This window comes from Ostrinia furnacalis, unplaced genomic scaffold, assembly GCF_004193835.3.
Source record: "Ostrinia furnacalis isolate ACB-3 unplaced genomic scaffold, ASM419383v2 OfSCF1743, whole genome shotgun sequence".
Taxonomy (NCBI): domain Eukaryota; kingdom Metazoa; phylum Arthropoda; class Insecta; order Lepidoptera; family Crambidae; genus Ostrinia; species Ostrinia furnacalis.
Window position 1 is genome coordinate 92,543 of NW_021131982.1, and position 72,089 is coordinate 164,631.

Sequence of the window (72,089 nt, forward strand, 5' to 3'; positions counted from 1 at the left end):
TGGAAATAAGTGAACAAAGTCGCACATGGTTAAAATAGGGATTAATAATACCACAGAATAATAATACCACAGAATAATAATAAGTACTGCTAATACCCAATACAACCATCGATGATGATTAGACTCTATCCATTCTTTTCTCAGCCCTTGATATTCAATAAATTCTTTAAAACCCGAATCAAAGATTTCACATGAAAATAAAAACATTGAAATGTTTCATCGTAGTCATCGTCAAAGACAAAATTCTGACTGATTGTGGGTCACTACCGACACACGCAACGCGCGTCATGATCGAGCATAACAATGAAGAGTGCCTCAAGAGGTCGATGCTTGAGTCCACAGAATAGATGAGAGTAGAGCGAGAAAATATTCTTCTCAAAAACTATACTTAGAAGAAAATTATGGGATCTGTACCCAGAACTCTAGTAACATTCCTCATAAAGAAAGTAGTGAAAGTAGGTATCTAAATGCTGAGATTTTAATATCAGATCAGGAGGTATTGTAGATTTTTAGTAGAGTCCTCTTAGTACAGAATAACATTTTACGGAATTAACTTATGTAGTACTATCATCATACCTACCATGTATAATTTTCGAACAGTGTCAGAATTGACCGCTGCTGTAATTGGTTGAACCATTCATTAATTGTGTAATTCACTTTCGTTTCCACGCGATCCATACGCACCATGTTGCATAAAAATGTAACGTTCTTGGCCAACACGCCATGGGGTAATGGAACCATCGGCCCCATGAAATGTGTGGGTTAAGATTTTCCTCATTTGGATTTTATTTTACTTATTTTATTTTATTTTATCTTACATTTCTTCAATAGGTATAATTTATTAATTTATTAAAATTCTCCCGCGCATTTTGAAACTTTTAATAACACAGGGCCCTACTAAGTACTAATATACTTATACTATTACTTATGTATTTATAAAAATGTTTAATGTTTTAATAGTAAATAAATTGGTTTAAAATGTTGTGTAATAACATATTTTGCATATTTAATAATTTTATCGTTCTCTTGGAAAAAGACGATTTATTGTTACAAATTATCATGCCTTACTATTTGATATTACCAAGTAAAAGTTAATGTATAAAACAATACATAGTATTTTATACCAGCAGCAAACACAATATTAAAAAGTCGTAGTAAAATTAAATACAGTGTTTAGCTCGATGTACGACGTAGGTACGTGCTTTACATAACTTGGTAACATGATTCCATTATAATACTTTGTTATGTCAGTAACTTTATAACAAACACGATTAACGTCGGATTAGCGGTCTCTGTTGTCATTCCTCTTTGTATTGGCTGCGACGCGTGCGCAGATCCGCGAGCGCGACGCATCACCATTGTTGTATCCTCGGATTTCACGCAGAATAAACAAATTATGTACTGCGAATGTTCTCAGAAATATGAACTCAGCGCTGTTGTGTGTGGCTGCAATTGTATGCTACCAGAAATTATACGTTAAACAGAGTTATCTTACGCGTCTCTTGATCTTGTTTTTGGACGTGCTCCGATAAGGAATGAATACGAACGACAAATATGCAAAGTACTTCCTTGGGTCATGTTAAGAAAAATCTGGTCAGAATGTCTGTCTGCAAATGCGCATTTCAATATTATTATAAAAAGTCTGAGACTTAAATGATACTATCTTTTGCATTACCCAAATTGTAACAAGCATTGCTTGTAACAACGTCTAACAAAATCCTTATGAAAGAAGGATACTATAAAGTATACGCTTATTTACGCACAAGAGTGCGTGGACTTTACCTGCCAAGCTCGCACACTTGTTACGTGTCATGTAGTTATAAATTAAGTTTAGTTAGAAAAAGGCTGAATTTTTTCCACCACTTCATCTCAGCACCAGGCCATAACATGTATGTTGTCCCGAAGTGGTGGTAGGGCAAGGTAATATACCTTGGGACGTTTATTTGTTGTATAAGTGCCCTGGAAAAGCTTACTTACTGAATAAACTATTTGAATTTGACTAAGAAAAGCATTATAATCTTTCCTGTTTTTCTTTTATGAGTCAGTAAGTAAATGAGTAGGCTAGTGTTTACGCTGAATCTTTAAATGAGTGGAAATTAAGATAAGAAGTACCATAAAAAGCAATCTGCAATGACCATGGTTTTTTGGCTTCTTTGTGGGTCAGCATTCAATCATCCGTGATCTTAATTGCTACGATTATCTGATGAGTAATGTGACAAAAACTATTTTTTGTTGTACGTAGAATTTTAAGTATGTTTTTAATCTCTTTTTGATTAAAATAATTACAGTTCGCGCGTCCTCCACTTGCGTAGATTAAGCTATGGTTCAATCAAGTTTTTTTCGGGTAGTCCTTTTCAAGTTAGGTACCAAAAATTCGATAAAAAATATCCGTGTCAGCAAAATATTGTTGTAAGTAGGGTAGTCATAAAAATGGTCTATAACAGCGCATAAAAAGTACCCGTCTATATTCAAAAAGTGTTGCTATAATACCTTCATCTTCAGGTTGGATGAAATAGTAGCAAAACACATGGTTTATTATGATACAAAACTGATAACGTTTACATTCATATACTTTTAAACACCTGTGCCGGGTAGTCGTTAATCATTGTGCTCTCTCATTTGGACTGTGAAAGTGTGATAAAATGGAGGATGTCAAGAAAACCATTATGATCGTCAGGAATCTGGAGAACAGTGCAAGGTCAGAATCACTAGTAACATGTAGTTATGCTTAGCGAAACAACATAAGAAAGTTATTAGGAATCTAGATGATATTATTTATTTGGATGAGTCCCTTAAAGTACAATGTAAGTACAAGAACATATTTTTAACAATGTAATTTTATGTGTTACACGTGTATCATGTCTAGGTATTCGTGTTTTGTTATTATATTATCAAATTGTACGTCGATTTGTGGCAAGTGACGCGGTGTCATATCAAAGTTTACATTTCTCACACTCCCAATAAATGCATGTTTGCGGTGTCCGGTCAACCGATATGGAGATAGGAGGTTATTTTTGAATCGCCTAGCTTATAATGTAACTAGTGGCTGTGCTATTGGCAAGCAAACTAAAATACTTAGGTATATTTAGAAAATAACACTGTCGTAAAAAGTGCTGTCTGTTTCCTTCCTTCTGAGCGCTATTTTAGCTTTCTTTAGATATCACTTTCAGACCTGCCCTCCTATGAAAAAAGAAAAAATATAATTTGGCAATGAGACTTTAATTAATTTTAAAATAAGTATGGAAAATTTGCAGTCGTACCTACCTATAATATTGACACTGATTACGCTACGCACAAGACTATGAACTGACAGGTCCTTCGGTAAATTATTTTAGTCAAACAATACATACAGATAATATTAATTTTCAAGTGGAATAGGTAAACAAAATGATAAACATGCTATGACTATACACGCATGTACCCCAGATCCTTTAGTACGTCGAGAAAATTTAACAAAACAGGTTATACGGTCGTACCATTTTAGTTCAGTGTGAAATTTAAACAATTGTGGTAATCCACTAGCATTTTAGTCCAATTTTAGTCATGTTTATGTAATTAGTTTGCACGTACGTCTGACAAATTCACAATGAAGTCACAACTCGGCGTGTACAAACAGATTGAAATATCATCTGTCGGTAAAATCATGAGTTGACTTTAAGGCAGTTGTCGAACACATTTGTGTGTTCATTACGTGACGGTCTCACAGTTGTGCATTACTAATTTTGTGACGATATTTTTTAATAACATAATATGAAATACCCATTGTGTTCATTTCACGCTTGGTCTTCGCAATTAACATAATAATTAATCGCAGTGAAGCCTCTCTCAAATCATTCGATAGAAGTAGATATCAGTTGGCTCGTTGTATAAACCGTTCTTGTTCTTTTTAAAACCTTTATCAAGAAAAGAACAATAAAAAACATTGTCGCGTTGGTGATCGATGTGAATTTGTGAAATGTAATTTACTTTTTTGATGAGTTTTGAGAATCCGTTACAATTTTGAGTGCGCCATGATCACGGAAGAATTGATGCAGTCTATTTCTTATTAGGGTCTTGGTATGTTTTACGTTATGACCGGATGACCAACTACAAGTGACATCACATGTGGGTATCTTATAATACACTAATTATGATCAATTGCTTTGAATAAATCTCCAAAATATCGCAGAAGACAACAGTTTTATCTTTTTTTTATTGTAGGTACGACATACAAACTTTTCATGTACCTATCATTAGTTTTGAATTTTATTCTTAAAATTAACTAATGACGTACTTACTCAAAAGCATCATTCATAAATCGTAAATGTATTCATCTGTCGAATATGTAAGTTTAAATCTTTGATAAGCAGAAAACGCAGTAAATAAAGACCGAGCATTTGAGTTATTCTAGTAAGTAGTTCGACTGAAGTATTTGTAACGATTTTACACGCTGTCAAATAGGCAGAATAGTAAAATTAATTATTCACGTTTTCAAACAGCTTACGTCAATGCAGATCACGTATAACTTGAGGTCAAGTGGCCAGCCTCGGAAACAGCGTGTTACCTGTAGCATTATAATTCCCACGACTGACGCTTGTCACTGTTATCAAATCGGAATATTGCGTGATTATTGCGAAACTCACCAATTGTAGATACAGGCTGCTCGGAAAACCGTATGCGTCGGGCTGATGGACGAAAGTTGATTTGGGTTGGTACCTTTTCCATTCTGTACCTGTGGATTAGAGTATATATTATAATAAGGATATCGCACAACATTATTATGCGATACTTATTACCATTAACATTACCTACTATTCAATTTATTATGACTATACATTTTTACTTAAATATTTTCTCTATTATAGTCTTAGAAAATTGATTAGCCTAATTAAATCGCTAATAAGGTAGGTAAGTAGGCGCCGGAAAAAGAAAATAATGCATACTTACTTTAGAACCAGAGAAAATAGATTACTAAATAAATAAACGTTAACCACTTAAAAAAATATTGTAATCAATCATATAATCAATCATCATTAAATACTTACATACAGTACAGTGTTACATACCTCAATACGGCCCTGTATTTTGAAATCATTTCCGACTTCCGGTTCATGTAAAATTTTCGGGACCAAGTTTCTTTGACTTCCGTTTTCATTCTTATCTTTTTCCTCCGTTGTTTTTAATCTAATACAAAAGAAGAATCGCCGCTGAATACAAAAGGTTTTTTTCATGCCTTTTCAGCGTTTCTGTAATCCAACTTCACAAAAACTGACCAACTTTTTCAAATAGCTAAGCAACGCGCGATCCTTGCCAGTTATAACTCGGCCGTTTAAAATATCACCAGTTAAGTTGTTGGTACAAAAGCGAATAGCGGTGTTGCGAATTGGGTCGCATTTTATTGTTTTGTTCGATGCTGGCATAACGCAAAGATTCTGTATCAAAACGTTAGTTCGGAACGCGGCGCAGCTGAGATTGACAGCTCGCATTGACGTACGCGCGAATTTGTTTAGTGCGAAATGTCATCCATTAAAATTAACGAAAAATGCCAAAACGATACAAAATTGAACGGTTTGAGTGCGTTTTCAGATAAAAGTTTAGCTCCAATCAATGGTAGATATAGGTCGAAAAGTTTGTCGAGTGATAAGTTGAACCAGACGAATGCTGATAGGGCAGCGATCCTGGAGGATGTTGAGGCCCACCACATAGCAGAACAGTCGGAAACTCCTGGGTGCTTAGTGCAAAATAGGATAATGGAGCAAGGATCGCAGACTAAGATGAATGGGTAAGTTATTTCTTGCATTTTTGGATCACTTTACAGGTCGTTTTCACCTGGTTGACCTTTGACAGGTCTCAATAGATTGCATTCATTGAAAATAAACAGGTGTGTTGCGTTGCGTTCAAGGAATTTGCGAATTTTGTAAGTTCTAACAAATTATAAAATGTAAGTAATTTAATTTTAAAATAATTTAAAGCATTATTCATTTTAAAAAGTCATCATAAAGCAACAATTTTAGGTATGTATCTCAACAGTTACCTCTTGAATACATATTTCATAAAATAGATGGCAATAATTTCTGCTTTTAATTTGTCTTGTACAGACAACACCACCAACTACAAAATACTTTTCCTAATTTTGCTCTCCGATGAGTCCGTAAATATTTTTGCTTATCATAGTAATAAAATGTATCTATGTATGGTTTAATTAAGCAACTACACTTAAACATGATCCAACTAGGCAGCACCAGATGTAGGATTTTCCATTCGACAAAATATTTATTTAAAATATCCTAATTTGTAAAATAACAGGCAAATATTTATCTAAGAAAAAGGTTTTCCTTTTATTAAAATGCCATGTAGTTCAAGGCTGTTGTTTAAATTTTGTATGTTTTATTTTTTATTATTTAAAATTATAAATGACATCAGATTCTTTTTTGGATTTTACAATAAACAACATTAGCATAGGTATAATAATATTTTTTTCACTTTTTTACACTTGGCTGGGTTGCACCATCTTTCTTTAACTGAGACAAACATCAAATATCTGTCAAACTCCATACAAAAAACACTGGTTATCGTCATAGTTACGGTCATATTTGGGTGGTGCAACTCAGCCTAAGTATATATTTTTTATCAATTGATTTCAATTATGGACATCGTTGTTTATGATTAGAACTTATTGAGTTTATTACCTTCAACTCTTTTAGATGTTAACCTAATTATTTTAAATCCTTTTTGATTGTTTTAATTTTATTGCACTGAGCTTTATCAGTATTTGGCATCATTAGTATTTTGATGTAAAATTATATTTCATTATCAATGACTGAAAATTCTTTGATAACAATCCGTGATGGTAATTATTCAATGGATTGATTTTCAATGGATATTTAGTGTAGGTATTCTTTTACTACAGGCTTATATGCCTCTTTTATTTTTAAACTTAATTTAATAATGTTCTTATTTCTTATTAGAGAAACAGTGTGACAAAATTAATGAACTGTCTGAAAAATATTTTTTGGTATTGTTTATTAATATTGATAAAATCTATATCGTCAAGCAGACTTTATTTTTTTTCTAATACACATTAAAATTCATTAATTCCTTCACCTTGAGCAATAAATAAACTTTGCTGCTGACGGATCATGAATACCAAATCGTACACTCTTTGCATCGAATGGATCATCAACCATCACTGCTTATACATGACGATAAACATAAATAAGCTGTACGTTAACTATTTCCTTGACAAATAAAGCTCGAATAAAAAACAAAAATAATCTATGGTTTACTGCTCACTTTTAATTCATATCAGCTGGGTTTCTTAATTTCTTCATTGTTATGAATTCACCCAAGGAGTTTTATAATTTGACCTAAATACTAATTTGTTACCTATTCTTTTCTAAGATACTGAAATATTAATTCACAATTTATTTATTTTGTTACTAGCTTTTGCCCGCAGCTTCACCCGGGTGAAATTTAGTTTGTCACAGATCGTCATAAATTATAGCCTAGATGTTATTCTGGGCTATAAACAGTAATACTGTAAAGTTTGATCAATATCCGTTTAGTAGTTTTTGCGTGAAAGAGTAACAAACATCCAGACTTCCACACAAACTTTCGCATTTATAATATTAGTAAGATAGAGTCTAAACATTTTATCAACACTGTTCCAATTACACACAAAAATAAAATATTTTAATTTTAGTATTCAATCAATTAAAATTAATCAATTAATTTTACACTGATAAGCCATAAAGTACATTATCAATAATCTATTGCCTACATACAATCGAGGTCAATAGCAGCCAGTGCGGATTGGATGAGGTGATAAGTAGGTATATGAATATCTTATCATTATACTTAGTAGTTATTAAGTCCATAATTGCATACTAGTCATGGCCTGTTTCGGCTACTATGTAGCTGCATAAAGGTCATAGCACACTTATCAACCCGGAAAGGGATCAACACCGTATCGCCTTTTGTCGTGAGGCGAGGCGTTTAGAGTAGGCGCACACCGTTGATTTTTCGTCGGCCGATAGTTTAGTCGGGCAGTTGATCAGTATGGGCATGTATGGGAGTGCGGCACACTACGCCGATTCGATTTGGCCGATTCTTCATACAAATTAAAATCGGGCACAACTATCGGCCAACTAAAAATCAACGGTGTGCGCCTACTCTTACGTCACGGTGCGGATAAGTGTGCTTTGCGGTACGGAGTTTCACACGAAGAACACTCCGACTAGACTCCGACATCCACGGCATCCACCGCCTCGAGTTGGTTTTCCTAAATAAATACGGCTACGAACCGTTTTCGGGACGAATGTGCTTTGAATAGTTGGGACATTTAGGCCTAGTTCAGAACTTCAGACAGCGATAGTCGCGCGGTTGTTGGATAGTTCTCGTACATTTACTTCAAATCATAACCGCATGGTTATCACATCTGTACCTCGCCAATGAGAACCATCTAGAAACCGCTCGTGTTTGTATAAGGTCTTAAATATTTCCATGTGAAGAACTATAAGATAGATTGTTCCAACTGTCCCACCATATTGTCTAGATTCAGAATATAGAAAATTAGGCTCAAACTTAGGTAAAATTACCTATTTACTTTCTCGACGCTGCACGCTGCCTCTTACATAGTTGTGACGGATTGACTACTATGACTAAACGTTCATGAGTCCAGTTAAATGCTCGTACTTATCATACTTACTCTTGTCCATGCTGGACTCGAACCCGCAACAAACTGTTAAAGTCAAGAAAGCAAAACACCGATAGGAAACGAGGGATTTCATTCTTTTCACATCTATTCTTTATCGATTTCCTATAAGAATTGTAGAAGCATACCTACTAATTTTACTTGAAATATTTTTATTACATCACAATCCTCACACACGTCTTCAACCTTATTTAGTCTGTTTATTTGTATTATGCCCCAATGCTGATAAGTTATGTAAACGTTTGCTTATGATATTTAAGTTCCGGTAGACGACTTTATAGTACGAGTTATGATTTCATATTTTACTTACTGTGTCTACTTTTTATTCATAATAGGGTATTGCTTGTTAGCCCTTTGAGTATGAGATTTTAAATTTTTCATCAAACCATACTCGGGGACTGCTATTTCATAATTTACAGCGTCTCCTGGTAACAATGGATAACCCTGTAACATCATGGCCGTCCCTAATCTCAAATTTTGGCCGTTAAATCACGGTTTTCAAGATTTGGGAATTTAGTCTTTTTAGTAGTAACTAATGAAGTTTCTTAGAAGAAAATAAATTCTGAAACGTCTTGGACGCTTAAAACTCGATCCAAAGTTAAAAATGCAGAAATTCAATACTGAAGCAAGAGTTCAGTTTCATCACGGTAATGCTATCTATACAGTATTCCAACTCGGCCATATTTTTGAAATAAATGTCAACAGCCGCGCGGTACGTCACGGTATGACAACATGCGATAGGGCTGCCCACCTGCAGACCCTATTTTCATTACCTACATCTGCCTATTTAGAATTTCTATCTAGTTTTGTGAATGTAATTTTTATTTTATTTTGACAAACAAAATACTTTGCGAATGAAATAGGATAAAAATGCATGTTGTTTTGTGATTAGTAGATTTAATTAAAAAAATATATTTGTATCAAGATTTAGTAACAAATCTTATTTTAAGACCATAAAATGTATGCGCCTCGACTGAGGCGTACAAAATGCTTGATATTATACAGGGTGTTAGATAAATGGGTTTATAAGCCGACACTAGCCCATGTTAACATGTGCTTATAAATGGTATGGTGAAATCAGAAAATTATTATCATCATTTTAATAATTTTAATTTTCATACAAATCTGTCGGTGTCGGCTAGTGTCGGCTTATAAACCCATTTACCTAACACCCTGTATAAATAGGTACGTGTAATTATTTTTATAAAAAATAAGAGCGCTTACTGTTTAAAAAACAACACATCGTCCGTTTATTACTGTGGCACATTCGCGACTTTTGCATGTCGAGCGCATACCGAGATTTGAATTTCGAAGGAAAGCTCGCTTTTCGTCCGTATAAAAGAAGTTACAATACTGTATGATAGTACATATTACCGTGGTTTCATACACCAACGGTGACCAATCACAGGTTTGTTTTCGTGAAAAATATTGTGAAAGAAGGAACTCGATCAAGCAACAACGCATTGCAACCTTCAAATAAAGTAAACAAGCTGCCAACTAATGCGAACGCAAACATTCTCTTGGTAAACGTTGTATTTTAATAAGCGTTATCATCAAATAACAGGACGAATCAGCATTACCTGAGTAGAAGCCTCAGTTGTCACTTACCCTGCCACAGACGTACAATGATTAGGCTTACTAATGTTAGTGATTTATCGGCGGTAGTATTTGCACAGTAGTCGTTATCTATTAATGTAATAGCAAGGAGCGCCAGTGCACGATAAATAGTGATAAACTCGCCGATACGTTTCGAATTAGTACGTTCCATGTCGCCCTACTGACATCATATGCACCCTGTGGTTCTGACGAGGGTGACACTTTGACCTGTGATTGTGATCTAATATTTGTATTCTGTGACACAGTGGACTTTGGAAAATGACTGAAGATACCAAACCCTTGTTGCTGTGAGTATCTCTTTTGCATCTGAGAAAATGACTCAATTTTTCTTTCAGTAGGTACCTTGTTAATGAAACGACGTTGATGCATCATTCATTATTATTGGCACACATTTTACGTTAATTAAGAAAACACGTGCTTAAAGACTCGACTCAACCACTCGAGTGGTAAGTGATTGTAAATTATATCATCGGCGATACATAAGAGCCACGTTTTAGCACAATAATTGGAATATAATGCAATGCATAAAGTTGGTAAATGATGTAAGCATAAGATTATATTGCATCAATGATTCTAATTAGATCTTTCTAGGATTAGAATAACGATTATTTTTCATTATCTTAGATGCTAGAATATGTACTTAAAACCTCCCAAACGTCAGGATGATTTCCGTTATTTTTCTGAGCTATTTAAGTTGAAGCGTTGCCGCCTCTGCACGTGTTTGTATCGAGGTTTTTCCGTATCTTTTGTGTTTACTTTAGACCCTGGACATGGTACTGTTGTGTTGGTATTGGTTTCCGTGGTGAAAATCCATAGGCTATTTAACACTCTCGGATGGACCATGGATAGGCAAGAACCAGGTGGGAAAGAGCACTCAAATTCCATCTATACAGGGTGGAAACGTTAAGTGATCTCACTCGATTATTTCTAAACTATACAAGATATTGAAAAACTGGCTACTGATCCTGAAAGTGCTTCATGAGCTCTTTCAAACGGTACCAATAATAGGTTACAGAATAAACTGGATCTATCTGAAGATTCAATGTTTCCAGCTTCCATACTAAATGTATGCCAGACACACAATATTAGAAATGTATTTTTTTTTTTATTTAATAATAAACTCTTAAAATAAACTCGTGAATTGATTCTAATTTTAAATTATTCATGGAAAACATTGGTTTTAGGCTTTACTTGCTATAATATTGTCAAGAGACGAGTGTCATGACTGTGGTAGTACTAAATGTATGGAAGAAGGAAACATTGAATTTTTGGATAGATCCAGTTTATTCTGTAACCTATTATTGATACCATTGGATAGAGCTCGTAAAGCACTTTTAGAATCAGTAATCAGTTTTACGATATCATGTGTAGTTTTTAAAATAACGTGACTTTACCAAATGTATGGAAGCTGGAAACATTGAATTTTCGGATAGATCCAGTTTATTCTGTAACCTATTATTAATACCGTTTGATAAAGCTCATGAACCACTTTCAGGATCAGTAACTAGTTTATTGATATCTTGTATAGTTTAGAAATTATCGAGTGAGATCACTTATCGTTTCCACCCTGTATAGGGATTCGTATACGATTTCGTATGTGAATCAAAATTCTGCTTGTACAAAAAGTCTACTCTCCATCCAGTAAAGTTCACCACGTGGATATGTCCCTCACCTTCTTCTAGCAGCTTTTTAACGATGACATCCAGTTTCATCAAAACCCTAGTTTTCTAATTGACTAAAGTATTGACTAGAATTCTGCTTGTTCAAAAAGTCTTTCTCTCCATCCAGTAAAGTTCACCACGTGTGGATATGTCCACCACCTTCTTCTAGCAGATTCTAACGATCTTATCCAGTTCTATCAAAACCCTAGTTTTCTAATTGACTAAAGTATTGACTATCATGTAAAACATGACTGTTTACACATCCTAGCTCAATACAGCGGACGGTATTTCGTAAACATCCAAACACGTCATGTTGTTTTACATTATGTCACTTATGTATGACATAATGGACGTCATAACATCGATATAGTTTTATGGGGGCCGGGCCATTGACGAAAGTGGTTTATTGTGCATTGTTAGCATATTTAACAATGACATAATTGGAAAATGACCGAGTAATTTGACTAGTGCGGTTATAAGAATGACCTTTTGAGATATGAATGAATATGTTTGATTGGTTATTGTATAAAAATAATTCTAAATTTCATGACGAGGACGGCTACATTGTTGTGGTGAACCAGTTCCTAACATTTAGCTAAGAACTGGTTCACCACAACAAATAGTATAGCTTTAGGAATTTGAAGGAATTTTACATAGTTTGTATGCCAATAATCATATAACAAGCATACTTATTGTCATACCAATTACCTACTATCTAATCATTTCAAAAGAAGTTGAGAGCCCTCGCTCATCCATTTATTTTTTCCAGGAAATTCTTCCAATTTGGCAAAACTAAATTTGAGTGGATATTGCCATGATTTCTTCAGGTCTTGGTATCTCTATAGGTATTTTAAAATAGTCTGTTCATGTTAAACTTATGTCATCAAGTTTTAGTCAAGTGCCGGACACGTTTAGCTGATAAGAGACCCCAATGAAGGTCGAAAATAGGTCAATAAACTTGCTCGGTGTAAGCAAACAATTTGATGTTTTCGACATGAGGTATCGGTAGCACCTCGAGCTATACCGTGGTATCTTATGTGCTTGAAATAGGAGCTATTTTATGACATAAATATTTTTTTTAGTCTGATCTCGATTACACACACGATATCGCCTACCGATAGGCTTGTTGATAATGCGGCGATGTATCAAACGGAATCGTTTTCGAAGAGAATTATAATTTGATTTTTATCTGATAATTTTCATTTTCCTGTAACAGGTAAATGCATGCGTAGAAATGATGCAACCCATAGAAAATGTAACTTTCATAACTTATATGTAGATTTTTATTGTATAAAGTCACATAAATCTCACGTAACTAGCGAAACTAATAATAATCTCGATAGAAGCTCGATAATATCAATTATACGAGTATTTTACTTATTTCGGTCGGATTATCGTAATTTTTATTGCATTAACTCACCCAGGGTCAAAGTTTCAAGTTAAATCTGCTAATACAAAGTATCTTCATCGAAGAATACAAAGTCTAATTTATTAAAAAAAAGTTGTTTTAATACAGGTTACTTAAATACTTTACATGCACGTACAAAGTCCAAAGTGTAAAATAAACAGCTTCCTTATTGGCATGTAAAATTATAAGTTTCCTATGCGTTTGCTTCGAATTACTACAAATCCCAAAACAACCTGGGTAGGTAACTAATCAATCTTGAAACTTCAAAAGTGTAAATATAGTTCCAAAATACTGAACTGTCCTATCTATGACATTGACAGTGGGGCGCCACCGTCAATACCGGATCGCTGGTTCCGATTTTTGCCATGTTGGAAACCATATAGTTGAACGATGGTAGCGCCCCCCTGTCATTGAGTTTGGTGGGACAGTTCAGCGTGGGTCATCTATATGTATACAGATTATGGACACTAATCTGTGACCATACGCATGCGAGATACAGCATCTAAACAAGTGAATAGCTACTCTAGTATACCTACTCTAGTAAAAATTTAAAAATATTAGATCAAGTTGTTACTAACTGGATAAATTAACGAAGGAAGTAATTAATGAATACAGGGTGTTCACGTTAGCAGTTTGCTAAATGAATTTCGATTGTTTAATTGGCAATCGGGTAGAATACACTAAACAATTGAGGACGAGTTGCACAAAAAGAGGTGTGCCGTCATCGACCAGTAAACTATTTACGGTTAGTTCTAGATAACTATTGACAGAAAACAACTAAAACAAAGGCCAAAGTTAAATTAAATAAACAATGGAAAAGCCACGCTAGATTTTACCTAACAGTAATGATATTTCTCGTAATATTATTACTTTGCCCTCGTTATGCCTGGTTATGGATATGGATAACTACACCTAGGTATGTGTCCTAGAAACATTAATACCTCAGATTAGTGTTATACTTGAATACTGCGCGACTGAAAAGCGAGTAGTGAAAAACTGAAAAATAGCCCAACACTCGTATGAATTCCGCTAGTGTTGGGAAAGACTTGAATCTTTCAGCTTCGTTTCAACAGAGTTTCAAGTCCTTTCAATAATTTTTAAAGCCTTATCCGATTTATCTGAAAATACTGAACTTTTTTGAGTAGTAAGCTTAAATCTAATAATAACAGTAGTATGTACGTTGAATAAGAAGGAAGATTTAAGTAGGTACATTATTTAATTATGAATTAACTAATTAGCTAAAATAGGTATGATGACTGATTTACCTTGACGAATATTGCATTGTTTTGAACTATACAAGAAAACTAGAACATTCTTTACAGTTATACTCACACATTTAAGTATTATGACAACTTTTCAGTTACAAAGAGCCTTGAGCGTTCGAAAAAATCGAAGTCATAGAATCTGTTTATAATGGACTTCGAAAACTTAGTTCTTTCCCATCACTAACTTTAGCCTGTCTAAAATGAATGGCTGAGGTCATCCAACAGACAGCAGAACAATTCGATTCGCGTCGAAGCGATTGTTTGCGGTAGAGCGGTATTTAGGAGCGAACACACGTGGATAATCCACAAAACAATGTGACAAACGTGATTCTAGTCGTTTCTAGATTATGTTAGTAACTTGTATTCGAATATGAAAAAAAAGGCTTCACACAAATCGATACGTACGAATTTTTCAAGTTTTTAGTCTAGGCGCAGACCACCAACTTTTATTGTTTTTTTGAGTTTTTTGTGAAGTTAGTTGTTTGTGAAGAGTTGGACGATAGTTGGGTGGGGTTGTTAATCAGTATGGACATGTGTGAAAGTGCTCACATTACACCGATTTGGTATCGGCCGATTCTTCATACAAATGTTAATTAGAAGCGGGCCCAACTATCGGCCAACTAAAAGTCGGTGGTCTGCGCCTAGGCTAAGGCAACAACATGTAGCAAAGCATTTTCTTTCATAAATAGAAGTTAGAGAAGAAGCAGGCCGCTACCAACCGGGCAACATGGAAAGCAATGTTCAGCAGTGGACGTCCTATGGCTGAGATGATGATGAAGTAGAAGTTCTAGAAACTCGTTCTGTACAGTTATTATAAAACAGAAAACATTTCGAGGTGTTGTTTGATCTATAGGAGCAGGAGAGTCCATTAAAATATTTTATTATATGTATTTTAGTACAATGTACTATTGAGTACGGCCGTTTGGTGTAGTGGTTCAGAACGGACTACTATGCCGAGAGGTCCCGGGATCGATTCCCGGCCGGGCAGAAATTGAAATGATGAATTTTAATTTATGTGACGGGTCTGGGTGTGACTATGTATAATATTTATGTATTTAAAAAAAAAAGTAAATATGTAGTATATCCATTAAGCTAGCACCCATAACACAAGCATTAAGTTGCTTACTTTGGGGCTAGCTGGCGCTGTGTGAAATTGTCCAAAGATTTTATTTATTTATTTATTGAGAACACGACAGTTTCGAGACTCGTGTTTCGGTACTCCATTGTATTTTGTTATCACTGATTGACAACATAATAAAACCTAACTTTCTTTGTTTATTAAAGGTCTATCTCTTACCTAAGTCAGTACCTGATGTATGGGAGCGGGTCATGAGTGTTTTTAAGACATCAAACGTCAAAGTCAGCAAGACTTCAGAGCCCCGATTACGGTAACTTTTAACGTTTCCAATCCAGACGCGCTTCTGATTCTGCGATACGATTGGTCAAAACAGCTGACGTACGCTGTTGAACGACCAATCGTATCGCAGAATCGAGAAGCGTGTCTGGATTGTAGACGTTAAAAATTATCGTAATCGGGGCTCTGATTTGTAATTCTGTCGTGTCATAAATAACATGTCAATGTCACCCCTCTCGTGCCACTCCCATATAGATGACCCACGCTGAACTGTCCCACCAAACTCAATGACAGGGGGGTGCTACCATCGTTCAACTATATGGTTTCCAACATGGCAAAAATCGGAACCAGCGATCCGGTATTGACGGTGGCGCCCCACTGTCAATGTCTGCTTGCTTAAGTGAAGCAGCAAATCGAATGCACAGCGTTGAATAGAGCTCTGTGACTGGTTCGTATGTCACTCTGCGCGTCCACGCGTACTGTGAGACCTCATAGCAACGCACAGCCCAAACCACTGGACGGATCGGGCTGAAATTTGGCATGCAGGTAGATGTTATGACGTAGGCATCCGCTAAGACAGGATTTTACGCAACTCCACCCCTAAGGGGGTAAAACGGGATCCACGCGTACGAGGCGCCCCTAGATTAATCATAAAAGCTGAATTTATATTAACCTACAGCCAATCTTAACATATTCGTACTCGTGTCACATACCATATTCACATAATAAAACTAAGTCGTAATAAAATTGCATAATAATAATATAATGGCGTGTAAAATGGATTAATGGTCCGATTCAAAGGCACTGCGAGGTATTTTAATATCGAATTAATTATTGTGACTAATACTAATTGACACAGATTGTTATGCGACGAAGCGTACCCTTGAGTTAGGTTTTGATAAGTAATCTAGAAATTGTTTACCTTCACTAATTTATTTCACGGTTTTAATGGTTCATGAATAATGTTTGCCGGTATAGAATTCTGAAAATGTTATCGATAAAGAATTACTACCGGGTAATTATGAAAGTTGTTTTTCATTCGGCGTTTATTCCAATAAATAACTTAGTTTTCCCCATTTTCAGTGCAAAATAATTTTGGAGGCATCTCTGTAAAATTGTGCCTAAGTTACTTTTCCTTTTGTAATTTGGAGGCAGTGATATCATTGTAAATTCTGCCTAGTCCAGAATATATCATTCTTTGACATTTCTTATTATGATGTACCTGTGTTATCACAGAAATCAGAATAATATTATTGACGGGATTGAACCTCCAACTATTGTACAGTCACGGAATGAAAAGGTTCGTCAGTTTTCAAATTGATTCCTTCAACGAATCGCGAGCACATATTACCTTTTGAAACTATGTTACAGAATAATCTCGAGTTAGAGAAAATTAAATAATCTTTAAATGTTCGTCAGTAAAGTACAAAATTATTCAGCTCAAAGTTGTTTGACGATTTATCTTGTCAAGAAGATTATTATGATTGATAAACTAAAACCTTCTTGTTGGTTCAACCTGCCATTATTATTTCTATTAAATAAAAAAAACTATTGTCAATTGGTCAATGTCATCATTGCATTGCACTGATGGGATAAAAAAATAAACAAGCAAAACCTTATTCGTTAGCAAACGTCATATTTATTTAAATGTTAGCAGCACTGTTTCTTGCACGGATATGTTGGCAGGTTTGACTCTTACAGTACCTAGTGCAAGCGAAAACCGACACTAAGGTGACGAACCTTTTCATTCCGCGACGACTGTACCTACTAAAATGTCAAGATGTCGTCTTTCATTTTGTATTACGAGTAGAACTTTGTTCCCGATGCATATTATAGTTTATCTAGATCAATATCATTTATGTGTTTTTCAAATATTTTCCTCACAATCATCTCGATGGTGCCTTATCTATGCGACATAGTATTATAATGTATCACATAAAGTGTACAAGATAATGTTTGATTGTTCACATCACCTTGGGCGTATCAGTAGCACGTAAATAATAATTGGTAATTCTATGTCCAATTAGATGATTGATGTAATCATCGCGCGTTTTGGTTATTTATTATTTACTATTAACTAACATGAATATTCATTTAATTGATTTAAATAATATGTCTACTTATATTCTTCGTCGCCTGTGAACGGTAAAATTGCGTCAGTCTATCCAAATAAGTACAATGTATTTGCGGATAGAAACTTAAGTATTGCTGCCTACTAAAGAAAAATAATATTTTTACTATCATACTAGTAATTTTGAGATGCCGGTTACTTACGGGCCAAAAGCTTCCTCGTTGTGAATTAAAAAACCTTTATTTTATCAAAATGTTAAGTTTCTTCCGGCCTGTCAAATTGAAACAAAAAATATAACTCTTCTTACGACATTACTAATGTTGCGGTTTTGCCGATTCTAAGTAGTGGTTTGTGATTTTAGAGTTTTGGGTTTCTCAAAAAGGTCGCTTTCGAAAATGGGGTTTGTATTCCACACTATCTTGTTCTCTCCGTTCAAAAGTTTTAGAGATATATTTTGCTACCGGTTTCTAGTCATAGAAATAAGTTGAAAATGTACCTTAGCTGTACTTCTAAATCAGTTTATGGAAAACTAGGAATCGTCCACCATAAAAACACCGTTGACAATCATGGTGATTGGCTCGCATTATGTATTTTACGCATCTATTACTGCAGCGCAAACAGATCTGCACAAATTGCTTTGTTGTTCGCAAGAAATGAATATGCACGCATTCACTGAACGGGCATCATTTGAAATTATGTACTAAGGCTGTTGACAGACTTAGCGGTTTTTCCACGGTCCTGCTGCAATTTGCGGACATGTGTATTTCATTTTCCCTACTCATGGACTCATATAATAATATGATCAAGCGATCATATTATATGAGAAAATATTATTGGCAGGTAGCTAATTGCTCATAAGATAGGCCCCCTTAATTGATATTTATTGTCCGTGGTGCATATCTTTTCTTAAAGGTTTGTCACCTGTCATCCGCTTTGCAATGGAGGAAAGTCGAACCTTAATTTTCGAACTCCTATGTTCTTCTGATTAATTTCGTTGCGGATCCAATGACAGTTTAACTTTCCCTCGGGACAAACTTGACCTTCTTTTTTGGGTTTTTATGGCGGTCAAGCAGTAGGTCCTGGCTACACAGGAGGTGCAGTGGTGGGAACGAGAGGTGGGAATATTGAAAAATATGATCGAGCTAGCCTCTACCTAGTTATTTTGTGCTGAATCTGAATAGCATTTAAACTGCGGAAAATATTGGTATAGTGAGTCATTGCTTGAAGTATGGGAGCGGCATGGCAGGGGGATATTGACATTATTATGACGTCTCGCTGATCTTCGACTGTCACAACAAAAACACTTCTAAGCGCTAGCTCTGATCCATCTGTACTTCTGAGGATTTTGGACGAAATAAACAATTTTTATTTCTATAGTCTAAAGTGAGGCATCAATCCTTTTGCGATGGCACGGTAATACTTGATTTAGAAAATCTTATAGCCAATCGTTCGTTTCAGCCAAATGATGTCCACTGCTGGACAAAGGCCTCCCCCAAGATTTTACACAATGAACGGTCCTGCGCTGCCCGCGTCCAGGCTCTTCCCGCGTCCTTTACCAGATCGTCGGTCCACCTAGTAGGAGGCCTGCCCACGCTACGTCTTCCAGCCCGTGGTCGCTACTCGAGAACTTTCCTGCCCCAACGACCATCGTCTTTACGAGCTATGTGTCCCGCCCACTGCCACTGGATTTTAGCAATTCTGCGAGCTATATCAGCCAATATTTTTATTTAATCCTTATGGGAAACACCTGAGCCTTTAGAAAGACACGCTTCTGATTACAATAGAGACGATGAACAGAATTTGTGAATAGTTGTTATGTACAGATTCTCTCTATCATGCCAAACGCTTTCAACGTTAACAACACTTGCAGGCATTCGCCATTGATCGTGGTCGTAATCTGTCTCGGGTGTTTTAAACTTTATTATACTCGTCTCATCATCAATCTATCAAGCAAGGTCTTATTCGTAAGTCAAATACCTTTATATGGATGTCAGACGTGCGATCCTTTCAAGAAATGCAAATTGATCGCCCAAAAAAGTACAGCATGTATTATTAATGACCGTGGAATGTTACAGCATTCTGAATATTTATAATTTAGAGGTAAATGACAATTAAATGGCACTTCACTGATCCGTACTTGGTGTTCGTGTAGTTTTCATTTATTCTGGTGTAAAGTTGAATAAATTATATGACGACTAAAGCATTATGATTGACTGTACAATATAATTTAGGAATACAAAAAAGGTTGCGAAATGTGCGTCCATTGTGCATGTGTCTGGAAAGTAATTTGTCTTGACAATTGCCACCTAAGTTATGCTTAGTGCAAAGGCCATACAAATTGATTTTAAGCATACTTGTTACTTTATACTTGGCAAGAATAAAACAAGCATCCGTAAAATCAATTTTAAAATAAAACTACTTCCGAGGAAGCATTATTCTTCTTCTTCTGCCTTGCCTTATCCTGTTAAGCGGGGTTGGCTTTCCCGATCATGCGCCTGCGCCGACATTTGATTCTTTACGAGGAAGCATTATTTTGAAAAAAAAAATCCTAATGTATTGTATATTTATTCCCTTAAATAATTGAATCCGATAGTTAGAAGGGTACCCAATCGTAATGCGTTCAAAACCGGTTTTATAATTTTTAAAACCCACTAATTGCCGGAAGTTTGTTTCCAATCAATGTATGCCAAGAGCCTATAAAATGAGACATTTCTCTATGTAATAAAATGATTTAAAATCCGTTATCGCATTTTATTAAACATTTGATGTCAATTAAACTTTAGAGAAAAAAAAACCACACACTCTGTTTTTACAACATAAAATACAGCCTATTGATTTGTTTACCAACTTTCTATGTTTATCATAGTTCTATTTTAAGCCTATAGACGCTCATGTTGAAATAAGATGCCCCATTGACACAGCGTGAAAATGATCCATGGCGTATCTCAAATCACATGATTCTAAGCACTCCTTACCTAATACTAAAGCGGCCTGGTATGGACCTTATCTAGAACTGGGCCTTTCCATCGGCCTGCAGTTCCTCACAAGTTAATTCTATTTTTTCCTCAAAAACTAACGTAACATCTCCTTCTTTCCAGTTTCAAAGATGGCAAAGCGACATACGGCACAGACAGTCCGGCGAAAGGCAGACGGGTCCTCTTCTGCGTGCACGGGAACCCCTCGACCGGATGCTGCGCGGTCATCGAGACCAGCGCGGATGGAGACGACCCTGACAGACAGAATGGCAGCATCTCGGAAGTCGAAAGTATGTACAATTTTATTATCACAACATTTTTATTTGCGAGAGTCACCACCTTTTTTCCCACTTCTACAACTCCTGTGTAGCCAGCATCTACAGCTGCAACATAGGCATGTCAAGGCATTTGAAACATGTGAAACGTTTATGTTGGACTATGGATTCTATGAACAGAGTTGAGACAAACCCACACCAGAAAAGGTTCTCTGTTTTGAATTGAACTTCAATGATAGTTTGTCAATAAATCCAATTCGGAATGCTTCTTCTGCCAGTTAATTTCTTCACTGAATGAAATATTCTGACCGAGGTCGCTGGTTATCTGCCTTGTCAGTTAACACTTGCTAAATAGAATCTCGGCAGTAGATATTTTTTAATTTCATATTCAATTTCTCAGGGGTACGGGGCATAATCTTCTTAATACACTCTAATAAACTTTGTCATTGTACGAATTGTCTCAAATACTATCTAGGATGTTTAAATGCGAAATGTATTAAATAAAAATTAGCGATACACAACCACATACAGCTATCTAATTCGCAGTTTACCTGCATTATCTGCTACATTCCAGCAGGATGTCAATAGGATGCACACCGTGTGCCAACATTAAACAATGCATCAGTAATTATAAACTATTGACCTATAACGATGCATAAAGCATAATTTCAGAGACCTGTCGACGCTCGACGGTCTATTGTGCTAATAACATACGTGGGAATTAGTCGATGGATGCGTAAACAAGTTTGAGTCTATGAGAACGCGGTTATTATTTGCTTAAAACAGTTTGATTTTAAAAAGATTTACTCATTAATTTACTTGTATTTAAGGATTCAGTATTAGTCCCCTATTGCATAAATTGATAATGTATTCCGCAAGAAATATAGAAATATAATAAAACGGTGCGGTTTGAATTAATACTTTAATGTTAGAATGAGTTTTCATTATGAAACCGTTCCATTTAACGCATTTTTCTCATTGTCATGCTAGAATAGAGCATGAACGTCACTCATGTCTGACGTTGTCAAAGTTTGTCAACAATTTGGATGTGAACAATGCGATCAAGATCAAAAACGCAATGTACGAAAATTTTATTTAAGCCATTATGCACCTACGATTTGGATTGGATACAAAAAATGCGATGAATGTTGTTTAATAGTATGTTGTGTTGTGGTGCGTACCTACGTGCCGATGCGATCTGAAAACATGACTATGCGGTCTCTGAAAGATACGCTATAGATCAGTGGTTCCCAAACTTATTTAGTCTACTGCCCACTTTGAGAATAAATTATTTTTAGCGCCCCCCATTTTTGTAGTCTAGAGTCGAGCTCAGTCGATGTCTAAGAGTCCTCCTAGTAGATGACGCCTCCCAAGCCTCTACACAACGTCTCGATTTTTTTTCTGGGTCTCTTACCGCCCCCCTTTAAGCCTGTAGCGCCCACAAAGGGGCGTTATCGCCCACTTTGGGAAAGACTGCTCACTATAGATCGTTTCATCCACGAAGACGCGCCCCATCATTCTTCCGCTAATGTTTGAGTGTTATCGGAACCACAGAATAAGTAATAGTACAGGTACAGAAGGATTACTCCGCAAGACGATTTAAATAAATGCGAGTCTTGCTACGACGCGATACAGTGGAATTCAGCTCGCACAGCACTACGTACCTACAATTTTATTCACCTACAAGTTTTGTCTCTTTCTATCGCGTGCCTCTGAACTCTTCTTACGCTGTTAGGGTTGCTGTCTAGTGAAAAAATAATTAATCTACTTATTTGTAATGAGGTACGTATGTAGGTAAGTATGCATTCATTATGGAAAACCTTCATAGTAGGTTAGGTTCCTATACTATCCTAAGAATTATTGATTACCTACATGGCCAACATACCTTTCAGCATCTTTGGGAAGCGAAAAAAAAAGATAAATCCGGTAGATTACTTTTCGAATTTAAACACCCGAACGCCGCACAATATTTCTTTCTCTTTATGTCCATTTTTAAATAATACTTCGATCATAGAATTATGACGCGATACAGTGGAATTCAGCTCGCACAGCACTACGTACCTACAATTTTATTCACCTACAAGTTTTGTCTCTTTCTATCGCGTGCCTCTGAACTCTTCTTACGCTGTTAGGGTTGCTGTCTAGTGAAAAAATAATTAATCTACTTATTTGTAATGAGGTACGTATGTAGGTAAGTATGCATTCATTATGGAAAACCTTCATAGTAGGTTAGGTTCCTATACTATCCTAAGAATTATTGATTACCTACATGGCCAACATACCTTTCAGCATCTTTGGGAAGCGAAAAAAAAAGATAAATCCGGTAGATTACTTTTCGAATTTAAACACCCGAACGCCGCACAATATTTCTTTCTCTTTATGTCCATTTTTAAATAATACTTCGATCATAGAATTATAATCATACTACAACGCACGCCAGCGTCCTGACGAGTGCGCGCGTGACACTCGACTGATATAATACCCGCCGGCGGGGCGCTTCGCTGTAGGTAATTATCGGATGTACCGCGCGGAGTGAGCCAGGCCTGTCGGAACACGCTAAATCATCCATGAGTTCACACGCACACTACAATAATAACGCTCGGATTGCTCGAATCAAACTTCAAACTTCCCACGACCAAAAATTGGTCGGCATCTTCGTGGATGAAACGATCTATAGTGTTCTTGGCGAACCTAAAAACCTTTCAAATTGGCTTAGATAAGCGTGGGTGAAATGGCGTCTCTCCAACACCGCCTCATTTTCATATCCGCAAGCTGACCCCAGGCCATCTATACAGTGTGTCCGGGCTTGTAGTGATCAAACTTTAAGGGCAAAATCTAGGGACAATTTTATCGATAAAAATACTTCAAATTTGGGGCCTGACCCATTTCTCGAAAAATTACATCGATTTAAGTTTTTAATTTTTAGTTTACACCTCTTCTTTAAAAAACAAGTGAAAGCGTGGGTAGCTTAACATTAATAGGCAAATATTTTATATCATGCGATAGCCAATAAAATTATCTATTAGTAGAAAAGAAAACAGACACAAATTTCATACATTTTATGGGAGTAAGAATGGATTGAATTAGAAAAATACATTACTTTTTTCACTTCTTTTTCAGTTATTTTCCAACACATGAAAAACCAGGTCGTTAAGGTATGTTTTATTTGCATTGTATTATTAGTATTTGACTATATATATAAAAGAAAGTCGTGTTAGTTACTCCACTTATAACTCAAGAACGGCTGAACCGATTTAGCTGAAAATTGTCAGGGAGGTAGTTTAGAGCCAGGAGAAGGACATAGGATACTTTTTATCCCGTTCGAAATTAAAAAAAAGTCTGCTTATTTATTGCCATTAAGGCGGAACAAAGTTCGCCGGGTCCGCTAGTACCTTATAAAATCAACATTTCTTTACCTAGTTCACATAGTTTTGGCAACAGCTATTTCTAAATGACTCCATGTTGCGCCCCCGTATTTATGTTTTTATACCTAACTAGCGACCGCCCGCGACTTCGTACGCTTGGACCCCGTTTTACCCCCTTAGGGGTGGAGTTTCGTAAAATCCTTTCTTAGCGGATGCCCACGTCATAACATCTACCTGCATGCAAAATTTCAGCCCAATCCGTCCAGTGGTTTGTTTGGGCTGTGCGTTAATAGATCACTAAGTCAGTCAGTCAGTCACCCTTGAGTTATATGTATAATTTAGATTGGATTCATAGTTCAATACTTGGATAAATCTTTATCTCTATTGGTGATACACTAACACTTTATTGAGATCACCTCGGAGGTGAAAAACATAGGCCGTTTTTTATCACTCTGGGTCATTTGTTCTGCATAGTTTTTATACTAACAAAAACCTTACAATACCTTTGTTTTTGTTTCCAGGGCATTGTCACAGATCGAGAAATGAAGAAATAGACAAGAGAGCGCGTAGAAAATTAATCATAGCCAGTGTATTATGTGTAATATTTATGATAGGAGAAATTGTAGGTGAGTAATTTATTTTTATATTAACACTAGCTGACCCGGCGAACTTTGTTCCGCCTTAATGGCAATAAATAAGCAGACTTTTTTTTAATTTCGAACGGGATAAAAAGTATCCTATGTCCTTCTCCTGGCTCTAAACTACCTCCCTGACAATTTTCAGCTAAATCGGTTCAGCCGTTCTTGAGTTATAAGTGGAGTACTAACACGACTTTCTTTTATATATATAGATTAGAACATAAAACTTTTCCTCAAGTAAGGTGAGGTCAAGCTAAGGAACGAAACTTCGACCGTCCCTCGAGTATGAAACATTGCAAACGACGTGATAGTCGCCATGTGTATTTATTTCATCATTATCCTTTATTGATTCCGTGCTATCCATCCATACTAGAGCTGAGTACTGAGTAGTAGCAGATTTCTCCCAGCAATTCTTCGTCCTGCTATTTGGAAAGCATGCGGCATAACTGCATAAAGACATATCTACAATGTATTTGATGTGTATGCCTTACAATATTGGCATATCGCCTATGCGCATGGAATGTAACTATACAATTTTTATTGGGTTACTATTTCAAGGCGGTTCATTTGTCCAGTTGCACTTGCGGCCTTCTGACCCACTTAACTCATTTCTCGTAGTTGTACACACACTTTACAGTGTCATATTACGGTCTTCGGACATTAAAAAAGTTTTCAGTAACTATAATTTTGCTCCTAAACCATATGGAAAATCTCTTTAAATTCAAGTGATGACAACGAATTTGAGTAAATAAAGTTGATAAAAGTAAAATAATTTTGAGTTTCTGATATCATATCAGCCATTTCTCTGTACATCTTTACAAATCAAGATGTCTCTTTAGAAGATGATGAACGAACACATTGGAAAGGATCGTAGCAAACATCTCCATCAACCGGGTGGTGCCTGGATACGAGCGGCGCAGAACCGGTCTTTGTGGAAATCTTTGAGGGAGGCCTTTTTTCAGCAGTGGGACGTCTTTCGGCTGAAACGAACGAACGAAACATCTCCATCTTAAATTGAAGGTTGATGTTAAGTGAATGCCGTGGTGTAACCATAATATTAATGAAGCATTATAACCAATTCCAGGTGGTTACATATCGAACAGTCTTGCGATAGCCACAGACGCGGCGCATCTACTCACAGACTTCGCTAGCTTCATGATCTCGCTGTTCTCACTATGGGTGGCCAGCAGGCCTGCCACCAGAAGGTAAGGGTTCTAGTAACCACTGGTTATTGTTTCTTAACGAAAATTTTCATTTATCTGGATTTATTCCAAAATTGACATTGTATTTATTTGACATTTAGAATTTAATGTATAATTTATTACTATTTAATTAATTTTTAGTCTGCACTCTGTATTAATTTTAACTGTGGAAACTTTGCTGATTTCTGTCCTATTTTTTGTGTGATTATTTGTCTATATATCGAAATTGTTTGTTTCCCTAATATAAATAAATAAATAAAGTCCCAACCTAGAAGTTTGGTAAAAACACATCGCTTAAGTTTTTCTTAACCTTTCATATACATTGTGCAGTAGTCCAAAATATAAGGTAATAAGTCATTAAACGCTACTAAATTGCTTGAGTACCTTTTACATTTCCGCAAATGTACTTTAGCCTCGGTACCAAACCAAACCACTGTGATTTTTTTTGCAAAATTTCTAAAAATGTCTAAAATACAAATATTTAAATCCCTTGACGTGACTACACGTTAAAACGACGCGCAGTAGTTGCACACACAGGTGCGTGTTATGTGACGTCGCTTTCAGATATTTCCATTCCAATTTTAAATGTTTGTATCTTCATTATAGGCTTATTAGACTACGTGGACAAGCTCACGGACAAAAGCTTGAAAAAATAAAAATAAAATGTCTGTTCCAGGATGTCCTTCGGCTGGTACCGAGCGGAGGTGATTGGTGCTCTGACGTCAGTGCTTCTTATCTGGGTGGTGACGGGCGTGCTGGTGTACATGGCGGTGCAGCGCGTCATCTACAAGCAGTTCGAGATCGACGCCACCGTCATGCTCATCACGTCCGCTGTGGGCGTGGCTGTGAACCTCGTGTGAGTGGCTTCATTACTAAAGCCTGGTCCGTGAGCACGTAGAATTTTGTCCAATGACCCCAAGCTACCCATCCTTATTGCTCGCGCGTAATTATATTGCTGTCGCGACTGTGCGGCCCGCGCCCGGAGTGAGTGTGCGAGCGTAGCTCTCGGACCAGGCTTTACCATTCGCTGAAATTCACTGTTATTCGTTGACGTTCGCCGTCATTTGCCCGACGTTCGCCGTCATTCACCCACGTTCGCCGTCACGCACTGACGTTCGCCGTCATTCGCTGGCGTTCGCCGTTACCTCGAGTATCAGCGCGTCATCTACAAGCACCGTTATTCTCATCACGTCTGCTGTGGGAGTGGCTGTTAACCTTATGTGAGTCACTACTAAAATTCGCCGACATTCACCGTCATTCACCGTCACTCGCTGACGTTCGCCGTCACGTGCTGACATTCGCCGTCACGTGCTGATGTTCGCCGTCATTCGCCGACGTTAGCCGCTACCTCGTTCTTCACGTCTGACTTACTAGGTTAGATCTTGGGGTTGCTCTTTATCTAGCTGTGGTCTACAATGATATCAGCTGTCTTATGGAGGGCTACCCGCTCTAACGTCAGTGCTTCTTATCTGGGTGGTGACGGGCGTGCTGGTGTACATGGCGGTGCAGCGCGTCATCTACAAGCAGTTCGAGATCGACGCCACCGTCATGCTCATCACGTCCGCTGTGGGCGTGGCTGTGAACCTCGTGTGAGTGGCTTCATTACTACCATTCGCCGAAATTCACCGTTATTCGTTTGACGTTTGCCATCATTCGCCGACGCTCGCCGTCATTCACTGACGTTCGCCGTCATTCGCTGGGGTTCGCCGCTACCTCGAGTATCAGCGCGTCATCTACAAGCAGTTCGAGATCCACGCCACCGTCATGCTGTAGGCGTAGCTGTGAACCTCATGTGAGTGGCTATTTACTACTACCGCGACGTTCACTGCCATTCGCTGACGTTTGCCATCATTCGCCGACGTTCGCCGGTACCTCGTTCTTCACGTCTGACTCATTAAGTTAGAATCTTGGAGTCGCTCTCTGTCTAGCTGTGGTCTATGATGATACCGGCTCTCACATAATCTTTTAACATAACTCCACCATAGTTTCCATCGCTTTTTAACTAAATTGTTTATGTTGTTATCCACAGCATGGGGCTGACGTTGCACCAGCACGGGCACAGCCACGGCGGCGGCGGCCATGGACACTCGCACGGCGGCAGCAACCCCGTGCTCAACAACAAGGTACTTTATTCATTAACTAGCGGCCGCCCGCGACTTCGTACGCGTGGATCCCGTTTTACCCCCTTCATCTATCTTACGCCGTTTAGATTTTTTGATACCAATGTTTTTCCCGCTAACTCCCGTTCCCGTGGGAATTTTGCAATATCCTGTTGTAACTAAGCTTTGAGTTTACTAAGGTACCTGCATGCCAAATTTTAAGCGTCTAACTTAAGCAGTTTAGATTTTTCATACAAAAGAATTTTCCCGCTAATTCCCGTGCCCGTGGGAATTCCTAAGTANTAGAAAACTGCGCAGTTTTTAAATTATTTTGGACCTATGGAAATTCTTTTTTTTTCTCATACATTAAAGTTATCGTTAATTTTGTGATTTTTTCAAATTTCATGACGTAGTGGCTTAATTTTTTTTTAATCTTTTTTTTGGGTAGACTTTTCTCAGATTTCTTTTTTTTTACAGATTCTCTATTAGTTGCAGATATTTGAAAAAAATAATCACCTTCCTATCTTTGATGCAAGATACAAAATTTTGCTAGAAACATAAAAAATATTTTTTATGTTTCTAGCAAAATTTTGTATCTTGCATCAAAGGCTAGATAGATGCAGCTAGAGATGGGTAGTGGGTAAAAACCCATTTCACCCGATTGGGTTAAAACTGGGTTAAAACCCATTCTGTTGGGTGAAAACAAAAATAGCGTTTTTTTTAAGTGAGAAGTGGTATTTGTTGCTAAGGGGGGTTCTAGTGTTACGTAATGCAATCTGGGGGGAGAGGAGGTCTTGAAAAACATTACAATGCGTTACAGTGGCGGAAGGGCGGTTCGATTTCAAGTTTTTAAGCAGTAGTACTTTGTAGTTGGTGTTGTTATTTGTAACTTTATACCGTAATATCCTCAAAGAGAGAGTTTGGCATCTTTGGCATCCCCCCCTCCATGTCCTTGCCATGATCACAAATTATTGTGTTCCTACTAAATTTCTTCTAAATCGGTTCAACGATTCTTGAATTATCACCATTTTATAAAATAATCGGTCACATCATCATAACGTGATCAATTTTACGATTTAGCCACGATATCAATGCATATTAGTGTAATAAGTCAAATTTAACTTATTACTTATTAATCAATAAACTTAAATGAGAAAAATTCAATAAAAATAAAGAAAGATACCAATTGAAATAATTATAAAATTATTTGTTTTCACCCGGTGTAAACACCCACGGGTGGAATGAAACGGGTTTTTATTGGGTTTTTACCCTCATGTGGGTTTTTACCTGGGTGGAAACCCATCTCTAGATGCAGCATGTGTCAAAAATTGTATGAAGCCGAGCGTGCCACTTTTTAAACGTCATTAGTGTCATTTTAGCGAATTTTAGTGATTGCCGCAACGTAAAAGTAATCGTATCATCGTACTGCATTCGCAAAGTCATCGAATGATATCGTGTGACTCGATTCAAAAATTAATTAATTCCGATAAAACTGATATTTTGTAAAATTTATAGCTAGTCTGACTGTAGATTAAAATAATTTTGTAGCGGTAGACGTTATTCTACAATTCTACATTATTAATTTGCAAATAATATTTTTGTTGTGCCTAATGTTTATGAAAGTAATGATCGTTATTACATTATGTTAAATAGTACTACTAGTAATTCATACTTAATTCCATACTTTTAAACATCCTAGTAAGTAAATGACCTAGTTTCATAAAAATAAAGACTATTTTACTCAAGCTTTTTATTTTTAATAAATGTAAGAATGCGTAGTTTTGTTTTAACTCTTAAGAGTACATCGCAGGATATGTATTAAAAACAATGCTACTTTATACTTCTTCAACTGCTACTTTATTCTAATTAATTATTTGTTACTTGTGCTGTTAATTACAATTCTCAATCCGTAAATAATTGAATTTTGCAATATCCTGTTGTAACTAAGCTTTGAGTTTACTAAGGTACCTGCATGCCAAATTTTAAGCGTCTAACTTAAGCAGTTTAGATTTTTCATACAAAAGAATTTTCCCGCTAATTCCCGTGCCCGTGGGAATTCCTAAGTATCCTATAACCTGCCCAGGAGTACGAAGAATAATTGTACCAAGTTTCGTTAAAATCCGTTAAGTAGTTTTTGTTTCTATAAGGAACATACAGACAGACAGACAGACAAAAATTTTACTGATTGCATTTTTGGCATCAGTATCGATCACTAATCACCCCCTGATAGTTATTTTGAAAATATATTTCATGTACAGAATTGACCTCTCTACAGATTTATTATAAGTATAGACTAGCTTTTGCCCGCGGCTTCACCCGCGTGAAATTTAGTTTGTCACAGATCTTCATAAATTATAGCCTATGTTATTCTGGGTTATAAACAATAATACTGTAATGTTTCATCAAAATCCGTTCAGTAGTTTTTGCGTGAAAGAGCAACAAACATCCAGACATCCAAACTTTCGCATTTATAATATTAGTAGGATATTAATACTTTTTCTTTACAATCAAGCCTAGATTGTAAACTGTTTGTATACCTATTACAAATAAATAAATATTAATCACTACTATTCGTGTCCTTGAATCGTTGTCATTTCATCAGTTATGCTGTCAATATCTCTAGTTAATAAAAAGAAGTTTTTTTTTTATGTGATAGGAGGCAAACGAGCAGACGTTGGCACCACTGTTGAGTGATAGGACCTTACTCTATTGAGGGTAAATGCGACAGTGCTCCTACAACATCGGTTTAGTGCTCACCAAATGGCACCACTAACAATAAGTTAGGATTGATTTTAGGTTCGGGCAAACCAACGCGATCAGCCGGCGTGCAACGATGGCGATCAATGCATGTCGCAATCACTGCACGCCGGCTGATCGCGTTGGTTTGGCCGAACCTTTATAGCAACCGTAATTATAAAACACTGATAATGAAAAATAAATATTACTTGCGTTTACACTTACAGAAGGACCGTTCGGGCGATTCGGACGCGGAGAGTTCCGCGTCCCACGCGCACGAACACGGAGAGAACATCAACGTGCGCGCCGCCTTCATACACGTGCTCGGGGACTTCTTGCAGAGCTTCGGCGTGCTTATTGCCGCCATTGTTATTTACTTCAAGGTATGTTCTACCAAAATGCTATGCAATGCTATCGCAGAATTACTTCAAGGTAAAAATAGCGCCTAACACAACGAGATAAGGTTCATATTGCGAGAACATCAACGTGCGCGCCGCCTTCATACACGTGCTCGGGGACTTCTTGCAGAGCTTCGGCGTGCTCATTGCCGCCATTGTTATTTACTTCAAGGTATGTTCTACCAAAATGCTATGCAATGCTATCGCAGAATTACTTCAAGGTAAAAATAGCGCCTAACACAACGAGATAAGGTTCATATTGCGAGAACATCAACGTGCGCGCCGCCTTCATACACGTGCTCGGGGACTTCTTGCAGAGCTTCGGCGTGCTCATCGCCGCCATTGTCATCTACTTCAAGGTAAAAATAGCGCCTAAGGCCCAGTTTTTTTATTCATAGTTAAAATAACCAATAGTCAAATTTTGCTACTAATGGTTAAATGTTAACAAAATGTAAAGTAATAGTTAAAAAATGTAGCAAAAGTCAAGCTAACCATTGTTCGAAAAACATTTGTTTCTGATATTTAACCACTTGCCATTTGACATCTGTCAAATTTGACTATTGGTTATTTTAACTACGAATAAAAAACTGGGCCTAAAACAACTAGATAAGGGTCATATTGCGAGAACATCAACGTGCGCGCCGCCTTCAAACACGTGCTCGGGGACTTCTTGCAGAGCTTCAGCGTGCTTATTGCCGCCATTGTTATTTACTTCAAGGTATGTTCTACCAAAATGCTATGCAATGCTATCGCAGAATTACTTCAAGGTAAAAATAGCGCCTAACACAACGAGATAAGGTTCATATTGCGAGAACATCAACGTGCGCGCCGCCTTCATACACGTGCTCGGGGACTTCTTGCAGAGCTTCGGCGTGCTCATTGCCGCCATTGTTATTTACTTCAAGGTATGTAGTATTATTGGTTATCATATTGCGCGGTTTTGTTGTAAAATTGCCCATAAGAAAGCTTTTAAGGTAATACTGACATGGTCTCTGATCGGGCCAATCAAGGTCTTCGTGGAGACGTATGATGTTAATGGGTCGCCGCTAGGCACTGTCGTGTGCCCCGTCGCAAAATTTGGCTACCCTACCGTATCTTAAGGATAAAAAATAAAAATTCAATTGCACTTTATTGCATAGTAGTGAGATTCGTGGTCTACATATAAATGACTAGCTTTCCGCCCGCGGCTTCGCCCGCGTGGAATTTTGTCTGTCACAGAAAAACTTTATCGCGCGCGTCCCTGTTTCAAAAACCGGGATAAAAACTATCCTATGTTCTTTCCCGGGACTCAAACTATCTCTATGCCAAATTTCATCAAAATCGGTTGCGAGGTTTAAGCGGGAAAGCGTAACAGACAGACAGACAGACAGACAGACAGACAGAGTTACTTTCGCATTTATAATATTAGTTGGGATTAGTTGGGATTTTGCAGAATGTTTCTTCTGTTGTGACTATTAGGCCTAGTTTAGATAACTATAAGACAGTTCTCGTACATTGGCATCACGTTTACTGCACAGTTACCGCCTCAGTGCATCGTCAATGAGAACAGAAACGCGCGCGTCTGAACCAGGCTTTAGTTTTAGATATTCTGGGATACAATACACTATTATGCTTGATATACCGTCGTCACAAATCCTCCTAAGCAGTTCTTCGTAGACCGTAGAGCTAAATTAGGGTGAATGCTATAGTAATTACCTATACATATTTATTGGCATATTGGATTGTTAATAAGTAAGAGACAAAAATATTTACTACATTGGACTGCATTTAGCTCAGAAAAAAAAATTGTCCCTTTTCCTCTCTTAATAACTTCCATTAGGCTTGTTTCTTTTTATTTTAGGCAAGTTGGCCAATAACTATGTCTTGGCTAATTACTATAGCGATCACCCTACTCTACTTAAATTGCAAAGTAGCACCTATCTCAACTCCATAAGAACCATACATCTTACCCTTACGTATTTGCAGCCGGAGTGGAACCTGGTAGACCCAATCTGCACGTTCCTGTTCTCAGTGCTGGTTCTCATCACCACTTTCAACATCATTAAGGACACGCTACTCGTGCTCATGGAGGGATCGCCGAGGGGCATCGACTTCCAGGTCAGTAGTATTGAATGGGTGATGAGAGGGTCAGGATGGTGATGAATGGGTGATGAGAAAATTGGGGGTGACCTATTGGTCAATGAGGAGATCCGTAAACGAACCAAAGTCGCTGACATAGCCCGACGGATTAGCAATGGGCAATGGGCAGGGCACATAGTACGCAGAACTGACGGCCGATGGGGCAGAAAGGTTCTGGAATGGAGGCCGCGTACCGGAAAACGCAGCGTGGGACGTCCACCTACAAGGTGGACCGACGACATCGTAAAGGTAGCAGGGAAGCGCTGGACGCAGGCCGCTACCAATCGATCAACATGGAAAGCATTGGGGGAGGCCTATGTTCAGCAGTGGACGTCCTGTGGCTGAAATGATGTTGATGATGATGATGATCTATTGGTGACGAAAGGGTCTGGGGCTGTGATCTATGGGCAATGAGGATCAGGAAGGTGATATTATGGGTGATGAGGGTCAGGAATGTGATATAATGGAACGATGATGGTGATATGATGATGAGAGGGTTAGGATGATGATGAATGGGTGATGAGAGCATCAGAAGGAGGGCTTATTCTTAGGCATGGGATGATAAGGAAGGTGGTTTGTACGCTGCTTGTGATCATGGAGGGCTCGCCGCGAGGCATCGACTTCCAGGTCAGTGGGGATGATGAATGGGTGATGAGACGTCCACCAACAAGGTAGACCGACGACATCGTAAAAAGGTAGCAGGGAAGCGCTGGACGCAGGCCGCTACCAATCGATAAACGTGGAAAGCATTAGGGGAGGCCTATGTTCAGCAGTGGACGTCCTGTGGCTGAAATGATGATGATGATGACCTATTGGTGACGAAAGGGTCGGGGGCTGTGATCTAGGGGCAATGAGGATCAGGAAGGTGATATTATGGATGATGAGGGTCAGGAATGTGATATAATGGAACGATGATGGTGATATGATGATAAGAGGGTTAGGATGATTTTGAATGGGTGATGAGATGATCAAAAGGGGGCTTATTCTTAGGCATGGGTTGAAGAGGAAGGTGGTTTGTACGCTGCTTGTGATTATGTAGGGCTCGCCGAAGGGCATCGACTTCCAGGTCAGTGGGGATGGGTGATGAGAGGTTCAGGGTGGTGAAATATGGGTGATAAGCCTAGGGCTGGATCTGTGGGTGATGTGAGGATTGGGGTGGGGGTTACCTATGGGCGATGAGAGGACGACCGTGGGGTGATGTATGAGTTATAAGAGGTTCAGAGGGTTATTTATGGGTTACGAGAGGCTCAGTGGGATGATCTATGGGTGATGAAAGGATTGGAGTGGGGGCTAGGTGATAAGAATATCAGGGTAGGGCAGGGGTCGGCAACCTTTTTAGTCGGAAGAGCCAAAAATTACTATTTACAAAATTTCAAGTTTTTAAAGAGCCACAAAAATTTTTCTTGCCAACAATAAATAGCCTCTATACTTTCATAAAGTTTGTTGATAAAAAAAGTAATATATTTATTCATAAGAAAAATATCTATTTATTCATATATAAGTAGTGTTTTTCACAACAAATAATCAAATGATAATGAATAAGATAAAAATGAAAACAATTAAACATTTACTTACTTACAACACTAACTTGTAGGAACTTCAACAACAAACAATTGAGCAAACTGCTGAGGTGAAAAGCGAGTATAAGTAGCTGAGAGATATAAGTAATGCCTAAACCTCGTTTATCGTTTCAGAACATTTTTTTTAATAAAATGAATAATATTTGCGAATGGAACTAAAAAGCCGCAGCCTCACATCCAAAGAGCCGCATGTGGCTCGCGAGCCGCAGGTTGCCGACCCCTGGGGTAGGGGATACCTATGGGTGATAAAAGGATCATTGGGTGACTTATGGGTGATGAGAGGATCAGGGGGTGATCTATGAGTGATGAGAAGTTCAGGGGTAGATCTATGGGTGACGAGAGGTTCAGGGCGGTGAAATGTGGATGATGGGAGAATCAAGGAAACAACCTATGGGTGATGAGCGGTTCAGGTTCCCTTTTCTATAGGCCAGACTGCACTTGAACGGAACCGCACACAAAGTGTCATCTTTACATGACGTGGCGCTCACCCCACAAATACGGTCCTACTTTTTAGTTGTCATTATAACTTACTGATAGAACACGTTTCATTACTATGTAGCTCACTAATAATAATGTTTCATATACAGGTTGCTCACTTATAATGTTTCGTTTCCAGGATGTAGCCAACACTTTCCTTTCTCTGCCGGGAGTCGTCCGCATCCACAATCTACGTATGTGGGCGCTTTCGCTGGACAAAACCGCGCTTTCCGCCCATCTCGCCATACGTAAGTATACCTCATTATTGCTATCATTAACATTATGATCATCAAGTCATTTGGTGTCTACTGCAAAATTCGTTCTCTAATTTACCGAAGACATAGCTCGTAGAACTGATGACCGTTCGGGCAGAGAAGAACTCGAAGGATGACCACGACCCGGAAGACGCAGGCTTCCCACTAGGTGGATCGACGATCGGGTGAAGGTCGCGGAAAGTTGTGGAGATCCTTAGTGGATGCTTTTGTCCAGCAGGAGACGGTATTTGGTTGAAACGACCGACAATGGAGGATTTAGGTGTTAGGAAGACCATTATCATTGTGTAATATGTCATAGCTCTCTTTCCCACGTGAAACTTCTGTACTGTCAAGATATACGGCTTAACCGTTAATTAACCTCGGATCATTAAAGGTTGAATAATACCGGGGATACCAGGCAACTGGTGACACCAATAGCCACTAGCTATATCGCAAAAAATACCAGTTCATTGCCACTTCTGCTTGCTTATCATTTTGGCTATTTTGTCCTTCAGACTAGAAACGGATGACATCATCTAGATTTGTAGTCAGCAGTCAGAATTATGTTCACTATTTTATCACCGTGATGCATACAAAAGTGGCCATTTACCAAAACAATAAAATAACATAACCATCACTCGGCTTCCAGGCAACGGCGTGAGCCCTCAGAAGGTTTTAGAACAAGCCACGAGACTAGTTCACGAGAAGTACAACTTCTTCGAGATGACGCTCCAAATCGAAGAGTTCAGCGACGGTATGGAGGCATGCAGCCAGTGCAAGATGCCTCAGGCGTGAGGCACTCCCCAACTTTGCCGGATTATACCACCTCACGTTAAGGTAAAATCAACTTTACACTTTAAGCATACGGTCCATTCTCTATTACAGTCGAAATGATAGACGAAATGGTTTTACACAAATGTGCGGATTTTGCGGAATAGTTGAATTTGATGTTTAGGATTTATTGGTATAAATATTATGATGATATACACAGGAATGTTAGAGAAGTCATTATTATGCTGTTGTCTGTATAAATATGGATTTTACAGAGTATTTAAATAATTCGATATTAAGGGATTATTATAACTATATTATTATAATAATGTTTACAGCCGTGTTCGGGGAGTTCTTACTATTTTTATACATATATGTAATATTTGAAATATTATGTATTTTTGTCTACTTTATGTAATCGTATTGTAAAATACTACTATGGTATATAAATCCCTCACAATCCATTACCAGCACCGCATATTTCCATTTTGTTATTAGTCGTAGAAACTTTAAGTTGGTAATATTTTATTTATTTATTTATGCTTTGCCTACTACAACCAGTTATATGAATAATAATATGAAAATACATAGATACAAGCTGAAATACTATGTATGAATATACTGAAGCTTATAAATGTTTCTCTCTAAAATTGATTGCGTATTTTTGTCCATCAGATTTCACATAAAATAAAATTTAAAATACGCTGTCTAAATAAAAAGAACAGTTCACAATTATTTATTTAAATGAAAAAATACTTGTGATATTAAAATATCAAACCGAATTTATCAAAAGGCCCGTATCTACAAATAACACTATAAAATCGACACAAAGATTCAGGCCTTTTTTGTGTCTTTTATAGTACGGGTCTTTGTATCTATGTAGATATATTACGTAGCCTAATATTTCTTACGGTAACTAAAGGCATTACTCAAAAGGTAACCCGACCGTAACTTATGTACTTAGTTGATAGTAAACGTAGTATTTATGATTGAGTATTCTAATTACTAGCTATTTAGTAAATAGTAAATATATACAATTTACTATATTGTTTTCATTCCATTAAAAAAGACAATACTTTTAAATGGATTTTATAATCGAGAGATTATTCAAGAATTATATCGATGCGTACTCACATGCAGTATAACTTTCGATAAATCGTATTATTAATAATATTAATAAGAAAGCAATATACAAAAGTGCAATTCAATTATTATTTTTCATATTTTTGGAGAATATGTACAAAATTATACATACCTTGTTTTTCCTCTTTAACTGTTAAACTGGCATTGCCAGAAAGTTTCTATATTGCTTTTAGACCTTAAGACAGAGCATTATAGTTGAAAATAAAAATAATTTCGATTTAAACTTATACAAATTCAATAACTAAAGCAATACCTATTATGTGTCACTATGTGCCTTATTTTAATGTTAGATTTCAATTATTTTACTCGTATTTTTTAAATAAATAGAAAATTTTCGATAGCTGAAACGGCTATTTAGCAAAATAAATAGAAATTTAAGTCTTTATTTTCCATGCACTTGCACTTCTATTCTATAATAAATATGATGTTCCTAAAAACATAAAACGAAAGCAAACATTTTCATGTTAACTAAGTATTAATATTATTGGTCTAGAAAATGATTTTGCTATCAAAAATAGAAATTATGATTAAAAACTGCATGTATTTATATAAATAATTTAAGTATTCTTGAATATTTTGTAGATATTAGTGGAAATAGTTCACTTTAAGGTCCAGCCAAAGTATCGCGCACGCGGGCAGTACGCGTTAGTTTGGCTGAACCATTAGTGATGAAATGGAGTAATTTCGCTGTTTTCTTTTTGAAATGATATCAAATGTATGATATTATTAATAAGTGTCCTTATTGTTAGTGGTCTTCCAAATATTGATAGACGTAAGTGATGATCGTGTCAATGTATTTTGAAATGAAATTATATATTTTGGAATTATTCACTTTGTGTTTTTATTTATTTATTTATATTATTTTTAAATAACATTATTTGGTGGCAGGGAGAGTAGTTGGTGTATGTTGCATAGAATATTTATTGAGGAATGTCGAGTACAAAATCAGGTAAAGAGCAATGGGAAAATAAAATCATCATTAGGTCAATAATGAGGGCTATCGTTTTAGCGCTCACCAGTTAGCGCCACTGTAGAGTAAGGTCCTGTCACTTGCTAGTAGCGAAGACAGTGGCGCTAACTTGTGAGCGCTAAAGTGGTAGGAGGACTATCGCATTTGCACTCATCAAAATGGCGCCACTGTAGAGTAAGGTCCTGTCAATCGCCAGAGGTGCCAACTGTTAAGTATAAAAACGATAGCCCTCATTCTCCACTGCAGGAGGACGGCCCTCTCTAATTTACCAGAGACAATGGAGGATTAGGCTATGGCGATTATCACACTGCACCGCGCTCCGCCGCGGTACGCGGGACGAGAGATTTAATCATTGTATGCAAGTACAGTCGCGGAATGAAAAGGTTCGTCACCTTAGTGTCGGTTTTCGCTTGCACTAGGTACTGTAAAAGTCAAACTTGCCAACATAACCGTGCAAGAAACAGTGCTGCTAACATTAAATAAATATGACGTTTGCTAACGAATAAGGTTTTGCTTGTTTATATTTCTATCCCATCAGTGCAATGTTACAAAATGTAGTTTTTATTTATTTAATAGCTAATGGCAGGTTGAACCAACAAGAAGGTTTTAGTTTATCAATCATAATAATCTTCTTGACAAGTTAAATCGTCCAACAACTTTGATCTGAATAATTTTGAACTTTACTGACGAACAGTTAAAGATTATTTTCTCTTACTTGAGATGATTCTGTAACATAGTTTCAAAAGGTAATATGTGCTCGCGATTCGTTGAAGGAATCAATTTGAAAACTGACGAACCTTTTCATTCCGTGACTGTACCTCAGTTTGTATAGAAAACACGCGCGGCACAACACACTGCGGTGCAGTGTGATAAAATCATTTATGACTAGGGAGAAGTGAGAAATATGCCAATATAAGTACCGATATCGAAGACAACAATGACCTGACCTTTTTGTCTTTTTATCCGACGGCGCCAGAAGGAGGGTTATGTTTTTCTTTTTAACTTACATACTTCATAGACTTTTATACCCTTAGGCCTGGTTTCCACCAAAGCGGAGCGGAGCGGAAAAGTTTCGAGCTGTCAAATTTTTCTATAGAATTTGACAGCGGCCTCGGCGCGGTGAAGTGGACATAATGAGGGTTTTCGCGATTGAAAAATCCGCCAGATGGCAATACGTAGACGCGAGGTCCAAATGCTGCATGATTGGTTATTTTTGACATGACATTGACAGATATCAAAATCAACCAATCACGCAGCAGTCAGACCCTACATCCACGTCCCGCCATCTGGCGGATTTTACAATCGCGAAAACCCTCATTGGTTATTCAAAACACTTCTCCGCTCCGCTCTGCTCCGCCTTGATGGAAACCGGGCCTTAACTAAAGCCCGCTCTGTGAGCACGTAGAATGTTGTCCAATGACCCCAAGCTACCCATCCTTATCGCTCGCGCGTAATTATATTGCTGTCGCGACTGTGCGACGGGCGCCCGCAGTGAGTGTGCGAGCGCGATAGCAACATAATTACGCGCGAGCAATAAGGATGGGTAGCTTGGGTCATTGGACAAAATTCTACGTGCTCACGGACCAGACTATAGTCAGTGGTTAAATAGGTCATGTCTGGCATCAACGAAAACAAAACACTGTCGGCACTCGGCAGTATCTTTTTAATCAAATAAAGGCGCATAGTAGAAGTAAAACGGCAGGTAGTCGCCTACCAGGAAGTTTGGCAGGCAGCGGGAGGAGGTCACCTCACTGAAGTATGCCGCCGATTTTCGTGCGCGCCTCTCACGTTGCGGCGATGTGTAATCCACCTCGTATAGGCCGAAGCGTTCGCTGGAATGGAATGGGTTATCAAGACAGTGTTTAGCTAGACCAGTCTTTCACAAAGTGGGCGATAACGCCCCCTTGTGGGCGCTGCAGGCTTAAAGGGGGGCGGTACGAGACCCAGAAAAAAAATCGGGACGTTGTGTAGAGGCTTGGGAGGCGTCATCTACTAGGAGGACTCTTAGAAACCGACTGAGCTCGACTCTTGACTACAAAAATGGGGGGCGCTAAAAATAATTTATTCTCAAAGTGGGCAGTAGACTAAATAAGTTTGGGAACCGCTGAGCTAGACTGTTAGGCGACTAGAAACTGTTTGCTTTCTTAGAAACACACACCAGTGCTTAACTCACTCAATGCCTGAGGTTTTGTAACGTCAAACGTCAGTGAGATTTCGGATCTTCAGATTTGTTGTCCAACTACAACGAACCGTCCCATCAGTGACATTGAAAGGGGGGCGCCACTTTCAATACCGGATCGCTGGTTCCGATTTTTGCCATGTTGGAAACTAAAGTTGAACGATGGTGGCGCCTCCCTGTCAATGAGTTTGGGACAGTTTTGTGTAGTTCATCTATACAGGGTGGAAACGATAAGTGATCTCACTCGATTATTTCTAAACTATACAAGATATCGAAAAACTGGTTACTGATCCTGAAAGTGCTTCACAAGCTCTTTCAAACGGTACCAATAATAGCTTACAGAATAAATTGGATCCATTGCCATCTTCCACACATTTAGTATTATGACAGACATGGCACTCATCTCTTGATATATTATAGCAAGTAAAGCCTAAAACAAATATTTTCCACAGATAATTTTAAATAAGATGCGAGTTTATCTAACCGACTTTTTAAATTTATTAGTTAACAAAAAATAAATTACACTTCTAATATTGTGTGGTTGGCATACATTTAGTATGGAAGCTGGAAACATTGAATTTTCGGATAGTTCCAGTTTATTATGTAACCCATTAATTGGTACAGTTTGAAAGAACTTGTGAAGCACTTTCAGGATCAGTAACCAGTTATTCGATATATTGTACCTATAGTTTAGGAATAATCGAGTGAGATCACTTATCGTTTCCACCCTGTATAATATGCTCTGTCACGTCATATAAATGTCAATGTCATCCCTTCCGTGCCGCTCCTATACCTCTGGCACTGATTAAGTTAAACGCTCGAGTTGTAGAAAATACTTGATGATCCCCACTGGTGAGGTTTTCGGGGAATCTTTATCGTTTATAAACATACCTGAATAAACCTATGGGATGAGATAATACGGCATAGTGTAATTTAGAATAGTATAAGAATGCTTACGAATAACCACGCATCCACTCGAAGTTGTCTATGAGGCTCCAGTAAGTATACGCGAACACGCTGCATTTGTCTCTGGTTATCGCTGCGTGGACGGCACGGAGGTATCTGGAAATTTAAGACAATTTTAATGTGAATCAAATCTCTCTACCGTAAACTACTTATAGGTATCAATTACCCTTATCGCATTTAGGTTCTCAAAACAAAAATAACTTTTAGTTGTCTACCTACAGGTACTGGAAAGATAAAAATAGGTGAGCAGCGATCATGCAAAGATTCAGCCTTTCGGCGATTGCAACTTACCCGTCTAAAGCCTGGTCCGTAAGCACGTAGAAATTTGTCCAATGACCCCAAGAATTTTGTCGCGACTGTGCGACGCGCGCCCGCAGTGAGTGTGCGAGCGCGACAGCAACATAATTACGCGCGAGCGATAAGGATGGGTATCTTGGGGTCATTGGACAAAATTCTACGTGCTCATGGACCAGGCTTTAGCCAGTAGAGTATAGGCCAAATTCTCCATTTGCCTCTGGTAAATGGAGCGTCCTGCTCTTGCAGTGGAGACTTAACTAACACCCGTATTCATAAACGATGCTTGCTTAAGTGAAGCAGCAACACTATGCGAAGTCAAACGCACAACGTTGAATATAGCTCTTTGATTGGTTCGTGTGTGTCAAGCCAGGCGTGTTCATCTCCGCGAGTTTACATCGAAAACAAAACACGCACGATGGCCCACCTACAGGATACTATTCGACAAGGCCTCACGTACGAGCGAGCATTGACTCACGCACGCGTATTCTTGTGTATGATGGAAAAAATAAAGAAAAAAATAATCTTTTCTTTATTTTTTCCACTATTTTTTACTTAACTATACTTAAATATAACACTATTTTTTATTTAACTGCCTAAATAATAATAAAAACACAGAATGTACTTTTTTAAGTTGCCTGAAGACACTGAAAGGTAAATAAGTAGTTAATATTTTTCATGATAATTCGTGCTAAATCATGTATTTTCTCCGCCATTTTCTGCAGTTTGGTACCTCACGTCACCGAAGTCAGCCCTATAGCTTCGGCGCAGTACCGATCACTGACGTTTGTCAACAAAATGGTGCTTGACTCTTGAGACAAACTAAATTACACCATATTGTTAATGACATTGAGCATACATTTTTTTAAATAGGTACCTTCGCGAAGTAAAACTTCTGTACGTACTTATTATTATTCTGTGGTCAAGCCGCCACTCAATTATTGTCTATGAATATGTTTTTAGGACTCTGTATGCGTCCACGCACACTGTGAGACCTTGATAATGTTTGTGAATACGGGTGTAAATGACCTAATGTTGATGATAAACTTACCCGTCAATATAGTTGATGCGTTCGATATCGGTAAGACCTGGCTCCGATGATATCCCATTCTCGGTGATCAATACTGGTGGGTTGTTATACGTGTTCTTCACCCAGTTGAGAACCTTACGCAGACCCCATGGCACTACCTGGAAAAGCATACGTAATCTGCCAATTTGTGCCTTATTACGTTAAATATTAACGTTTATCAAAATTAACTGCCGGAAGACCCAAGAGATGCGATATGGAGTGAGGAATTGCACACCATTACGGATTGGTGCAGAGGATGTGGAACGTGTCCACAATTTTACCTACCTCGGGAGCGTCGTGTCAGAGACTGGAGGTACCGAAGAGGACATCACTTCTCGCATTGCCAAGGCTAGAGCCACCTTCGCACAACTTCGCCCCGTATGGCTGTCACGGAAACTGACCCAAAGGGTCAAGATCAAAATTTTCGGGTCCAACGTTAAATCCGTGCTGCTCTATGGGTGTGAAACGTGGAAGGTCACCAAGGTCATCTCGCACCAGCTGCAGGTCTACGTCAACCGCTGCCTTTGCCGAATTCTCGGCATATACTGGCCTGAGAAAATCTCTAACGTCGAGCTATTGGAACGCTGCCACGAAATTCCGATCGACCAGCAGATCAAGCGCCGCAAGTGGAACTGGATTGGCCACACTCTCCGAAGGGATCCCGATTACATCCCCAAGCAGGCTCTGGATTGGAACCCCCAAGGAAAACGCAAACGTGGTCGCCCCAAGCAAACTTGGCGGCGCACTGTGGCAGACGAGGCGAAGAAGATCGGCAAGACTTGGAGCGAGATCAAACACATAGCTCAAGACCGAACGCGATGGAGGACTGTTGTGGACGCCCTCTGCCCCATCTAGGGGACATAGGACCATAAGTCACGTTAAATATAAGAGCGCTTTCACATTAGGGCGTTAGAAGCGCGGCAGCGGCGTTTTTGTAATGTGAAGGGAGGCATCAGCTGTCACATAGTATGAAATTTTCGGCAGCGCGTCTGTCGCGCGTTTGTCGCGCTGCTTAATCGCCTAAATGTGAAAGTGGCCTAAGTGACATCTCCAAATCGTCTGGCATAGCATGGGAATTGGCGAATATAGGCGAAATCCTCCATTTACCGCTGGTGATTTAGGTTCGTGCTCTACCTACTGGAGATTAATGACCTGATGCGATTTTTAATTGGAACATTATTTTACTCGTGCTGAAATTACAGATAAGAGAAATAACGTGCAAGCATTTTGATACAATGATGTCATAATACAATATTGTTGCATCATGTTGGTAAAATGATAACAAAAAGAGAGCTGAAAGGGCATTGTAATAATTACTCGTACAATAATTGTAAACAAGCGTATTCTCGACTATAATAAGAACAAAAAACAAAATTACTTTGTTAAAAAGAATCTAGACTTTAGCACGCTTTTACGCAAGTACAATATTGTTTAACATTCAAAAACTTACCCTCAACCAAGTCGAATTAGTCTTAGGCCACTCCTTCTTCTGCGTCAGAACGGACCCCATATCGTCATCAAACGACGGCACCGCCCCCAACTTAGTCTGTCTCATTGTCGCCAAGTACGTCGTATAATGGTTGAGACCGAGGAAGTCCGACGCTCCTTGTATGGTGTTGACCTCTTCGGAAGTGAAGTGGGGTAGGCGGGAACGCGCGAAGTTTTGACGTCGGGAGTTGGCATCGACACGCGCACGCATCACTGGCGGGTAGTCGCCTTGGGACGAGAATATTGGGTGCGCGAACCAGCCGAACTGAAATAATTATATCCTCTCATGTATACTTGGGCTTGGTTGCGCCACCTTATTTTGACCGTAACAGTTACAATAACCGGTGCTTTTTGTATGGAGTTTGACAGATTTTTGACGTTCGTCAAAGTCAGGGTAGGATGGTGCAGCTCAGCCTTGGTAATTAATGGTTTGTTTTTATTTGTATCTTTTCCCTCTTTGTATACCTAGTTATCTTAATAATTTTTATGTAACTCAGTAACCCACTTCCTGGTTGTTTAAACACTGTCCTGTGTTTTTTTTAATTAAATCCGTTTGAGGAATCACTGATCCTGATAATACAGTTTTTTACCTACTAGTTTCCAGTCCAAGTTTTTGTGACACTAAAAATTAAGACTAACCCTAGAGTAACGTAGTTTTACTAATTACTTTACAATGTAAATTACTGGGTTGTTTAAGTGAATAAATATTTATTATTTATTATTATTATAATTAAAGAATCTTATTAAGTGTGAAAGTTTTTCAGTGAAGATGTTACGATAAGTTGTGCGGGCAATCTTAATGCTGTTGCAACTTGTACAGTCAGGGTCAAATAGTTCGTGACACCCAATGTACCCAATGGAGATAAAAAATCCCCCGCGCAGACGCGTTAACAGTGTGTAGTGTGCCGCGCGTGTTTTCTATACAAACTGAGGTATTTGCATACAATGATTAAATGTGTCGTCCCGCGTACCGCGGCGGAGCGCGGCGCAGTGTGATAACCGCCTTACCATTTGTATTAATTGAATAAGGTTGTGTTGCCAACTTTCTATCCATTTACCTAACATCCTGTATAAGGTGGTTTAAAAAATATAGAGGAGAGTCTGAAGGGTCAGTTAAGGGTTTCATATTTGATATTGCTGAGACTGATAATAATGATGACTCAACTTACAAAGAACTGTCTTGTTGTCTCCGCAGCTATCTGGTCTTCCTTAGTCGTGGTGGCAGGTTCAATCCAGGCCAAATCCAGCGTGATGCCCATAAAACCTGCAGCAAAACAAATGTACCTTTATAAGTTAAGTTATAAAGTTGAAAATCGATTGCAGACTGGCAATAACGTAAATTTATTCAACCAAGCAAGGTTCTGGAGTGGAGGCCTCGTACCGGAAAGCGCAGCGTAAGACGTCCACCCATAAAGTGGACCGACGACCTCATAAAGGTAGCGGTAAGGCACTGGATGCAGGCAGCCAGCCACCAACCGGTTATTGTGGAAATCATTAGGGGAGGCCTATGTTCAGCAGCGGACGTCCTATGGCTGAAAATGATGAAGATGATTCTTTCCAAATGCTTTTGGAAGAAAGAAAGAAAGTATTTTGAATACATACTCTTTTGTTTCCTCTTAAATTCTTTCTCGAACATTCTATAGGTCTTCCCATGTGCCCTCAGGACAGTATGGGCGCACATGTAATCTTCAAACCCACTGGATCGGCCGCCTGGAGCGTCGTTGCCTCCATACCCGTCGTGGCAGAAGGTGAGAGGTTCGTTGAAGGTTATCCAGAAGCGGACTGAGTCTCCAAAGTGGTCTAGGAGCACCTAATAAAAGACTTTATTGTGTTAGTTAACGGACTATATTGAAGAATTTGAAGAGGACTTATGAGTCCAGCCAGCCAGAACGAACGATTTTTTGGCAACAAAAATACTGAAGAAATACTAAGATGACACCTTGGACGAATAGGTAAGTAAGTAGTAGGTAAGGCAAAGGTAAGGTCAATGAACACCAATCTAATGGGCGGCTATCAATTTTAGGATTCACTATTGTTTAGGACAATATTAACAAAATGGAGATATGGTTATAGGGATTCTAGGAAGAGTTTTAAGCCAATGACTACGAAATCCAAGTATGGCAACATCACAACGAGCATGGCTGGTTTTAGAATCGCGCTGACCGCTCGCTGATCGTCGGCGCTGACAAATCGAAATGTATAGCTAGTGGCAATCAAATACGGATCTTAGAAGTAAAGAATATTACCCTGGCATAATCCACAAAGTAGTCAGCAGTAATAGGGTTGGTCCACCCGCCCAGGTCTTGCAGCACTTGCGGCAGATCCCAGTGGTACATAGTGACCAGGGGCTCGATTCCGTTGCTGTGAAGCTCCGCAATCAGTTCCTTGTAGTATCTGATGCCGTCCTCGTTGATTTCACTGTAAGGTTATTGGTTATAAAGATCGGTTTTAACCAAATGCTTCATCATCTTCATTTCAGCCATAGGACGTCAACTGTTGAACATAGGCCTCCCCCAATGCTTTCCATGTTGATCGATTGGTAGCGGCCTGCGTCCAGCGCTTCCCTTCTACCTTTATGATGTCGTCGGTCCAAACTACCTATGGATATTAACAATGATAGTTACTTGCTAAGCCCCGAAGGCAGTATCCTCGGCCAGGACATGGAGAAGCGGTAGAAGGCCACGTTCAGGTCCTTCAGCAGAGCCACGTCGGTTTTGTACTGGTGGTAGGAGTCTGCAGCGACGTCGCCGTTGTTGTGGTCAAACACCCTCTCTGGGTGCTCATGGGTGTAGCGGTCCCAGATGCTCTCGCCTTTGCCTGGTGAGAGAATTAAAGGTATTTTATTTGCTTCTAATAAACTACCACGAGGAAGGTCTTGGCTTGGCATGTATCATACCCACAGATCACAGAAACTAAAGGGAGATGTGAAAAGGGGGCGGGGCCGGTGTCGCAGCAATATGCCCAAAAATAGAACATAGCTCGTGACAGCAGCGACGTCACTATGCAAACAGTTTACATTGCTTACGTAGCACTAAAGATTATTCGAACGTTGAGTACTGATACCGCAGTGGATAATGATCACATATTTTGATTATAGCCTGACCAGGAACATAAAAACCCTCGCCATGTTGCGGAAAACTAATGGTACTAATTTCTTTTAATGGCAACAGTAACTGAAAACTTCATTGACATATCACCTTGCATGTCAGTCTATTGCTGTCAAAGTGTAAACAAACTTTATTTTAAATGAGCGCAATTGGTTTTATGAATTAAATTGCTAAAATATTTTTATAGTCGTGAAAGAAAAGTGGTTCACAATGTGTTAAAGTATTTGTCGAAGAGAAATACTAAGGGTTCGGACAATATTTTCATTGAATAATGTTTCCGACAAAGGTTGTCAAATTGACTGACATGTTTATCGTATAGTACAGTCCACTATGAAAATTAGCTGTGGTTTGTTTTAACTACCTATTTTAAAAGGCCACGTTTCCGAGCCATAAGTTATCACTGGTAACACACATTGGTTATACACTCTAGTCTTCAGGCATTGAGGTATTTTGGACGATAAGATGTTGCGTAGTTTCCCGAACGCTGCCCAGCCGAGTTGGATTCGACGATTGACCTCTTTCTCGAAATTGGACCTACCTAGCTGGATCGTTTGTCCGAGGTAGACATACCTACTTGTCGACAATCTCGAGAATTGAGCTTCCAACTGAAACTGGTTAGGGCGCAACATGGACATTCGACATAAGCTTCGTTTTGTCCATGTTCATCCTCAGGCCTACCTGTTGGGAAAATCGATTAAAGTCTTCGAGCATTGTGCCAAGATCTTCCAACGATTCTGCCATGACCACAATATCGTCGGCAAACCGATGTTTACACAGTACCACGATGTACCAAACATTTAAACTTTCAAGTCTCTTACTTTAAAAACCGAGGACTGCAATACAAACTTCTAACCCCCTTTTTAACTCCCATAAGGTTTGAATTTTGCAAAATTTCGTTTTAGTGACTACCTACGTTCTAAAAGGAGGTGTATTCCACTTTGATCACCTGGCTTTGATCAGCCAGGTGATCAAAGTGGACTTACAGCGACAATTTAGTGTCCTTTGAATTCATTCTGTGCCTTTGATCACCCACGGATACGATGTCCTAGGTGAGCCGAGTGGACTCTAGTTAAATTATTATTTTAGTGTCCTTTGATCATCTACAAACAAATCACACCTCCTCTGAATAGTCACATGTCCAATTGTTATACCTACTACATATTTTGTTTTGTAACATTTTTGATATTTTCTAAAAACCGCAATAAACAAATTGGACATGTATGTGACAATTCAGAGGTATAATTTATTTATAGGTGATCAAAGAACACTAAAAAATAATTTAACTGGAGTCCACTTTGATCATCTTGGTGATCAAAGCCAGGTGATCAAAGTGGAATAGACCATTAACCCCTATGAGAACTCTTTTGAGACTTGTAGTTTCTGAGACTTCGTGATGAGTGAGTGAGTCACTTAGTCATTCAATGACCTTTCTTTCTACTCAAATTATACGTAGGTACCTCCTATAGTAATTATAATTAAAATCAAATAAGTAAGTACCTACCAACCTAAGTAATTAAAATAAAGACCCTACCAAAAAATTAACAAATTACATACAGAAAATAAAAACGAAGAAATTCTTATCCTATTTAACTACAATCGCCCACGCGCCCATCCCATTTGTCCGCCGCTGAACCGTACCCTAATATTCATCTCGGTAGATGGCGGCACATAGTAAGAATTTGCAAGGAAGTTTGTAAAAGTCACTAATTAACACTTTGATTTGCTCGTACCTTAATATTCATCTCGGTAGATGGCGGCACATAGTAAGAATTTGCAAGGAAGTTTGTAAAAGTCACTAATTAACACTTTTATTTGCTCGTTTAAACACAGTGAATGATTCAAATAGGTACATACAGTGAATGGTTTAATTACATAAAATATCTTTATTTATTAAATTTTCAAAATTAGGTATTTACGAACAGCGCTATTCATAGCATGTAATATTTAGTTACTAATTTACTAATGATGTCGATAGATGGCGTTTGACAGCTTTGCCTTCATGAATATTTACGTACCTCAAATATGTTTGTCAGGCGCAAGAAGATTTTAACCAATGACGATAGATGGCGCTTTTCCACGTCTTATGAAAATCCCAAATATTTTACGGGACCCTATTTTTTTCCAAAATAAAATTAGGCCTATGTTACTCGTGAGTTATGTAGCTTTCGAATGGTGAAAGAATTTTTAAAATCGGTCCAGTAGTTTTTGAGCCTATCCATTACAACTAAACAAACAAACAAACAAACAAACAAACAAACAAAGTTTTCCTCTTTATAATATTAGTGTAGATTAACCCTACACCTGACGCGTAAAATTGAAAGAGTAAACGGAACCATTACGTGACTGGCGTGATCTAAGTTTTTAGTCTAACCGATTTGACTTACACTTTCCGTTTCGTTTTCGTGTTTCTTCCGAATAGCTTTCTTTGTAACAACAGGCATAAAGATATTAAACCACTCGCTTTCTATATCACGTTTTTCCAACAAAAGGCAACACTAAATCTCGGTTCAGATAACAAGGCGAAAACGTTACGTAAATTTGATATCATAACAGTCATCTTTTGACCAGTCACCGGCTATAGGCGCTTTATTCGGTCGATACAACAAGACCTTGTTAGAGCAAGATAACGTCAGATCGTCGATAAAACCATTGTTTGTTGATACCGGTATTTATTTAAGTTAACAAAAGACGGTTTGAGAAATTAGAACAGTTGTTAATTCGCCTTGGATGCATATCTGGGTAATAATGAAGTTTGATATCATTATGTGACAATCGAGATATAAATAGTAGCCAATTAGAAACCATATTGGGATATTATGCTTTTGCTGTCAGTGCCACTAGATTTTTTTCTTAATTAAAATACTTCTACCTCTCTCTACTAACTTGGAAACTAATATTTAGTAGGTACAAATTTATAACCATGATTTCATAAGTAAATGACTAAAACTTCTCATCAACGAGTAGTATTTTATTGTTTATATTAACACTGATCCCTAAACCGAGGTCACGTGATCCCATCGCATCATAATTCCATGCATTTATACGACGCTAAATAAACTGTCGACGTAGCATCATCAGGCGAATTGAAAAGTGTCTAAAATATTTCGTGACGCGACGAAAACATGAAGCTGTCATTTTAACGTCCGATAGATGGCGTGTGAGCTAACGTAGATAAATCGGTCGGAAGTCTCCGGTACATTGCCTTCCCTAACGACCTGTATGGAATCAGTTTAGGGTTAAAGGTGATTTTGTTCGCCTTCTGTATGTGTGTCTTCACAGCGATAAGGTTTTTAACATAAAGTCGATACTTTTGCTGGAATTTCTTTTTGAGCGAATGGGGAAATATTTTATGGGAGTTTGCAAAATTATGTTTGATGTCATTGGTTTTTCATGTATGTGAATATTAAAAACGCTCGGACTTAAAGTTTATATCAAGTTAAGTCATGATTTCGAATTTCAAAGGTCATGATCTACTAAATAGTTTAAAAATAGGTATGTATTAGGTAAGTACCTATGTATTTTCATGCAATAACTTACATATTAGTTATTAAAAAGGTTAAAAGGACGCCACCGTATTAAATTAATAAATCTACCAATACCTATTATGCTTACAACGTGTTAAAAATGATGAATGTAGATAATCTAAAGATCTAATTATACGCAAGCCAAAATGAAAAATTAGAAATGTCTCTAATAAATCCAAAAACAGTTAACGTCAAAGATAAATTACACATAACTAAGTTTGCTCTACTTTCACACTCCTTAAGTCTGATGACATCATCAAAAATGCTATTAATTAGAAAGCCCCATACATTGTGCAGTGACAATGGACGTAGGATCGAAGATGTTAGGCCGTTATAACGCGTTACCTAGATTAATGTGCTATCGCATGTGAAGAGAGATCTTTGTGGGAACCACTTTCGGATATAGAGTGACGTGTGACACAAGGGCGCTAAAAATGACGAGCGTAGGAATTTGACTGAGTGAAAAATAACTAAACAATGAAACATGAAATGTGTTCATCATCAGTCTCTACTACATGAGGATAATCTCTTTAATTTTACCAGAGGCAAATTGCGAATTTGACCTAAATTCCACACGCTGTCTAGGTGAGTTGCGGATACCTAATTTTCCCTTTCTTTCCCTTATTTGCCTCTTATGACGTCCACGTAGGAGTGATCCTATTCATATCTATACAGGGTGTTAGGTAAATGGGTATATGAGCCGACACTAGCCTATGTTAACATATGCATATAAATGGTATGGTGAAGTCAGAAAATTGATATCATCATTTTAATTATTTTAATTTTCATACAAATCTGATTTTACAAATTTTATTTTGTATGAACATTAAAAAAATTAAAATGGAGATATCAATTTTCTGACTTCACCATACCATTTATATGCATATGTTAACATAGGCTAGTGTCGGCTCATAATATACCCATTTACCTAACACCCTGTATATAAAAAAAACAGTTGAATCTGTGTCACTGTCTCTTTACTCCTGCCATACACATTAATGTGCTGTGCTCCTTGATTTTGATAATACAAGTATAAGCCAGCTTGTTTTATTTAACAATACCTGATACTAATCCGTACAATAAACTACCACTTTCGTATAGAGTTAATGTTAGATGATAACCATCTAAAAACTATACTGAAAACCAACGTTTAAAACACTAGTTCACTAGAAATACCTATGGGCACTGCACATAATTATATGCATTATCCACATACCCGACCGGTGTGTATGAATTTATGAAAGTTAGGGAAAAAGTAGTAGAGATTTTTCATTACCTATTTGATAAGTACTGCTGAAAAGAATTACACATTGTGTCCATCACCTCGGAACCATTTCACTCAGGTGATATCATTCAAGTGAACTGAGTCGCCTAAAGCAGTCGTCTTTGTTCACCTAGGAATAAATTCATCCAGGTGAACAGATGCGACAAGTAAACAGCGACTTAAGATTGTCATCCTTCGCAACCGTGTGTCCGCATCCGTGTTATCGTCCTTTTGTCTCTGACACTCCCTTACTATTTGATTTATAGATTTGTGCGTTGACTGCTTGTCTTGGCTTATTAATGAATTTATTTTAACGCTAATGAACAAAATACGTTCGGGACAAGTCGAACCAATTTATCTGGATCCCAAATGAAGTGTTATTTTAGGCTTATAATTAACTTCGGATTTCATTTGTGCACTTGTTCGTTTTAACTTTGTAAAGTCAATTTAGCTTGGATTATTCTTCAACAATCTTGGAACAGAAATAACCGATGAAATGTAAACTCTATTGGAACGTCTAGATTTCTTACAAGAATAACACTGGAATGGAACTCGACACTTTTACGTTGGCAGTTACGAACAAGATCTTATTTTCTTGATAGAAATCCAATAAGAGAAAATCATAATGAAATTGGGTCCCCATAGTGCTTGGAGCTTTTTGTGATGCTGTTCTGGTGTTAACAATCAATAGTTTTACTATTCTGTTGATAAAAAGTGTGAATACTATTCACTACTAAAGTCAATTATCTATACTTCTATACTAATAATAAACAGCTGAAGAGTTTGTTAGTTTGGCTGAACGCCCTTATCTCAAGAACTACTGGTACGATTTGAAAAATTTTTTTTTATCCACAACGAGGAAGCTCTTGGCCTGTATCTCACCTGATGGTAAGTGACGATCAGGCCGAAGATGGAAGCGAGAGTTTTTAGTGTTGGATAGCCCATTTATTGAGAAAGGCTGTAAGATATAATAATATTATCATACTACGACCATTACGGGCAGGGAATCAATGAAAAATGTTGCAAAAACGAGAGAAATATTCAAACTATTTTCACGCGTACGTAGTCGGGAGCACAGGAAGGTTTGAAACGTTATGTAATTCCTAATTCATTTTAACAGTGGTTCAATTGATGTTATATTTGATTGATTGAATTGATTTATTATAGATGCATAATAAAGATATTAAGTATTTTTCTTACCACACGCAAAGAAAAAAGTTTAAAAAAAATAACTAGCTAGGCTTACAAACAGCACGGAAAGGAAGTATAAATAATAAGTTGCATACTAACTACATTCGCCAGGTGATTGCGAATACCAGTAGGACATCCTTTTCCCCGGGCTATGTGTAGGACTATTGTTATCTAGCAGGTGTTTATGCCTGTCACAACACGTGTGTAGTCACCATCTGAAACAAAATGCTAACATTAAAAATGCTATATTAACTCTGACTGTCTATTTGCTTGTTTTTACATTTTAAAGTCAAATTAGATTTATTTTTAAGTATAGATAGATAAAGCCTACTTTTTGTGGTAATTGTTGTAGGGGGTGAAATTAGGGGATGAAATTTTATATCCATCATTTCTTAAGCCTAGATATGAAAATGATTTAAGTTTGTGTTTTTGGCAATGAGTGCTTCAGATTTTACATCATTTTTTTTGCTGTATTCTTGATCGCGGGATGAACTACACTACAAGTGAATATTCAATGAGACTAACCAGAATCCAAGCAAGCAAAGCCCTAGGCTCAATCTAGTTGCAGCAAGATATAATATCCTTAGCCCATTGAGTTCAAATTGTACAAACCTAGCAAAACATAGCAAGTAGTCCCAAAATAGTAGACGTCTCTATCAATTCTAACCTATAGTCACTAGTGACATAAATGAAAGTAGCAAAAAGAACCAAAGAAGAAATAAAACAGTTTCTCTGTGGACCGTTGTTTCATTCTACGTCTATTGCAACGAAACCCATTCAGAAGGCTTTTTACTAACGCTCCAGAGCATAATTAACATCCTCTTCGTTGAATGAGAGCTGCAGTTTGCGTGTTGGTGGCAAGAATGATACTGGTATTATGTACTTGAAACAGTGGATTTGAGGTGAAACGTTGTGTTTGCAAGGAATTACATTCGCAAGAACATTTATGGGAATTTAAACAAACATTTACATCATGATATACCTAAGGTGTTGGAAAAGAAAGATTTTTTAAAGTGGTATATTTTAAAAATATGAATCATGTACTAAGTTAGTGTAAGAATCGTGACAAAAGTAGTACTTATAAAATTATTTCTAGATTGGTTAGGACATTGCAGACTCGACTTATCCTAGTGTTCTTATAAGAAACATTATTACGTGCTAAGAGTACGCAATACGCCTTCGAACTGAAAAAGGCGTGTCATAATTATGAGGTTTATGTCATAAAAACTAACGTTAGAAGTAGTTTAACGTTTTTCTTTTTCTTATTCACCGCAAGCAGACGAATAAAGTACAAGTCTTACATAAGAGGTAATTATCTCTACAGAAAGTCCCCATTCTGGCACTCGTCCAAACACTAGGATCGGCTGTGTATTACGAGTACTTCATAACATTAACAGTAACAACCAAACGCGCTTAATCAAAACGCTGCCAGTCATAAAATACAAGTCGCGCAATTATTTATTCGCCAAGTCCTTTGAAGAGAATTTCAGTCTACACGTACGTGTGAGAGAATGCAAGCAAATTCAATTCTTGGCACAGAACCATCCACCCAAGGAAGATTTAGAGTTCATTCCGGACCGTAAGTTATTTGCCCATGAACATCTGGAGCTACCGATTTTAGATTGAAATTGTTACCTCATGGAATGAAATTGAAAATTTAATTTCGGCTATTGTGCCGATCGCGGCTGATTAAAGATGGCTGTTATTGGTGTTTAGGTTGGGATTGTTGATAAGAATATTTCTACTTCTAGTTCTTTCAAGATTCAATTTGTAAAATGTGCCCAATATTCTATTTGGCAAGTTTTTTGAAAGGTTTTCCTTGTTTCCGTCATCTATCGTTAGGATAGGAGAGATTTATCTATTTTATATGCTTCATGATGCGTAACAAAATTCACCTTGTCAAGACACCATGATAGGTGTAGTCTTACTTACCTTGTCATACTACATTATTATTTCCTATTACGTAAACCTTGTCATACCATTTCGCAAAATCCCAGTAAAACATTTTAGCGTTGAAATATTATGGCAACAGAATGTGGGTGAAAGCTAAGCGGTTTCCGGACGAAGTTTCGACCGGAGTCGACTGAACCGACTAAAGACAGATTTCCCTGGAGCAATTATTGAAACAATAAACCTAAAATTGCAGCGTCCCTTAACTGGCGCGGTCACCGATCCCGACTTTCCACCAATTACGGCTTCCTCACTGCGACCTACTTTGCTGAATAAGAATTCATTAAGAGCCATTCACGTTATCACAATATGACTGTTAGAGCTGCATTCAATTTTTAATTAATCTCGAAGTAAAGAGCCAAAAAGCAAAAAAGCTTCAGTAGCTTCCACGAATGAAGTCTTTGATGTTCCCATTTTATTGCAAGGATTGAGGACTATTTATGTCTGGTTTTCTGGAATTTGTACGCGGGCTTGGGAAGTGGTGACGCTTGTTAGGTAAAATCAGCAAAGCGTCAAAGGTTTAGTAATAAGCGCGTGACCGACGCTTTGCATATAATGAAGGGAAGAAAGCAAGATCGAGCGTAAATCATGCTGGAACACCTAGCTTAATTTATAGTCTCGCTCCACGAGCTACTAGATAAGATGCACTTGTCTTGTGTTATGTATGAATTAGTAGTGAATTTATTCCCCTACTGTGGAAATTCAAAACTTGACTTGAGAAGGGGAAATAAATTGAGATAAAAGCATGACTTATGTCTTCATCTACTATGTAGATTACCTTGATTTATCTTTGAACAGAGTTTTGCAGAATTTTCAATGCGTAACCATAATGGCTAACCAAATATGTAAAATTTTTGGACTTAAAGGTACTTACTTTTTTTAATTTCAAAGCCCGTTTTGCAATCTTTGTACTGGACAATTAACTTGACACATTCCTTTTAAAAATACCTGGTAAAGCAGCTCTAAGAATAAGTATTAAAAAACTATAAAGCTATCTTTTTTCTCAAACTACGAAGCACGACCGACCATCGACCCACTAAAAGTGCAAACACAAAAGTAATCCACACAAACAGGGTGAGAACCATCAGAGTGGTTTTTCGTAAGTATTATGTGCCTATTTAAAAAAAAACCTGATAAAGCGGCTCTTAAGTATTTTAAATTAAAAAAACTAAAGCCACCTTTGCTCTAACACCAGTCCAAAGTGCGTCCGACCATCGACCCACTAAAAGTGCAAACTCAAAAGTAATGACCACTACAAACAAGTGAGAACCAAGAGTGGTTTGTCGTAACAAATTGCGCGCGTAGGAGCGGAGATGCCGTGTATTGAACTTGAGTTAATCGCATAACTTCACTTATCTGCCACTGCGCAGCTACCGGTTCCGCGGGTACAGTCGGCCACAGAGGGTGTCGGGTTTCAAATTGTCTAAGGATATTTAAAAAAAAAAAAAAAATTGGTAGTTGGTACCTATTGATAGAAAACTACTACAATATTTAGTGAGTCAGTATTGAAATATATTGTAGTAGTTTTCTATATTTATTACACTGAAAAAAAAAAATGTTTGGTTACCGCTTACACAAGAAAAGTGACCACTGAACACTGGTTATGAGGAACAAAATGTTGTGTAAATTAAACAAATAATTCTGTACTTAGTGAGCTAGACTTAGTTTGGTTATAGTTAACACTTAGTTCGGTGGTCACTTTTGTTGTGTAAGCAGTAACCAAACATTTTTTTCAGTGTACTATCAGTAGATTGTATCTCAGTGATTTACACAGTGTTTCATACGATTACGCCCGTATTCACAAACGATACTTGCTTAAGTGAAGCAGAAATTTGAACAGCGTTGAATAGAGCTCTGTCATTGGTGTGTGTTACCCTGTGCGTCCACGCGCACTATGAGACTTTATAGTATGTTTGAGAATTCGAGCGTGAAAATGTGTTTAGGAAGTCATTAAGATGGTATAAAATTTTAAACTGATGGATTTTTGCAGATAGTGTCTATTAACCTATAATTTTGTTAAGGAAATGAAATTTTTGATGTATATCTATTCTTACAATATCATCATCATTTCAGCCATAAGGCATCTCACAAGATTTCCACGTTTGCTAGTTGGAAGCGGCCTGCACCCAGTGCCTACACCGTTACAATGCCCATCTTGTTGGAGAATGTCCTCTCTTCTTTAAGCGATAAAAATCCTTCTGCACATTGATGAAATAGCTCAGACGAATCCACGCTCTAAAACTAGTTCTACATTTCTGTTCGTGACTGTAGGCTATTTATGGGTGGTAAAATTTAATAAGTGTTGTAAAGTTTAAATCCATGTGATACTTTTATGTTTAGTTTTAATTGGATGTGTCTCTGTTGGTAATGTTCGTTTGTTACCTGTTTTCATTCTGGATCAGTCATAAACATTTTAATGTTATGGGCACGATTCTTCAGAATTGATTCATTAAGTTAGATTATTTTATTAGATTTACAATTAGCATAGGCAGTTTTAAAGAAAAATACCTACGTTGCTGTTTAAAAAAGTTGAAATTTTCTAGATGAGTTTGTTCAAACCCCTTTGCTCGTATTCACTTGTATCTGTGTTGTTCACAGAACATATAAAGAGTATTCTATGTTCTGTGGTCTTGTTGGTTGTCCTACATAAATAAAATATTATAATGTTATTGATATTAATTCAGTTGAACAACTAAAAAAATAAATGAGACAAAATAAAAATTGTTACGTATTCAAATTCGCATCGTTTCTATTACTTAAGTGTTTACGTACGTATGTAACATTTATATAGAGTTACAGAGCGCAATTATTAAAAATTCTTAAACACAACTAAAGTTCGTTAAAAGATTTTTCAAAAAGTTCTGCCTGACTGTACCTTCACATGCTAACATCGTCTCATCTCAAGCCCGAGTGCGAGCGTAGATGAACGCTCAGATATTTACTTTTTATTTATTGACATTTTCTAATGTGCCTCCTCACCCATTCATCATTCGGTACCAGAGATCCTGATAACACCTCATTGTTTGCGGTACAGCTAATGGATTATTGATAAAACACGTGGGTGTTCCTAATCTCGCGACGGAAAATCTACAGCGGACCAAAATATACAGGGTGACATTGAAATTGTTTGATGAAATTAAGCCTTTGACGGGTAATCTACCGCTAGGCGTTTGAAGATTTGATTGTGTACGTTGATCTCTTTGCTAAAAAAACTCGGCGTTGCTTTTGGCATTGTGTCGTGGAATTTATTTTTTGTATATTTTATTATAAATTTTCATAAGCGACCCTTTTAGACCTAGTCAAACTTGATTTAAGTATTGATAAATAAAATAGATGAAAAAAACATACTCAATGGTTGATAATAACACAAAACTGTTATTAGACTTTAAAAGCCGGCAAGGCATTTGACATGGCTCCAAACTGGCTACTTCATCCTCAAAGCCGAAAGTTTAACCCTACTACAAACTACTGGATCACAGAAGCGGCATTTTAATCCAACTTCAACCACGAATCACGGAAACAGCATTTGAATCATAAACAATTCCGATTTCACCCTGTATTGCGGCAATACTTCATCAATGAACGATTGCACCCAGATATTAAGTGGACGCAATTTATCGACGCCTAAATTTAGAAAATTTGATATCGTGTCTGCTCTTTAAGCCGGTAACAGTAACTCTAGAACGCGTACGAAAACATTAGTCAACGTAACGACAACGGTTTCTGAGATTAGCCTACCGAGCTTTAGGCCCGTATTCATATGTTCTACTTCATATGAGTTTGGTTTGTGTAGAGAAGATACGAGAGCTAAAAAATTGTTTGACAAACGAACTGCTTTATACATTTTGTTCGAGCATTATCTACTTACAACAAATAAGGGTTTTTGTTCAGATTCGTAGGCTAGTGATAATAAATTTTAATTACATTAAAATAAATTTAGATTAATAAATACGTAGTGGAAATCGAGGAGAGTTGTTAGCTCGTTTATTATAGGTGTAAAGAAATCGACTTTGTTTCAATAAAATTCATTTGTATTATATCTCTCCTCGGTCTCTCCTAAGAGTAGGCGCCCATCGTTGATTTTTCATCGGCCGATAGTTTAGTCGGGCAGTTGATCAATATGGGCATGTATGGGAGTGCGCACACTACGCCAATTCGATTTGGCCAATTCTTCATACAATTTAAAATCGGAGACAACTATCGGCCAACTAAAAATCAACGGTGTGCGCCTACTCTAAAACTGACTTTAATTGTATTTACATAACTAGTATAGTTGGTATGGTATTCAAGCTTATCAGCTGTGTTGCTACACCAGGTACTCAATTGTTGGAGCAGATTATAAATGCGGGTGCAATAGGCAATTTGTAATTTTCCAAGCGTAGATTTATAACGAGTCAAAGGTGAGAATTCGTATATGAAAAATGCTGTAACAGATAAAACTGGGTGGATTAATCTTCGAATCGATAATGTGAGAGACATCGCAGTTTACAGTTACGCACCGTAATACGTTCCTAATCAAATTATGGTTTTTCACATAATCTATGCATTAAAAACCGATTGGAAATCTAAAGGCGTTAAGCGGCCCATTCATTTAACGAATTTTAGAGATAATATTAAATAATTGCCAATAAAAACTAATGGAGTAAAAATAAGAAAATAAGGAACTGACTTACTGATAAAGTTCCGGAGATAAATAATAAATATCCAGTAGTCTAGTACACTAAAAATAAAAAATAACCATCAAGCTGTCAAATGGGATAATAAAGAATCTTTTTTTTCTTATTAGAACAAGATAATATTTACTATTTTATGATATCCGTTAGCGATCAAACTGTAATTAACAACAAAAACGTGTGAATAAAAAATATTGCCTCCTTTAATTCAATCGCTAATAACTTTAAACTCGTCAGCTTGAAACAGCTTAATTAATAAGTAAGCCTAGGAAAACAAACCGCACCTATAATTAAGTCGAAATTAATTTAAGAGATTATTATTGTGAGGTTGAGCGTTTGCTATACCTCCGGAAGCAATAATGTTTTATGTATAACTATACTGAAATTTAATATTCGGTGTGTACGAGAAGTACCTATGAAACTATTTTGAGTAATTATTAATTAATTAATTTTGCTAGAAAAACCGATTACTGTGGCTCATAGGATAAATAAATTGCCATCCTACAAAAAGCTCCTTGCTTGTATCAGTAAATGAAATAAATGTCTTCATTGGAAGTTTTTTGATACCGTTATTATATTAAATTAAAATAGTAGGTACTTACCTAGTCTACACTAATACATATTTTAAACAGAAATGATTTGGTTCTTTGTTATTTGTTTATATTAAATAGGCTCCGAAACTACTGGACCGATTTTAAAAATTCTTCCACTATTAGAATCCTACATTAGTTCTGATTTAACATATTCGGTACGGAGTTCGCCGGGTCAGCTAGTAATAATGTCTGTCTGTACCAAAGCCGCAACGCACATCAACTTTGTGCTTTCCCATACCGTTGCCAACAAATTCTAAATTGATTTAAAGGGCGCTCAACTTACTTTAACTTTATCGGCTCTAGTGTTGTTGTTTTCAACTTACAACAACCAATTAGTACTGTAAAAGTTTTTCTTTGTTGTTCTTTATTATTACAGTTATTGTTTCTAGAACAGTTAAGTCAACTAAGTCGCTCTAGTTTCTCTTTAACAACATCATTAACTAGATTGTTATTTCTAGTCTGTGTTATTGTTAACTGATGATTGATCCAACTAAGGGCCAAAAAAATTAAATTTTTAATTAGACACGAAGAAAACAATTACAAGTATAGTTACAGCATATCAAGTCTAATAATGTTATAAGTTGTAACAAGTACAATTTTGCGACAATAATACTTATTTCTCTGATTCAACTGCATTCGCAGGGGAGACCGAGGAGAGTAATTGTAACAGAGGTGGGTTGTGGTAAAGACAATTTCTATATTTATTTGTCGAGCTAGGAACTTCGCGAATTCATAGGCGTAGAGAAATCAACTTTGTGACAACTGAGGAGAGCCCAGTCTCACCTACATATAGTTAACAAATCTCAAATATCTTACTGTACTATTTCAAAATTAAAAGACTCGTCTTATAAACGATGACAAAACAAAGTCTTCAGAATCAATTACCACAGGATGTGTACTGGACAATCAAACGAAGGCGACGATCCGGACCGTTGGACGTAATGGACTAAAACTCCATTAATTAAGCGTGCCGACTTAAATACACACTAAAAACTAACTTTAAAAGAAAATTTTACGGTGAATTAAGACATCCGTTTACAAAGTATGATAGCAGGAGGGAGGGACGGAGAGTTGGATCCTCACGATTTAAAATGGTCTAATTTGATACTTAGGAGAGAAAGGAATACGCAATAAAATACTTTGCTTGACAGCAAGCAAGTTGCAACCAAATATTGTTTTTCACAGCCAGGATGACAAATCATTAATGATTAATGACATAAATAAAAAAAATCAGAGGTTAAAAAGAACAGCGACTCTTGTAAATAATATAAAAAACTGCAGAGTACTTTTATTTCTGGAACTACTCTGCAGATTTTTTTTGCAGTTTTCAAAATTTTATTTGATAATGAATATTATTTTATTTCATTTCTGAAATATCCATTACTATAAAATAAATCTAAACTCTTTACTTCCTTAACTCTACCTGTAGTAAATACTTATAAGACTGATGCTATTTTCATTCTTTCATCACACTTTAGTTTTATCAACTAAAAGATGCATAGAACTGTAAGATAATTCTAATTGTAAGCGCTTACTTACGCGGAGCTCGCATGAATGTTATTCGAAGCATTACTGAGCATTCATCAACTAAGCCCATCGTATTACGTAGGTAGCCAGTGCTTATAATAAGTTATGAGAGCTCATAAGCTACTTTTATAGATGACTACTATATTCTTATCAATAAAAATCTCCGTATGAAGAATGGTGAGGTCCTACCCAGTGTTACATCGTTAAGATTTTATCCCTTGCTCAACGTGAACTAATCTGTGTGCGACGTACCCACACAATGGAAAGGGTTGTATAATGGGACATTTTTTACAATTTTATTTGTGTGAGACCCCAAAGGACTTGACGGTGTCGTGTTCTATGACAGATTGATCGTTACAAAAAATGTTAAAATGTCTTACGATTTTTTTTAGCTTTTATTGGATTTACTTTTTTTAAAATTACCATACGAATGTGTTTTATTAAAATTTCGATATTTATTAATTCTTAGTCTTCAAGAGTTGATATTTTTCATTTTTCTTACAAATAAATTATTCTAATAATACTAAATATTATTATTTAAAAAATAATTTTATATGATAATTCATTTAAGTTGTTTTAAGATTATCAAGTGAAGTAAGTTCTCGAACTTAATAATAATGTCTTGATCATAATAATATTAACGTTAATCAAATAATGATTAATTTTAGTGAAACGTGTTAGATGTCATTTCAAAAATAAGAAGCATGACTCGAAATAGCTAAGTGTATAAACAAATTGACAGCACACCTTGTTTGTGTAGTGCCACACGCACCGCATGGACCTCTTAACATCGGAACAGCTATAGCTAATTTAGGTAGCATTGTGAACCTCACAAGAGGCGCGTCTGAATGAGATTATCACGAGGAGAACCCGTTGGGAGTCATTGGTCATAAATCATATCCCATAATACCACTGACAATAACCTCTTTCTTTCACATCGCTTCCTAGACGAAATCCACCACATGATAACGAACCTTACGATCATAATTATAAAGAAGATATTCCAAAGTAGTAATCAATAGATGAAGCAAAAGGTAAGTATCGTTAAAATGACAGGCGGACTTAATATTCCGTTTGATCGGACCAATTGTTGGTATTGTGTTTACAGACGGTTTTGTGAAAACGAAGAAAGAATGCGTAGTGTGTATTACGAGAACTTGGAGGACATGCATCAATCAATCCCGACGTTCAGTCGTTTTCGGCTAATCCAACGATTTTAAGTTTCTTTGACCGATGGGAAATTATTGTAATAAGGTGGACTGTCCATTACGTGTCATTGCTTTTTGCGCCGGTCCACTCCGACGCAATAACAAGTGAAATATTTTTTATACCGTTATACAGAAAGGTTAATTTCGTTGATCCCAAGTAAACGATGAACTTGACGTTGATTTTATATTAAATTCAAAAGTTTTTTTGATTGAAAATATTGATGCTGTCTGTAATTTTCAATCAGTAATTTTAACAATGCCGTTATGTGGCATGTTTTGATATTTGTACCTTAATTGGAAAATACTTATCTTTAGTCTTTCATTTTTTGTTAACGTGCCTTAGTTTCGGCACAATGTAAAAAGTATTGCAACACAAGTCTTACATGTTAATTAAAATCCGAGCCATCAAAGGGATTCGATACTGAATCCTTCATCACATGACTCTTTTTATTTTCATGTCCAAACTAAATTGGAATTCGTGTACGCATTGTGGCCGGGGAATTAGATCCTCCACATTCAAAACCCCACTATCCTATTGAGATCTCTCGGAAGGGAACTGGATCTGATAAGGTAGATCGTCGATACGGCCCTTTTTCCTTGCGCGACACCTTTGTCATGACAAAGCCCCTGTTTGGTCTGAACTGTGGCATCTGAATAGGCTTGCAATAACGCGTCCTGGCCAAAAGCTCGCATCCCGCTAGATCGGCCGCAGATACACTCCCTTCCAAAGATTTATTAATCTCTCTCTTAGCTGGAACAATGAGCGCTTGGTAGGCACCTGGCTTTTTTTTTCTCGACACTCGAGTGCGCTTGAGACGTATTCAGTTTTTGCTCGGCGTTCGAGTGAGGTAAGTGGGGCCTAGAGAGTGATTGAGGCTACTTTAAGAATTCCCCCGTCTGTAGACGGTGTAATTTTATGTAATAGTTGTTTCGACTTTACTATGTGACCTTCGAAACTTTCATGTTAGTAATAACTATTTGTCACTAAGTTGAATAGTTTCAAATTGTTTTAGGAATAGCTCGTTTCTTGACTTTGACTGTGTTAAATTTTAATGTTTCTATTGCCCGATGATGGGAATGAACTCACGTTTTCTTTTGTTTGCTATGATATTAATGTTTCACGCCCTTCCCAGAATATAATCCATTGCATCTCCGAATCCGTCGGCCGATCAAGTTACGCGTTTAATTTGTCTAGATCTCGTGTTAAAGGACGGGTGCAATAAATAATGTTTTTTATCTTGACATCATTGCTCTAGGCAGAAATTCTTACACGTCCATTCGCTGAACCAACACTTTACTTTTATTTTTTACACGTTATCTGTTAAGACTATATTTCTGGAAAGAATTAACGTTTTCTTGACCTTTGTTTAAACTAACATTATCATTGTTAAGCTTATCAGGTGTATAAACTATGACCTGACCAGTGACTACATGTACATTTTTGAATGAATTTTGATTTAAATGACTATTATTTTGAACATCAAGCTTTTACTTTAAAAGCCAAACCAATTAAACCCTCCGAAAGTAATTTATTGGGTGTTTTTGAATGGGGCAATCATTTTATAATGCCGGGGGTTATAAAAATGATAAACTACTAGCATTGTCAGTTATTTTAGAAGAACCCAAACATGCCGTGTACAATGAAGGCGAAATGTGTGCGTTTTATGATCTAACAATGCCATCAGCTGCATCGGTCGATGCCATCTTGATAACGAACCCACATTTTGGCAAATATCTCGCCGCGGGATGCCGTCACAATATTTTAGTATCTACGACTGTATCTATCTGGTGGGCTTTGTCGTTTTTTTCACAATTCACTAGCAAGATGTGAGCGCCATCAAACGACGAACCTTTTATATAAATTGCCACTAGAATTTACTACTTAATCACAAAACTTTAAGGCTAGGATGAATGATGATATACAATTAATAACAACGATGATATACAATTAATTCAATAATCCATTATTGCATAATTTCGAACTATTTTAATTTCTTCTGTAAGTATGACTAAAATTTATATTTAAATATGTTTTTTTTGCCATTATAATTGTATATTGATAGAAACTTCAATACATTTTTTTTTCAGCTGTAAAACGAGAGTCGATGAGAAATTTCATCCTAGCTATAAAGCTATATTTAGGCGCCCAAGTTTCGTTGTAAAAAAACGCATAATTTACGTAACCCAAAACTTTGTACCGTGTTTTGATCACTCCCCTTGTTCCCAGAACGTTGCACAAAAGGGAAGTGGAATCACTCGAAAAACTACGGTTTGGTCCCAAACCTCAATCTTTTGTATATTATATTAAACCGCCCTTTCTCAAATTTATTGTCAAAGAATGATATGATGTCTTTATGTCTTGCTTCCATTGTGGGACACTTATCTGATCGTCTACCGTATTATTTATAATGGTTTCGGATGTGGCATTACTGTTTGAATCTTGAATGTCGTCTTATTACTGCAGTGATATTTTTTGGTTAACTAGAAAAGAATCCAACCATAATAGCAATTTTATTCGATTTAGCAAGAAAATTGAATTACGTGTTGTATTGACGTGTATTGAATTTTTTTATACGACCTCACCAAAGCAGTTTTACAATGACAATAATTTTAGCACCTCCACCGTCGAGGCGTTAAAATGACATGTATTTGTGTTGTGGATGTAACATAGCACCATAAACCTAGGTTTACATCGTTCAGTCTTCGCTAAAATCTATTCAGACCTCGTCTTACTCCTTCCCATTTCTTCAGTCGTAATAATACTAATGAAACAGCTAAATCAACATTACCCATTATCTGTATCATTGCTAGCTCTGTGTATTATTATATTCCGTCAAATCTAATCATTTATTAATTCAAGTTTAACAAAATGGCTAACCATCTCTTTAACCTTGTCACTATTTCAGGGAAGAGACGAAACTATTTCCATAAGGCCGACCCCAAGTTATGCAATTAACGTCACAGTAGCCGAGGACCCTGTTTTTTGCTGTGCCCCGACTTCTTCGATAAAGCTATAAAATACTTTTTCCACTCAGATGTAATCTCATCTCGGGATGTCATAGCGAGAGAAATATGAAGTAGAATTTCGTCTGCGAACTTTCGAAGATATTATATTGGAGCACTAGGGATGATGTCTGTTACAATCAAAACGTCTATTGAAGGAATAGTAAATATGGCTGTTTTGCCTTATGAATACAATCTAAGGAGATCATAACCAATCATAGGAAAAGATAGGAAGTAATGATGTCAAAACTTTTGTAAGATTTCTTGTGTTCTAAGAAATGACAAAAGACCTGAATTATAAGATTACCTTACTACATTACCCAGTTTAAAACAAAAGCCAACTTTAGCGACAGGCAAATGAAAAGACCCGAAGTAAGTTAACTTTGCATTTTCTCTTGCGGTAGTTAAGTTGGCTAAATGGTTATTTTAAACTAAGCTTCCTAGAGCTTGCTTCGTTCACGTTATTGCAGACGGCGCGATATTGCATTTAGCACGTCACCAATGTTTAAGAATGGTATAGATTTATTTAAGCATCAATGCTAATTATATTATCTTATTGCTAGGACTGCCTCTCCAGGCTTTATGGCCAGCGTGGTGAGTGTAGGCCATCAACCTCTGCTAAATTGAGAGCTCATGCACTGGAGACCAAGAAAATGACCTGGTGACGATGACTGTCGTGGAGACTAAGTAATAAAGGTGACCTGATGACGATGATTGCTCTGACTACTCTTAAAACAACAGCTAGGAAGAATTATAGCAACAGAATACATGGCAGTCCCGAGTTAGACGAAAGACTGTAAGAGCCAAATCATTCGCTTAATTCCTACAGCAATCTTGATTACATGAGTTACGATTGCCAAGACGTGATCTCCATTCGAGAACCTGTTTACTACTTGGAGGTTTGATAACCACTAATTATCTAATCAAACGTAGTGTTGTGGAAACGTGCCCGTAGAATATAGTCCAAACCGATCGGGTAAATTATAAGTCCGAAGCTTTTAAGCCACAGATAGGAATTATTAGGAACCGGTTAGTGCTTGCTTGTGTAAGTAGTGATGTTCTAGGTTGTCTGGATTTCACATTACTCACTATTTTAAAACCTGGAAGACAGGTGAGAAGTAAGAAGGAAAAAGGTTAGTCATTAACTTACGTGATCATTCGGGGCCGGCGTTTTCTTGGAGAGGCCTGTGTCCAGCTTTGCAGATTGCTAGATACTGATGACGATTCCGCTGTTTGACTCAACTAATTCAAAACCCAGCGATTCTTCTTCTTCTCAGTGCAGTCGACTCCAATCAGCAAGATATTAATTCTGAAAAAAAGAGGTTGCTGTTATCTCATAGAATAATATGCTGATTAAAACAGTTCTAGAATTTTCTGTCGGATCTAAGATGAAATGAAAATTTGAAAGCGGTTTCCATTACAAAAGCATTGCAAGAAGTGGAATTTTAATTAGGTGATAAAGAACATAATATGAAAATCTTCACATCACTATTTTAACCACCACTGAATTGAACAGTTCATCTGAGACTTAACGCTGTGTTAAAACGGGGCTTATCTAGTTTATGTCTGCATAAGAATTTACCCAGAGCCGAGATTTCAAGTTACTATTTTTGTATTATTTTTTTCTACGGAAGCCAAACTCTTTCTCTACACGGGGACTTTTATTCTAAGCAATGTCCTCTCGCTTTTATCTTGGCTCAAAAGGAAAAAAATAATAATGATTCTTAGAGTAGGCCGATAGTTTAGTCGGGCTGTTGATCAATATGGGCATGTATGGGAGTGCGCACACTACGCCGATTCGATTTGGCCGATTCTTCATACAATTTAAAATCGGGCACAACTATCGGCCAACTAAAAATCAAAGGTGTGCGCCTACTCTTAATCTTATGTTGAAGGCAAAAAATTCAAAATTCATTGGCGGAAATTCTAAATCATATAGTAGATTCGCCTTTAATTGCTACTAAAATTATTTTCAAATTACTCAAATAACGTCGAGAATTAAATATAGCACTTGAAAGCGATATTAGTTTAATTTTGTACGTTCATTTATAATTATCTCATGACCTATTTTAGTATGACTTGCTAATAATAAGTAAGGTATTTAATAAGTCGTATTCGGGTTCTCACAGTTTTCACTTTCATTTTGTCATTGAAACACTAATCTTTCATTTACGAAAGTTGCTATTTTAATAAGACATTACGATTTCACATAATTTTTTTGCCTACTTAAAACTATGATGTGATAAATTTCACATCTGTACTCTTTTCCAATTATGACGATATGATTTGGATATTTTATTACATAAAAATAAGTTCCATAAGTCGGAAATTCGGAATACAGTTCAAATTGACCTTTTGGATTTGCTTTCAGAAATGACTACTCGTATACGACGATAATTAGTCACGCTTACAATTCATGCGTCTCTAGTGCCATCGAGCTAACGGACTATTATAAAAATTAACTGTAACCATCCAGCGATTGTAAGGATGCAAATACTTCCACCTACCCTCCATCCCGTTAATCCTTCAAAGTTTATAGATTTTGCTCCACCAGGACCTGATCAGCATAAGCAGTGCATTACTGTCGCCTTTACGCTTTGTATTTCAACGTGTATCAGTATTATGAATACCAGCCATAACTATGAGGAATCACAAATCTACAGTAGGTACTATCGTAAATTTTTACCATGCGAATTTGATACTTGTATCAAGGACCATAAGGAACAAGATAGAAACTTAGTAGATGCAGTGGAGATGCATTTGAATAATGTAAACTTGTCGGACGGAGACTCGGGAGATGACTTGACGTAATATTGTATCGAGTAGTGAAGAACAATATGGTTTTGCGCTAGACTATGGTAGCTATGCTTGTGAGTAGCCATAAATGAAGTGTAAATAACGAAGAATTGGACAAAAGTCAAATCAATTATGATGACGTCAACAAGAATTTGAGAAAGAATAGGTAACAAGAAGTTGAAAAGATAGAGTAGTAGGTAAGAGTGAAAAAGGCAAAATTAAGGCAGTTAGCATTAAGTTCTTAAATCTTAGTTATGTTCTACAATCTAGACCAAATCAAAATGACCTAAAACAAACCACCAATATGGTGTAACATAAGTAATAGAACAAGGAATCCAATTATCTATTTATTGGAACACGGAAACGTTAACCACTTGACAATTATAAAAAGCAGGCCTATAAAGCAACACTCAAGCCACAGGCAAGACCTACATCATATAAATGACACACATAAGGCCATATCAGGCAAACTCTGAAACCCTTACTTATGTACCAAGATAACTAATTCCACTTATCAACTGTCAAACTGTCTAGATTATTTAGGCCAAGTAAGTTAGAGCTTTGCCAATTGCCACAGTCTATGATAACGCAGAAAATTTACTAATGGTTTGGTTTCAGCCTCCTTTATGTAGGTATGTTTATTGTAATCAAATTATTAATAACTCTCTTTCCCACCACTGCAACTCCTGATCTACAACTTGACCGCCAAAAAACCCCAACCAGTGAAGGTCAAGTTTGTCCCGAGGGAAAGTTAAACTGTCATTGGAACCGCAATGAAATTAATCAGAAGAAGATAGGAGGAGTTCGAAGTTTACTTTCAGCTCACTGCTAGGCATTTATTGCCAATCTCAAGCACACCCAAGAAATCAACTGTAAAATATGCTTTTGCTATGGTTGTGCTATAAAAAAAATATGACAACTTTAAGGTTAGTAAAAAAAAAGAACATCCCAACATAATCAGCCATGTCTACACTACCATCGCGTCCGCGCACCGTCCCGGGAGCACACAGGTTACAAATTATTCCTCCCCCGTACTTGTAAGTACACCTGAATCAATCAAAACACATTTCCGTCCCGCCTCACGTGTGCACCGGCCTTATTGATTCAGTGTTTTATTGCTGTTCGTGGCTGAAGATATTATCATAGTTTTTATTGGTAAACTTCAAATGTCATATTCATTCAAATGCAAATCCAAAGGCCTTTTTTGTCAAACAGCAGCGTAATATGAAGCGAGTTGTATTATTTCTTGAATAAAATTTACTCAAACCGAATCAAACCTGAGACTCGCTACGTTAATGTGCTTCATTGCCCTACTGTGATAAAGAAATTTTACTAGCTTAGCCCCAAAATTGTGTTTTTTGGGGCTAAGCTAGTAAAGAGATTTGTAGATTTGAACACTTATGCAGTAGTAAATAGATGCTGTTTTGTAACAAAATGTACAGCCTATAATATGCTGACGAATTTACAAAGCCTGATACATATGATGTGAGAGCTGATACATATTTTAGTTGAAATGATAAACACCATTTTATATTTCCAGGTCAAAACATTAAAATTGCAAACTTGAGCTAACACTACTAAACTAAATAAAGACCTAAAGTTATTCTAAATTGGATGTCGAACAAGGCAGCCTAGATTGGTACAAATTGGCATTCGAGTTTCACACATTCACTACTAACTGAACTCAATTATGTATTTCAATTAAGATTAAATTTAATTTTTATTGATTAAATTTGACTATCCATTCATGCATTTCAAAGTTGGTTTAAACTAGAGTAGTTATGCTTATAATTCCAATTGCTAGTAAAAACTATCGCTTAGACCATGGTACGTTGTATTTAAAAAAATATCGTGATTAGTGTCAGTGGCAGAATTACAGGGTGGTGGGTCTGGTAAAATGCCACAGGCCTCCGAGCCGAGGGGGCCCTGGGCCCAAAATACTCCCCCCCCCCCTCGTATCTCTTGGCATGTGCCAGGTCCGGCCTCAATGAATTTGCCACGGGCCTCAGATGGAATACCATCTTGGAATGGAATATCATCACATAAAATATTACATAATCTTATTTGGCACTGTGGTATATTATCTCAACAAAACATTGTGTAGTACCTATGATATGCTGTCGACCGTAATTGGTTCGAATGTTCTAATGGTATTTAAGTACAATGTCAAGAAAGCAAATAGTGCTTC

At 37.3% G+C, this 72,089-nt stretch overlaps 2 protein-coding genes across 6 annotated transcripts; one reads left to right on the forward strand and one right to left on the reverse strand.

The window, feature by feature from the left end:
- Positions 1–2,475: 2,475 nt before the first annotated feature.
- Positions 2,476–38,930, forward strand: LOC114353552 (zinc transporter 2). 5 transcript variants are annotated; one of them, XM_028305598.1, is made up of 12 exons: positions 3,414–3,461; positions 5,566–5,761; positions 21,167–21,333; positions 25,205–25,309; positions 26,406–26,526; positions 27,200–27,266; positions 28,000–28,112; positions 28,553–28,646; positions 31,586–31,741; positions 33,722–33,853; positions 36,071–36,179; positions 36,835–38,930. In XM_028305598.1, exons 1-12 carry the CDS (start codon positions 3,416–3,418, stop codon positions 36,978–36,980), a joined length of 1,452 nt encoding a protein of 483 aa, XP_028161399.1. In that variant the 5' UTR covers positions 3,414–3,415; the 3' UTR covers positions 36,981–38,930. The 5 variants fall into 5 exon arrangements, with proteins under 5 accessions (XP_028161400.1, XP_028161399.1, XP_028161397.1 ...); XM_028305599.1 differs by lacking the exons at positions 3,414–3,461; positions 5,566–5,761 and adding an exon at positions 2,476–2,698; XM_028305596.1 differs by lacking the exon at positions 3,414–3,461 and having other exon boundaries at positions 5,412–5,761.
- Positions 38,931–40,714: 1,784 nt separating this feature from the next.
- Positions 40,715–47,903, reverse strand: LOC114353580 (myrosinase 1). Its single transcript, XM_028305638.1, has 8 exons — positions 47,690–47,903; positions 47,312–47,483; positions 46,668–46,875; positions 46,235–46,329; positions 45,028–45,330; positions 43,560–43,696; positions 42,206–42,310; positions 40,715–40,901 (listed from the first exon to the last, which is right to left on the reverse strand). The coding sequence occupies exons 1-8, from the start codon at positions 47,725–47,727 to the stop codon at positions 40,733–40,735; spliced, it is 1,227 nt and encodes a 408-aa protein (XP_028161439.1). The 5' UTR covers positions 47,728–47,903; the 3' UTR covers positions 40,715–40,732.
- Positions 47,904–72,089: the final 24,186 nt, after the last annotated feature.

Bases quoted from the DNA above. Each gene is read 5' to 3' on its own strand.
- LOC114353580 (XM_028305638.1), bottom strand. From the start codon at position 47,727: ATGTCCTGGCCGAGGATACTGCCTTCGGGGCTTAGCAA. The intron at 46,330-46,667 runs GTATGTATTCAA...GTTTTGCTGCAG, and splicing joins ATTTAAGAGGAAACAAAAGA to GTTTTATGGGCATCACGCTG. The intron at 42,311-43,559 runs GTAAGTTTATCA...TTAAATTTCCAG, and splicing joins CGCATCAACTATATTGACGG to ATACCTCCGTGCCGTCCACG.
- LOC114353552 (XM_028305597.1), top strand. From the start codon at position 5,496: ATGTCATCCATTAAAATTAACGAAAAATGCCAAAACGATACAAAATTG. The intron at 27,380-28,552 runs GTGAGTGGCTTC...TGTTATCCACAG, and splicing joins GGCGTGGCTGTGAACCTCGT to CATGGGGCTGACGTTGCACC. The intron at 28,647-31,585 runs GTACTTTATTCA...TTACACTTACAG, and splicing joins ACCCCGTGCTCAACAACAAG to AAGGACCGTTCGGGCGATTC.